The sequence below is a fragment of the Triticum urartu genome, chromosome 7A (assembly GCF_056163025.1).
Source record: "Triticum urartu cultivar PI428250 chromosome 7A, HENAU_Tu73, whole genome shotgun sequence".
NCBI classification, from domain to species: Eukaryota; Viridiplantae; Streptophyta; class Magnoliopsida; order Poales; family Poaceae; genus Triticum; species Triticum urartu.
In genome coordinates this window covers 745,500,920-745,573,008 of record NC_141879.1, presented here as the reverse complement: position 1 = coordinate 745,573,008, position 72,089 = coordinate 745,500,920, and the positions used below count along the sequence as shown (strand labels likewise).

At 46.6% G+C, this 72,089-nt stretch overlaps 2 protein-coding genes and 3 pseudogenes across 2 annotated transcripts; 3 read left to right on the top strand and 2 right to left on the bottom strand.

Annotated features, from left to right (window-relative positions):
- Nucleotides 1-591: 591 nt before the first annotated feature.
- LOC147962670 (uncharacterized) lies at nt 592-1,616 on the bottom strand. Its single transcript, XM_087532463.1, has 2 exons — nt 794-1,616; nt 592-620 (listed from the first exon to the last, which is right to left on the bottom strand). The coding sequence occupies exons 1-2, from the start codon at nt 1,614-1,616 to the stop codon at nt 592-594; spliced, it is 852 nt and encodes a 283-aa protein (XP_087388589.1).
- An 8,649-nt stretch (nt 1,617-10,265) lies between these two features.
- On the top strand, nt 10,266-12,733 carry LOC147962669 (receptor-like protein EIX2; annotated as a pseudogene).
- A 13,511-nt stretch (nt 12,734-26,244) lies between these two features.
- On the bottom strand, nt 26,245-27,269 carry LOC147962668 (uncharacterized). Its single transcript, XM_087532465.1, has 2 exons — nt 26,447-27,269; nt 26,245-26,273 (listed from the first exon to the last, which is right to left on the bottom strand). The coding sequence occupies exons 1-2, from the start codon at nt 27,267-27,269 to the stop codon at nt 26,245-26,247; spliced, it is 852 nt and encodes a 283-aa protein (XP_087388591.1).
- An 8,691-nt stretch (nt 27,270-35,960) lies between these two features.
- LOC147962667 (receptor-like protein EIX2) lies at nt 35,961-38,390 on the top strand (annotated as a pseudogene).
- A 23,193-nt stretch (nt 38,391-61,583) lies between these two features.
- Nucleotides 61,584-64,178, top strand: LOC147962666 (receptor-like protein EIX2; annotated as a pseudogene).
- Nucleotides 64,179-72,089: the final 7,911 nt, after the last annotated feature.

Below are 72,089 nucleotides of genomic sequence, written 5' to 3'. Positions count from 1 at the left end.
CTTTGACGGTGCTTTCTTTCAGCAGATCCGTTTTGTTGGTGAGCATGAGGACAAGAGACATGGTGTGATATGCCAAGCTTTTGAAAGAAAGAATTTAATTTTTCATACTCACCACCCCAGTCACTTTGCATAGCAATGATTTTAGAGTTCAGTTTGCGTTCAACAAGATTTTGGAAATTGAGAAAAACTTGGAATACATCAGATCGTTTTTTCAATAGGTAAATCCAAGTAAATTTACTATAGCCATCAATAAAACTTACATAATAGGAAAATCTACCAACTGAAGTAGGAGCTGGCCCCCATACATCTAAAATGATAAGTTGTAAAGGGGCAGTAGACACACTAGTATAAATTAGGTAAGGTAACTGATGACTTTTTGCTTGTTGACACGGATCACAAACTGACTCAACACTAGGCTCATAAGAGAGTTTATTTTTGCTAAGAACATATCTAACTATGACTGAAGATGGATGACCCAAACGACTATGCCATCTTGATGTAGATATCTTGGTGACAATATTTGCTTGTTTATTGGACCATGAAGATGATGATGATGATATGAGTGGGTAGAGGCCTCCCGCGCACCGTCCTCTAAGAATGACTCTCCTTGTTCTCAAGTCCTTAACCAAGAAAAAATAAGGAGAAAATTCAATAAGAACATTGTTATCAAGAGTGAATCGATGAACGGAAACAAGATTTTTAGATGTTTGAGGGACATGCAAGACATTGGTCAAGTGTAAATTTTTCACAGGGTTTTCAACAAATGAACTGCCAATGTGTGTGATATCCATACCAGAACCGCTTGCCGTGCGAATTTGGTCGCCTCCATTGTACTTCTCCCGCATCGTCAACTTGTCAAGTTCACCTGTGATGTGGTTTGTTGTTGCACTATCGGCATACCAGTTGGTGTCCACGCCATAGGAGACTGCATGCGCCTCCTTTTCTTCTTGTTCGTTTTCTTCATAACGCCACCAGCAAACTCGTGCACCTCCTGGATGGTGTCTGTAGCATATCTGACACTCTGGATAGTCATGTTGTTGCTCATGAACCTGCTGTTGCTGTTGCTGTCGAGGGCGGCCTCTGAATCCGCCGCCTCCATTGGAGCAAGAGGACTGACGATCACCGCGGTCACCACTATCACCACGGCCACACGCCCTTCCTCCGCGCCCGCGAGATCTGCCGCGGGACTGGCCACGGCCTCTGTAGACCGCATTGGCGGATGAGTGGAACCCGCCTGAAGATGAGTCGCCTAGCATCTCCATCCTTTGATCAAGGGCAGAGATCTGAGCAAATAGATCATCGGCTGTGATGGTGTTTTTCACAGCGCCGATCGCCGCCACCACGGAGTCGTAGTCACGGTCCAGTCCGGCCAAGATATAGTCCACCATCTCCGGATCAGATACGGGACAACCGACAGCAGGTAGTTCACCCCCAAGACTTTTCATCTTCGCCATATACGCCGAGCTTGACATGGTGCCCTTCTTGGTATTGGTGATGGCAGTTCTTAGATTAGTAATCCGAGACTGAGATTGTGAGGCGAAGAGATTTTTCACCGTCGTCCAGAGCTCAAAGGTGGAATCTTTCCCAACGACTTGTGCAAGAATTTCTGGAGACATGGAATTGAGAAGGTATGATAGAACCTGCTGGTCTTTGGCGATCCAGGGTCCGTATAGGTGGTTCGGCTCTAGGGCCGTGGTCTTGTCTGCCTTCGTGATCTCCACCATCCTGGGCGGAGCGGCGTCGGTGTTGTCCAGGAGCCCCGTCACCTGCGCGCCTCGCAGGGCTGGGAGGACCTGCGTCTTCCAGAGGATAAAATTACCTCTTGCGAGCTTCTCAGACGGCGGCGATCCGAGGTTGAGGGAGACGCCGGCGGAGGAAGCCATGGAGACGATGATATGTGGTTTCTAGGGTTTTGGTTTGTGGCTAGATGTATAAAAAGAGGTGGCTCTGATTACCATGAAAGATATCAAGCGTTCCTACTCCATTGAGGGAGCCGCGTGGTGTTTATATTGATATGTGGCCGCAGCCCTTGGCTTGGCGTACAAGGTTATACAAGAGGAGTTTGAGTAGAATACAAGAGAAGGAAGGAGGTTGAGATTACAACACGTATATTCTAACACGCATATATTGTGATATACAATTATACATGATGAATGGTGAATTAGCAGCAGATGCCACATCAGAAAAAACAGAGAAGAGGGGGGGGGTGCAACTGCAATGTCGTCTGATGACTCCGTGATCCCGTCATGTGACCGTCACTATGAGGAACAAGGATTGAGGTGGCAGAAGATCATGTCCAACCAAGCCTCCTCTCTCATTTCCCTCAACTCAGCTCACATGAATGGCATGACAGATGGAGTTTGCAGCAGCAGAGCGGTCCTATTGGCCGGTACATAGGCTCAATCGAGAGCAGCTTTCATCCTGCGAGCAATGGACGGGTGAAGGACTCGTGGATGAAGGTCCATTTGGAGCTCGACCACATGGAGACCCCGCCATTCTCTGCATCGGCAAAGCTCGGCGGCCTTGGCGATTTCGGCACTACGGATTTCAACCCGTTCAGAAACGAGCCAGTGTTCTTCGCGCTGGTATCCAGGCTGCTCGTGTCCATATTCAAACGCATACTGGAAATAGGCCTCGGCAAAAAACTTTGGGAGAAGAAGAAACTGGGAGCATTTCGCTGCCAATACCTTGGGAGCTTCCCTTGCTGTACAAGGACATCTCAGTACTGCAATCCATGTCGTCTCCTCTTTGAGAACTCAGGCCGTAGTAGCTCTGCAAGCTGCTCATTGCGAGCGACGACTGCTGCTGTCTAGACTTGTCAGAATCTAATGAATTCACAATGTCTACACGTCGTTTGCACTTTACAAAATTCATGGCATATCAGCATCAGATACATACATAAATGTACGTGCTCATGTACTAGTGTCTTTGAATGTTGGAAACAATCATCAGTCAAGCCACCGACAGAGAAGATGTACACTCTTTTGCAGAAGATGTATACTCAGCCGCCTTTCACACATATCGTGTATATATGGATCATTACGTACAAAAAGGGTTTAGATTGCCGCGGCGACTCCCGCCGCGTCAGCCTACGTATCAGAGCAAGACGCCGTCGTTCCCGAGCACGAACCCTTGGTTGTCGCCAATGAACCTTCAACATCCATTGTGTTATTTGGCTGGCATAGTTTCAGACAGACGATAAATAGACTAAAACTGCAGAATTCGGTTGAGCCAAGTGCTTACTTTACGGAGTAGAGGTTCCCGGGGATGTTATCAGCGGACCCTCAATTGAGCGTTCCTCCGCCATCAAGGATGGAGAGGGAGGCGAAGCCCTGATGGTAGCAATACAGCGCTCCAAGCGCCCAATCTGCTTCCGAATACAGCCGAAGGCCTCCTTGCTCCAGGATCGCAAAGAGCCATCAACATGCTTCAGGTTAGACCATGTTGACTGAAGTGAAGGACAGCCATCCCTCTCCTCAAGTCCTCAACCCACACCCGCTCAAGAGTTTCTCTGTAATCATCAGCCAGTAGCCACATCTCCTCATAACGGAACCCTTGCTGGACCGGAGATCGTCGTGCCTGTTGGGTCCTGCCTCCCAACAGAACCAGCATGGGGTAGTGATCCAAAGAAGTGGCAATGAGATTCTCCACCCCGCACCCATCGAACATACCAGTAAAAGCTCCATTGGCCGCAGCCCTATCCAAGCGACATTTAACATGACAATCCGGGTCTTGTTTGTTGCACCACGTAAACTTCGGACCGGAGTAGCCCACATCAGTCAAGCTACAGTCCATCAGGCAATCCCTAAAAGCAGTTATCTGAGCCTCTGACCGGTCTTGAGGACCACAATGTTCATCCTAAGCCAAGACCTCATTGAAGTCCCCACAACATAGCCACGGTCCATCCCACATTGGTTGAAGACGTCTAAGAAGCTCCCAAAACTGAGGTCTATCTTCTCTCCTGGGCTCCCCATAAACAAAGGAGGCACGCCAGACCACCCCCTCGTTGATCTTCACATGAGTATCAATACATGTTCAACTTGAGCATGAGTTTCCTACCTAGCTTCAAGTTGAGCATGCAGTGGATGCAGCAGGAAATTAGATGCAGATTAATTGCATAGTACAAGAAACAACAAGTTGTGCCTCTGTTTTGGTTGATCTGTAACTCTGTTTGATTGGAACATGTACTAATTAATGTGCTGGTTCTAGATTTAAATTAGCAAGATTAGTTGCAAGCCCGAGGTCGAAGCAGAGAGGTCCACGCGCACGCCCTCCTAGTCAACCGCCTCGCCGCCGAACTTGTCAGAGTTCTCTGCAATTTTCTCCAATCACTGAACTTGTGAAGATTTACCACACAATGCTTGTTCTTCTTGTGTTTGTCCTCGGTGCCGGGAGGAACGGCACGAGTAAATATAGTAGAGTAAATATCAAGGAACTACAATAATTTTGATGGTTGTTCAATCTAGCACATTCTATATGTCAATGCCCTCTCTCAATTAAAGAGAAAGACCATGAAGGGCTTGGGGGGGGGGGGGGGGGCTGGCCCCCACCCCAATCCAAATGATTTGTGTTCTAAAGTAATAGCAAACATGGTTCGTCCCACGCTTATGCGTGAAAAACATTCTTAGGTGCAATTAAAATGAAGAAGCAAGAAGTTTCGAGGATACTGAAGGCGGGTTTTTGTTGGACATCGAAATTGATATCACAAGTTTTCAGGTGTTCAGACAGGTCACTTGCGTGAACGAACCGTTCCTCGAGAAGGGTCAACCGAGCGAATAAATTAATTTCCCTCTGACGTTCGCTACGCGCGGATTCTAGAGCAATGCAAGCTAGCCCAGAAAAAGGGCTATGCCCAATCAGTTGCTTTTTTGAAAAACAAAGCGTCAGCAAAAATCAAATATTTTGTGCAGAAAAGACAGAAAAACCATAAATTTAACAGGAGAGAGAAACATAAATGTTTCCATACCCATAAAATTTCCATCTCAAAAACAATCGTGAAAAGGGGGGAAATACATAAACATCGATATTGGGATAAAAATGACAGAAAAGTAAGGTTGCCATGATCATGATTAAAATCTACCTATATATAACAGAAAAATTGACCGTGTTCAAGATTTCGTATAAATGGATAAGTATAAAAACTGAGATAAATTTCCGTGACATGATGAAAATTAATCCACCTATAGGTAAATGTAAATTTCCATACTGCATTAAAACAATTTTCCATGGTATGCTCAATAAATTTTCCATGCTATATAAAATAAATTTGCCATGTAACAATACAGACACAAACATATGGATGATAAATGTCCATGATATTGTATGAGTAAACATGCACAACTAAAATTTGATGGAAAATGTTCTATACAGTAAGGAAAAATCATGACAAGTTGTTAGAAACTTGTTGGGGGGAAAAGTTGAACTTATCATGTGACAAATTAGAGAAAGAAAACAGAATTCACTAAAAAAATTATACACAACCATACCAAATTGTGAGCATGTATGTTTTGTTCACTTTTTTTTTGTTTCGTTAGTTTTATATAGATGGCAGGGCAGAGTACGTGGAGGTGGAGGCCTTCGCCAGCTCCAACTTGCGAGTTTTGTTGTTCATGGCTCCTGAGATCTGCCAGTGTATGGAAGATGGTCAGGAACCACTTGTTAGCAATGGTCAGGAACCGCCCGTGTATGGAAGCAGCCGATCAAATTGGCAGGGGAGGTGTAAGGGTTGTCGGCATAACAGCGCGTGAAGTCAGAGTCCGTTGTTTCAGAGTAGAACAGGCAAGAAAGCTCCATAGTCTTGTGAACCATGGTTGATCTTAGGAACTGCTGCGGTGCAGATCCTCTGTAACCTTGCATACATATTGCTGTCACTCTGAACTGAAATGAACTGAAGCCATTGCAGAGCCGCTATTGTACGAAGAAAATAGAAATGCCAACAGTTTTTCGATGCTACCGTCGCAAAACTGTAGCAAAATTAGAACTTCCTACATTTTCACCTGTAGCAGGATGAAAAAGAAAAACAATCAAGAGAACTCGTGCTGCCTCGGTACTGAATATTTCAGACATAATAAGCTCAGTTCAACAAATGGTCTGTGCGTCTGCAGAGCAGAGTATTCAACGAACGGGTGAAGGACTCGTGGTTTGTGGTCCACTTGGAGCTCGACCACATGGAGACCCCGCCGCCATTGCTGTACGAGCACATTTCAGTACTGCAATCCATGTCATGTCCTCTCTGAGAACTCAGGCCTTAGTAGCTCTGCAAGCGACGACTGCAACCTGGAGAAAGCACCTGGATATTGCCACATGTTGACAGGAGATATATATATCCTGACCACAACCTGTTTTCATGTTTTGCAGCAGGGAAGTACGTACTGGCAGCCTTGATGTATGCAGTTCTTTTGCACCTCACAAAATCCATCGCATATCAGGATCAGATACATACATAAATGTATGTGCTCACGTCGTACTGTACTGTATGCCTTTGAATGCTGGAAACAATCATCGGTCAAACAACAGTAATAGACAGATAAGATTTACACTCTCTTGCGGAAGACAGAACGTCGGGACAATCAGCAGCCTTTCACGTGTGTGTCTATATATGGATCATTCTTACATACAAAAAGGGTTTCAGATAGCCGTGGTTTTTTCCGCCGCTTCAGCCAACATATCGGAGCAAGACACCGTCATTTCCGAGCACAAAACCTTGGTTGTCTCCAATGAACCTGCAACATCCATCACAACCATTGTAAAATGTTGGCAGAGTTTCAGACGTGAAACAGACTCAGACCCTGAACAAGTAAGATAATGATATCTCCTGCGGAATTCAGGCGATCCGAGTGCTTACTTTACGGAGTATAGGTTGCCGGGGATGTTATCTGCGGCCCTGTCGTGCACCCAGGTCTTGCCGCCCTTGGTTGTTTTCAGCAGGACACCGCTACCACCGGCAGCCCATGCCTCATCCTTTAAAACAGAACCACAGATCAGCTAGTTGTTGTTCAAGGTTACTTAGTAGTATCATGTAAACATAGTACAGTTCGTTTCAGTTAGTGTTACCTTTGAGCGGTAGCCCACGTCCAGAATCCCAAACCCCCGGCTTTGCACCAACGCTTCCTCGAAGTCCTCAACTATCTGGAAATGGATCCTAGTTAGAATATGTTAATGAGCGCTTAAAGGAACTGCATTATGCTGTGTTTGCCCATTTTGCTAACTAAACTGATCGAATCGAATAAGAACTAGCACTCACCCCTGTTCCTTTACTGAGGAAGAGCCCACCGCCGCGCACGAGGAGCCAGAGACCACCATCTGCTCTCCATCCCATGTTCTATATCCGCCGTGCCACAGCCCTGTTGTGCGGTTGCCAATATAGCTGCAATTGCAGGTGTACATAGACACTTCAGAACAAAACCCCGGCCAGATATTTCACCCGAATCGATACTGCTAAGTAGTAGCATAATATCATCGAACCTGCCCAGGCTCCCATGTCAAGAAGAAGTTGCCGCGGCTGGAGACAGCGACGTAGCTGCCGTCAGGTGAGCGGTTCACCGTGTTGAAACTTGAAAGTGCCGGTGTAGTAACTCGCACCGCTAATGCCGCTTGAAACTGTTCTGCACCACAGACAAAAACGACAGAGCAAACAATGTCATGCCTTGATCGCCCAAGTGGATTTTCCGGCACGAGTTTCATCCGGACGGCACTCTCGCCCGGTACAAGGCGCGGTGGGTGCTTCGCGGCTTCACGCAACAGGCCGGCGTCGACTACGGCGAGACCTTCAGTCCGGTGGTCAAACCAGCCACCGTCCGGACTGTCCTGAGCCTCACCGCCGGCAAGTCGTGGCCCATACATCAGCTGGACATCAAGAACGCCTTCCTCCACGGCCATCTTGCGTAGACGGTCTACAGCCACAAGCCTTCCGGCTTCGTCGACGCCACCTCGCCCTCGCATGTGTGCCGGCTAAACCGTTCTTTCTACGGTCTCAAGCAGGCGCCTCGGGCGTGGTTCACCAGGTTCACGACGTACCTGCGGAGCCTTGGCTTCGTCGCGTCGCGGGCGGACTCATCGCTCTTCGTCCTTCGACGTGGTGCTCACCTCGCCTACCTGCTCCTCTACGTCGACGACATCATCCTCACCGCCAGCTCGGGCGCGGTGCTCGACTCCGTCATCCAGGCTCTTCACCGCGAGTTCTCCATGACCGACCTCGGCGCGCTCCACCACTTCCTCAGCATCAACGTCACCACCACTGCGCGTGGCTTGTTCCTTTCCCAGGAACAGTACGCCCTAGAGATCCTCGACCGTGCCGGCATGCTCAACTGCAAGCCCATCTCCACTCCGGTCGACACGCTGGCCAAGCTCTCCACCGACACTGGCCCGCTCTTCCACGACCTGTCGCTCTACCGCAGCCTGGCCGGGGCGCTGCAGTACATCACGTTGACGCGGCCCGATCTCTCTTATGCCGTTCAACAGTGTTGTATGTTCATGCATGCCCCCCGCGACTGCCACTTCCAGCTCATGAAGCGCATCCTTCGGTATCTGCGTGGCACGACTCACCTTGGCCTTCAGATCCATCGCGACGCCGACACCGAGCTCGTGGCTTACTCCGACGCCGACTGGGCCGGCTGCCCCGACACATGCAAGTCCACCTCGGGCGATTGTGTCTTCCTCGGCTCCAACCTCCTCACGTGGTCATCTAAACGGCAGAGCACCGTTTCTCGTTCGAGCGCCGAGGCCGAGTACCGGGCGGTCGCCAACGCCGTCGCCGAGTCGGTGTGGCTACGCCAACTACTTGGCGAGCTCCACCAACCGCCGTCCCGTGCCACGGTCGTCTACTGCGACAACATAAGTGCTGTGTACATGTCGAGCAACCCGGTGCAACACCAACGCACGAAGCACATCGAGATCGACCTTCACTTCGTGCGCGAGCGTGTGGCACTGGGTGAGATCCGTGTTCTCCACGTACCGACGAGCTCGCAGTTCGCCGACATCTTCACCAAGGGGCTGCCAATGGGCGTCTTCCTCGACTTTCGGTCCAGTCTCAACGTCGACGAACCCCACGTTTCGACTGCGGGAGGGTGTTGGAACGTGCCCACGTCCCTCTCGTCAGGTGGCTAGCCATGCAGCCCGCGTCGTGCGCGTCTCCAACAGCCCACGTACTTCATGTTTATCCTCTCCTGCATGGTAGCGATAGCCGGCTAAGGCCGTTGTACTCTCCCACGTTCCTCTGCTTCCTCTCCTGTAAACTGTATAAATATACCCCGATGGATGAATAGAAGCAGTGTGTGAGTGTTACATATCTCAACTATTAGCTTACTCGTTGCTCACTACAAAATGTGCCATAGAACAAAAAAGACAATCAGAAAACCATGATACAACTCACGAATCATGATTCTATCGCTAGCATGCATATGCCACCCATACCGTAGTTCAGTATGTCACATGTATGTCTATTTGCACCCCACCTCTCGCCCCTTGTAACCTGTAGGTACCGTATGTTTCCTGTGCTAGTGATAAGTTTATAAAGGTTACAAAAAGTATTTTATTGGATTTGTATTTAAAGGTAGTTTACAATGAAACTATATTTGTTACATAGTTAAATTTATAATTAAATATTGACTCAAAATACAAAGGAGACCTAGATGGAGTAATTAACTACTACCTCCATTTGAAATTAGTTGTCGCTCAAACGAATCTATCTAGACGTATTTTAGTTTAGATACATCCGTTTAAGCAACAACTAATTTCGGATGGAGGAAGTATTTGCATAACCAGACAATATCTTACCACATGCCAGCCTCGACGCTTGTTCGTGGTTTTCTCTTCGACGGCGTGTGTGCGTTCTTGTGTAGGTTGCCAGGTCGCCCTGTGTGCCTTGTTTTTGCGGGCATGTTGACGGTTTTCGCCCGGTTTTCCGTTAATTAACTGGACACCTCTCTTCGACCTTTTTTAATGAATTGGGCTCTAAGGACCGCATTTCCAAAAATAAAATATCTTACCACATGGGCGAACATTAATGTGGTCCAGACTTTTCAACTCTAGGCATGGACTGTCTATCTGATTCCTAAAGAGACGTGCGGCTGGTTTGGGTGGTGTACACTTGCACTTGTGTTAACGGACAGCAACAGCCACACACATGGTCATCAGTCATGAGTACACTACTGACTAGTATTCACTTTCCTCTGAGGTTGAGAATTAAGATACCAAGATATTATTCGCGTTTTCTACACCAATCTCTTTTATCTATGTGAACTCTAGCTACTTGTAAACCAAGGAAATGCTCTCCAGCTTGCCACTTTTCTTACCCAACACTTCAATGGCGCCCCTGAAGGAACTCTTCCATATCTCACTTCTCTTGCTAGTATGCGCAGCCAAGGCCACCAACCTGGAAGCAGAAGCACTTCTCCGATGGAAGTCCAGTTTGGTTGGCGCCAACTCGCTGTCCTCATGGTCGACTATGAATTCCACCTGCTCTTGGTTTGGCATCTCATGTGACACTGCCGGGCATGTTACAGAGCTCAGCCTTCCCAACACTGAACTCAAAGGTACGCTCGATTACTTGTATTCGGCAGCATTCTTGAACCTCACCAAGATCAAACTCAACAACAACAGCCTTGCTGGAGCCATCCCGGCAAACATATCCAAGTTGCTCACGCTCACCTTTCTGGACTTGAGCAGCAACAATCTTGTTGGCTTAATACCTCGCTCATTCTCAAGGCTCCAAAATCTCAAGGCACTGCAGCTCTCTGCAAATAATCTCACGGGAGGAATTCCAGAGGAGCTGGGGATGATATCTGGGTTGCGAGATCTTATAGTGGGCAACAACCCACTTGGTGGGTCGATCCGAGCCTCACTCGGGAAACTTCAGTTCCTACAGGAGCTCAACTTCAGAAACGCTAGTCTGGTTTCTACTCTCCCACCAGAGCTAGGGAACCTCACTAGTCTTAAGTACATGACCCTGGGACAGAATCAGTTATATGGAAGTGTGCCACCATGTTTTGCCAGGATACAAACATTGTTGACATTTTACTTGGTTGAAAATAATATAAATGGTACCATCCCGAGAGAGATGTTTACAAACTGTACCAAGCTCGAGTTATTTATGGTATCCAGAAACTTGTTAATTGGAAGCATCCCATCGCATATCAGCAAGTGCAAGCAGCTCCAGATATTTGATGTATCCGGAAACATGTTAACTGGAAGCATCCCATCGCATATCAGCAAGTGCAAGGAGCTCAAGGGTTTTGATGTATCCAGCAACTTGTTAACTGGAAGCATCCCGGCGGAGATAGGGAGCATGCGGAACTTGCAAGCATTGTCCTTGTCCAAAAATCACCTTACTGGAATTGTGCCAACAAATATTGGTAATGCAATATCTTTGATATTCCTTGAGGTCAACTCCAACCATCTCGAGGGTGAGCTTCCTGAAACCATCTCCTTGCTGGTAAATCTCATTGCTCTCGACATGTCGGGCAACAAGTTTACGGGTATCATTCCTAATCATGACAACAGGCAGTTGCCAATTGTCAAGGTGGCTAACAGTACAGACAATAGCAGCTTCTCAGGAGAATCATGGTCTCCCTTTTGTCAATTAACACTCCTGGTGCTCTTGGATCTATCAAACAATGAGTTGTTTGGAGATCTTCCTGGTTGCATCTGGAACTTGAAAGATTTACAGTTCTTGGATTTGTCGGGCAATGCTTTAGCTGGGGAAGTTCCAACCTCAACTTTCTTCAACTCTTCACTAAGGTCACTGCACTTGTCAAGTAATAAATTCACAGGTTGCTTTCCAATGGTGTTGAAGAAGTTCAAAAGCCTTGTTGTTTTGGATCTCCGGGACAATAAGATTTCTGGTGTAATTCCTCCGTGGATAGGGGAAAGCAATCCTTCGTTGAGGATTCTCAGCCTCCGCTCAAACAAGTTCTACGGGAGTATTCCTTGGCAGCAGTTATCACAACTCCCCCATCTCCAACTGCTAGATCTTGCTGAAAACAATTTTGTAGGTTCCATACTAGAAAGTTTGGTCAACATCTCCCTGATGAGACAGACATTTGTGACACAACCAGTTGTAAAAATTGACATAGCACTTACTTCCCACAGATATTTTTATGTTTACAATGGAAGCATGGACATAATTTGGAAGGGACGGGAGTGCACCTTCAAGGGAAGGCATGCATTTGTGACTGGTATTGATCTCTCTGGTAATTCTCTATCTGGTGAGATCCCTTCAGAGCTCACAAGTCTCAGAGGCATGCGGTTACTAAATATTTCAAGAAATAATCTGTCTGGTAGTATCCCCAAGGATATTGGCAATCTAAAGCTATTAGAGTCCCTTGACCTCTCCTGGAACAAACTATCAGGTCATATTCCGCCTAGTGTTTCAAACCTGATGTCCCTCAGCAACCTCAATCTCTCCAATAACCTTCTGTCTGGAGAGATACCTACAGGCAGTCAGCTTCAAACACTCGATGACCCATCAATCTATGGCAATAATCTTGGACTCTGTGGTCCCCCCTTAAGACCATGCACAAATAATTCGAGTAGTACAACACCAATGGATGGAGCAGAGGAACATCACCATGAACTCGAAACACTGTGGCTGTACTACTCGGTGATTGCTGGAATTGTCTTTGGTTTCTGGGTATGGTTTGGAGCATTATTTTTCTGCAAGATCTGGCGGGTTGCTTTCTTCAGTTTTGTCGATGCCATGCAGCAGAATATTGTGCACAAGATGAAGCGTATCTGACTGTATTTATGATGCTTCGCACTAGATGCACAATTTGGCAGAAGAGGCTGCTTTATCTGCAGTCCGCATTGTATAATGTATTTTTCATGACCCTGCAGCTGCGGTTGCAGCTGTTTGTTTTGTTTCACCAATAGGCTACAAATTTATGTGCCTTTTGTGGGCAGAATTGGCTTGTAGTTGTTGTATGATGTGACCAGTGTTCTACAGGATTGCATTAGGTTTTATTATCTGAATTTTTGTGCTTTCCTACAATATTAGTTCGACCGGATATTTAGCAAGAGGTATAACCTCGATAAATTCTTTGGAGTGACATCCACTCAATCTCCATAGTATTTTTTGTGTTTTTTACGTGGTGCAACCAAAGAACAACAATTATAGTATATTGTGTTTCCGCTTGCTGTAGGATTTGAGATGTCAACGATTATAGTATGTTTTGGAGCATTATAGTATATTGTATTTCTGCTTTTTCATGTTCCAGTGTTTGTTGAATCATGCGACCAAAAAGGCCCTTACGCATGATTTACTGCTGTATGAGAAAAGTCAAGATTGATGTTTCAAACTCTAATGAGAAAATGTACATCGATAAGCAAATACCTCTGGGGAGGATTAATATTGCATTTAAGTAGAGACTAGAGTATTAAATCAACTCAATTAACAAGTTTTTTGTGTGGACGTGTATAATAAAAACCAACCACAGATTTTTGTCTCCTCTCTAAAAGAAATTAACCTTGACAGGGATTAGCATTTGAAGTATTTTTCCCCATCTGCATCAATTACGATGAAAGACTGAAATGATCTGCCAGGAGTACCTGGCACGGGAGGTGTAAGAGCTTGTCGACCTAACGCCGTGTGGATCCAGAGTGGTTTGTTTGTTCTGCCTTGCATTTACCGTCGGTTTTTGAGCGCTGTGAGTGCTGCACTTCAGATTCTACAGCTTTGTATACACATTGCTATGTATGCAGGGTTGGATTTTGTGTTTGTCGAGACGCTCTCAACTGAACTGAAACCATTGCAGAGCTGCTGCTGCCGACCAAGAAAAAGAAACCCTGCCGCCATCATCACAAAATCTGAATATCCTGCCTTTTATTGTGTTATCAGATTGAAATATTCAATCTTATGTGGATGGTCTGTTTTGATAACATAATAAGTTTACCAAACGGACTACGTATCTACATAGCATAGTTTTCAACCTGCGGGCAAAAGGTGTCCTGTTTCTGCTGTATAGTGAAGCCCTTCCTTCTGCTATCTTCCAATGCATAGTTGCAATCATGATTGTTCAAAGCCTTCTACTTCTTATTTTTCTTCATCAGGCATAGAGGCGGCGGTGGAATCCGGAAAGAGCAAACAAACAATGTACATGCATGACGAAGATGGATGCTTGACAGCTCGATGACTGGTGGACGCAATGGAAATATTGACCCACGATGGATAGTACTCTCTCCGTCCGAAAATACTTGTCGAAGAAATGGATAAAAATGAATGTATCTAGAACTAAGATATGTCTAGATACATCCATTCCTCCGACAAGTATTTCCGGACGGAGAGAGTATATGCAGAGGAAGATAAACCGCTTGCGTTTGCCCGCGGTTCAGGTTAGACTTAATGGACATAGATTAAAGGTTTCGTTGAACAACTTTGGTCATGATTCAAAACCGTCTAAGATTCAACCCTGAGACCGGTTTTGACCTTGTTGACCGGTTTTGAACCCATTGACCAGCCAGTCAGCGTGTCACATGAGCGACACTGTTCATAACACTGTTCATGAATTCATTTTCTGCCAAAAAATCAGAAAATTTCATTTTCTGGAAAATTCTCACGCGAACAGTACTGTTCACGTGGCGAAAAATGAAATATTCCCGAATTCACTGCATATGCGGTGAAAAAAATCATTTTGAAAAAAGTTTGAAGAATTCCATTTTCGCCACGTGAACAGTAATTTCGGGATTTCGTTATCCCCCGCATGAACAGTACATTTGAAATTTTTTTGTCCACTAGTACTGTTCACATGTGTGAAAACTGGGAATTTTCTAAAATTTGTGCTGATACTTTTTATATTTTTTTCAAACTTTTCCTGAGTTACTGTTCACGAGACGAAAAATTATTTTTCCTTCTAAAAATGGTACTTTTTATTTTTTTTTGAATTTACTATTCATGCAGGATTTTTCCCCTAGAAATTGAATTTCTCAGTTTTTTGGGGGGGAAAGTTTCAGAAAATGAATTTGTGAACAGTGTCGCTGATGTGGCACGCTGACTGGGCGGTCAACAGGTTCAAAACCGGTCAACAGGGTCAAAACCGGTCTCAGGGTTGAATCTTAGATGGTTTTGAGAGTTGGGGGTTGTAGATTAGACGCTTTTGAAGTTGAGGGTTGTATATTAGACTAGGGCAAAAGTTGGGGGTTGAAATATGCACTTCTCTCTTCAGAAAAGGCTCAATGCTACTGGCTTCTTCAGGTATAATGTACCGAGTGAGCCTTAATGACGGTATGGGCCTTCATGGGAGAGGTATGAGCAATGTACGGAGTGATGCCCGATACTAGGAACCTACTTTTGTTCGTCGTTGATCACAAGCTCTTGAATATCTACAATCTGATTACGCCTAGTTTTGAGATATTGCCTACCTAGGTCAGTTTACGCCTGATGTTGTGAAAGGGGCCGGGCTGGGAAGGAGACACTGGAACAAGGATGTGCTGCAAGCTCAAGCACATAGTCCTGATGATCAGAACAGCATAGTGCTGATGCGAATGCTGGAACCAGGAGATGGTGGTGATGTCGTGCTGCAACTCCAGAGTCGATCACAGGTTCATCAGTCATAGGGTCATCTAGAACTGACCTGGAGTTCACCTTGTGTGGCTTCATGTGACGATGATTGGTACGCTTCCTGGGTAAGGTACGTAGCGAGAATCATCAACGATGTTTAGTTTCTGCACAATCAGCAGGTTTTTTTTTTGCGACAGAAAGAGAGTTTTATTCCATAATCAGAGGGTTACAATCGAGAGGCACCAACTCCTCAATACAAGGTGGGCTCCTTCCCAGCCATACGGCAGTAGTGGACTCCGTACGACTATACAATGCCAACCGATGTGCTACCCTATTTTGATCACGCTTTATTTTTGATGGAACAAACTCTCGATCCTGAAGATGACGCTTGATCTCTAGTACCAAGTGCCCATAAACAGACCTGGACAAACCGTCCCCAGGGTCATCGCAGCTAGTGCCGTAGATGAGTCTGACTGAACCACAATTGGCAAGGATGAATGCTGCAGGGCCAAGGCCATACCCTGCATTATTGCATGTAGTTCCGCTTCCAGCGCGTCGTTACAGTTGAAGATGCATCTATATGCCGCGAAGATCACACCACCCTCATGATTCCGAAGTATCATACCTGCTGCCGCCGACCCGTCCTCTTGCATGAAGGCACCATCCACCGAAAGCGCTGCCCAGCCCGTGGGCGGCCGCGGCCAGTGAAGGGGTATTGGCGGTGCGGATGCTTCGGCGTTTGCAACTCGGACCGCAGGCATCTTCCCTTTGAGAATTTCATCCGTGGAGAAAGGCCCACACAGGGTCAAAGAATTCATATAACTTTGAAGGTAATCCGACGTTGCCGTTACGGACGGAACATCCTTTCTGTGTGTAAGGTCCGATCGTAGCGACCAAATCCTCCATAACAACATGATCGTGCAATCCCGCATGTGATCATCGCAATTTGCCAGGACGTTTAAAAGCCATTCCTTCCCAGTATCATGAAGGAGCTCCTGGCTCGGTAGACGCCACACAGTTCTCATCTGAGCCCATATCCCCTGCGCATGTTCACATGACACTAGAGCATGAAAGCTAGTCTCCTTTTCTCAGCCACACACCCGACAGCTATCTCTCGTAGATATGTGACGATACTTCTTGCATTCATTTGTAGCTAAAGCTCCAGAGACCACCTTCCAGGCCATAATTCTCATTTTTAGAGGCACTTTAGAGCTCCAAATCCGCTGCCAAATCGGCCTCCGACCCGAAGCATTACTGCTTGACGAGCTGAGCCTCATGGAGTGTTGGACTTCCATTGCAAGATGATAAGCACTACGCACAGAGAACTGTCCAGACCTCTCCGGGGCCCAAGCGATGAAATCCTGCCCGTTCCTTGGAGATGTGCGTATCTTCACAATCTCCCTGACATCCATGTCCCAAAAATGCTCCCTGAGCCGTTCCACATCCCATGCTCCATGTTCATTCAGAAAATCAGCTACCCGATTGAACCGACAATTCCTTTTAGGAGTAATCGGTCTGAAATTGTGACCACGAGGGATCCAAGCATCTCTCCAGGTTTTTATCATTTCGCCGTTGCACACGCGCCATATAATGCCCTTTTTCACCAAATCAAGACCATGAACAATACCCTTCCAGACCGCCGAACTGTTAGACGAGAAAACAATGTCAAGCAGGTTTCCCCTAGGGTAGTATTTGGCCTTCAATAATCTCGCACAAAGGCTATCTGGGCTATCTAAGAGGCGCCAAGCCTGCTTGGCAAGCAGAGCTTGATTAAACGCCCTCATGTCTCGGAATCCCATGCCCCCCATTGCTTTGGGTAACATCATTCTCTCCCAACTTAACCAGGCCATCTTCCTTTTGCCATTTTCCACCCCCACCAATATTGCCGCATCATCTTGGTTAGATCATCACACACTGAAGCCGGCAGTTTGAACACACTCATTACATAGGTAGGAATCGCCTGAGCCACATCCTTGATAAGAATCTCTTTATTTCCAACTGAAACATATTGTTCACTCCAATCAACAAGAATTTTCCTCAATCTATCTTGCAGTGTCTCAAATTGCCCCTTGTGAACTCTTCCTTCAGGGACCGGGAGTCCAAGGTATTTTGGTTCAAACACCTGCTGCGTTACCTCCAATGTACTCTTGATCTCATCCACGACTGACCCACCGCAGTTGTCAGAAAACAGGATGGAACACTTCTCGGGATTTATAAGTTGACCCGTCGCCGAGGAATAAGTGTTCAACAAACCTTTAACAACATCCGCCTGCTGGCCTGAAGCTTCAAAAAATAGCAAGGTATCATCCGCAAAGAGGAGATGAGAGATCTCTGGTGCACCCCGACAAATGCTCACCCCGTTCAAACTGCCTTCATTCACTGATTTAGATAGGAGAGAAGATAACGCGTCAGCAACAAAGGGAAACAAAAACGGAGACAATGGGTCACCTTGACAAAGGCCTCGTGATGGTGAAAAAACCTCCAGAAGTTTCCCATTCAGTTTAACCGAGTAACGGACAGATTTAACACAAGACATTATCCAAGCTATCCACTGTTCCGAGAAGCCCCATCTACTCAGCGCCTTCTCCAGAAAATCCCAGTCGACCCGATCGTACGCCTTTGAGAGATCGAGCTTGTATGCACAGGCCGCCCGACTGGTATTTTTCAATGATTGTATGTGGTGGATGCACTCAAAGGCAATAATAGAATTATCCGAGATGAGCCGGCCCGGAATAAAATCACTTTGATTTTCAGAGATCAACTCCGACAGACAAGGCCGGAGACGGTTAACCAAACATTTATACACCAACTTGTAAATAACATTGCAGAGGCTGATCGGCCTGAAATCCTTAAGCTCCTTGGGATGAGGAACTTTCGGGATGAGGACGATCGCCGTATCATTAACCCCCTCTGGCATGGAGCCAGAGACAAAGAACTCCAACACGGCAGCAGTGATTTCAGATTTTAGAGTTGCCCAATTCCATTGATAAAACCTTGTCGGGAAGCCATCCGTGCCCGGAGCTTTAAGCGGGCCAATTTGAAACAGTGCATTCGACACTTCCTCCTCGGTAAATGATGCACATAACATGGCGTTCATCTGGTCAGTTACCTTAGGGACAATAGCCTAGAGAACGACATCGGGGTTGAGAGTCGGGTCCTTGGTGTACACTTCCTTGAAGTAGGAAGTAGCCATGCGTTCCATGTCCGATGGAGAGGAGCACCATGAGCCATCAGACCGCCGAAGTCTCTGTATGTAGTTCCTCCGCGCCCGCCATACAGCTCGCCTATGCAAATATGCCATGTTTCGTTCTCCCTCCTTCAGCCACGTAATGCGCGATCTCTGTAACCACATCATCTCTTCCCTATATAATAACTCATCGAGTTGGGCCATCTTCTAGCGAATCAACGAGCGATCCGCATCTCTTAGCTGTAGATCAGCCAGCTCGGATCTCAACTTCTCCAATTCTGTGACAACGTGGCCAAAATTCTTCTTACTCCACGCCCTAAGGTCATTCATCATTTCATGTAGGGCGTCCCGCACCGCCGCCAGATTGCCGGTCGGTTTGCTTTTCCTCCATCCATTCGCCACCACCTCTGCCAGCGCCGGGTGGCGTTCCCACATAATCTCATATCAAGGGGAAGCAGAAGTCCTCCTCGAATCCTCAAGAACCAGTCGAACCAAGATCGGACAGTGGTCAGAACATGACGAAGCAAGGTGAACAACTTGCGCGGCCGGGAAGAGGTCCCTCCACCCCTCATCCGCACAGGCACGATCCAGGCGAAATCGCACGTTCCTCTCTCCAAACTGCCCATTATCATATGTAAATGGATACCCCGAAAAACCGAGGTCCCATAATTCGCATGCCAACAAACAGTCCCGGAATAACCCCATTTGATTTTCAGAGCGCTGGGCTCTAGACATATGCTCATGCTGCCACATTGCCTCATTAAAGTCTCCACATACTAACCACGGCTCCGACGAAACCGCACGAAGCTGGGATAGAGAACTCCACATGAGATGACGGTTTTCAACTCGGGGTTCACCATAGACAAACGTCGTTCTCCAACTTTTATCATTTGCCACATCTACAATCCGCACGTCCATGTACCGTGCACAAGAATCCAGCACCGTAACCTGCAACTTCTCATCCCAAAAGAGTGCCAGGCCTCCACTAAGGCCGTCACTCGACACACCAACAAAACCCTTCATCTGCAATCTCCACCTCAATTTCTCCATCTTTGAAGAGGCCTGTCTTGTCTCCGACAGAAACACAAGCCCCGGGGAATTGGCTTTAGAGAGGGCCAACACCTCACGAACTGTCCGGCGGTGCCCCCCCCCCGGCAGTTCCAAGCTAGGATATTCATTGCATCTGGCGGTCCTCCTCGAAGGAGGCCGCCGATCTATCACCTGACATACCTCTTGACTCCATACGAGCCCTCTTACTGCTAGCACTACTGGTAGGCGAGGCCTGTGCACCATCCTCACCATTCCCCTGGGTAAGTGCTAGCACACCTCTCGGCCCTACCAACGCATTGGCATCCGGTCCAACATCCTCCATGGAGAGCCTTTTGCGAGCTGCTGGATCTCCTTGCTTGGATATGCGTCCATCCTTGGCAGGGCTTGTAGCCGTATCTAGCATGTCCGGGTCGACCACTGTCTTTCCCGGCGACTTCTGCTGATGAGATTGAGACGGCTGTTGCTTCTGACTCCTTCCCCGGCCATAACCATCATTGGACGGCTGTTTATTTAGTCCATCAGCATAGAGCCAAGACCCATACTTCTTGTCCTTCTCCTCATGCACCCCTGATCCGCACTCTTTGCAATCATGACCGATGAGCCCACATACACTGCAGAAGCGTGCCAGTTTCTCGTAACGCACCAAGTAGACTTGGCGTTCTTTCCCCCTGACAATACTGACAAACTTGGTGAGAGGCCGGCGAACATCATGCCGAACCCTAACCCTAATGTAGTCACCACGGGTGCTCCCGTTCAGTCTCATCTCCAGGATCTCGCCAGAGTTTTTCAGCAAATTTTCCACAATGTTCTTCCTGCAGAAACCCTCCAGGATCTTGTGAATTTTAGCCAGATTGGCATAAACATCATGGGAACCTCCTCTGCCTTTGTGAAACCATCATATGGAACCATCAACACGAGTAGATTCCTGAATAGCCAGGGCCCTTGATCCAGCATACGTTCCCAGTCTCCCAAGCAAGATGCTTGTACAACGAAGAGTTTCGGCCCAACCGGGCGAAACCTTACCGGCTGCGCGGGGTTCCAAGCCGCCCGCATATCCTTGTAGAAGGCCGCTTGGCTGAAGGTTTTCTCTGTATGAACCCTAGCCAGCGCGAGCCATCTCACGCTCTCATTGATCTCCGGATCAGCCTCATCTATCACCAGATCATCGAAGTCTTCATCTTCCAGGTTGAGTTGTTCCATGAAATCTCCAAGGTCCGGCGTTCCGTGAGAGCCGCCGCCGCCAGCGCTGGTGCCTGACAGGGCGTCTGCGGGAGGCTCCATCGCTACCGAGGGGCAGGGAGGAGCGAGGTTTGGCCGATCGAGAGAACCGCTCACAGGGAGGGAGATCGATCGGGGTAAGGTACTCAGGGGCGGCGGCGGCGCCCGAGAGGAGAGAAACCCTAGCCTTGCGCGAGGGGAAACTAACTGACAATCAGCAGGTTGATTAAGGCCACGTAAGGCTGCGATCTTGTAGTGCGCTGCACTGCTGCCCATCGATGGACCAGCAACTGTTTCACTTCAGAATAGGGGTCCCGCTTATCCTACTTATTTGATTTTATCTGTCAATCTCCTACCTAACCTTTAATTTTAGAACACTTTATTTTACAATAGATATGACAAATTTATGAGAGTCACATCATCCAACCATAATTAATATATATAGTAGAGAACCCTAGGCACCATCACTGAGTTTCAGGTGCTACTTTTCCTTGCTTTCCCGCTGGGCCAGGCCTAAGCCTGTATATTCAAGTCACGTTCGGCCATTTCGGAAGCAGTACACACAGCAGCTTGTATACTAGGGGCTCAACTTGCATATACGTAAGCCTAAATGTGATTGCTGTCTACTGTGTGTACCACCGGAACAATAGAGGGATGGTTAACGGCAGTCACGGTGAGCCTAAGCCTGTATATTCAAGTCAAATATAGGAGAGCAAATATAAAGGAACAACAATAATTTTGATAGTTGTTCAATCTAGTTCATTCTCTACTAGGAGCTAACGCCCGCTTTGCCACGCCGTTCTTCATTTGTGGGATCTTTTTTCCTTTAGCAGATTACTGCAGTCGGTTGTTTTGTTTTCGTTTTATCTGTATTGGCTGGGGTTTCAATTATGTTTTGGTTTTTTTGGGGGGGTTTATATGGGGTACTGCTAGAGAAGGTATTTGTTCTGAGAGCAGAGTGGAGTTGTTTGGTACGTGGTGTGGTGTCCTTACAAATTTCAGCCTTGGTGTCAGCTGGGGGTCGTTGTGTGAACGCCTTGGGAGATCCTATTCCAAGCTGAAGTCATGGAATTTCAACCATAACGTTCACATGGGCCTGCCCACGAAGCTCCCACTCACCTCAGTCAGCTCCCTTCTACACTCGCTCGCTTAACAATTTCCACTCGCTCGACTCTGATCTTATAAAAAGCCAGCTAGTTCCTTTCAAAAAAGTTTGTTATATCAAAAGATGTTCATGGATTTATAAGAATCTTCAATTTTTATAAATGTTGCTAATTAGAAAGCATGAATTTTTAAAATGTTTGGGAATTTTAAAAATAATCATGGATTTAGAAATATTTGCAAATTCAATAGAAATTAAACTTTAAAATATTCATGATTTTTAAATTTTTTCATGAATTTAAAAAACATTAGTATTTTTCAATCATCACAAATTTTAATAAATATTCTTTAATTAAGGTAAAAATGTTAAAATAGAAAATAGAGGAAAATTGTAACAAAAATTAATAAAAAGAAAGATAAATGTCAACCAACGACACACATCCTTACAGGTGGCCCTAGTGACTCCACAACCTTAGTATCTTAATATTCTATATGCCAACACCATGCCCCCCCCCCCCCCTCCAATTACAAATAATCACCAAATTTGTCCATAATAATTGTGCGTTGGATGTGTTGTTTTATGTTGGATCCCTAATTCGTCAAGTGTGGATCTCTCTTTGCTTTGAGGTCACGGTTGTGTGTTGGATGTTGTCTGGATGGCTGATGCATGGCGTCATGTTGCAGCATGACTTGCCATGGGCACCGGCCACGTCAAATAGGTCCCTCTCACCGATATGTGGACGAAGCTCTAGAACCTACATAATTAAATATAGGTATATGCATCGATGAATATAGTAGACTAAATATTGAGGTGCCGTGGTAATTTGTATGGTAGTTCAATCTAGTTCATTGTATATGTCAACGCCCTCACAGTTGGGGAACATAGTAATTTCAAAAAAAATCATACGCACACGCAAGATCATGGTGATGCATAGCAACGAGAGGGGAGAGTGTTGTCCACGTACCCTCGTAGACCGAAAGCAGAACTGTTAGCACAACGCGCGCGGTTGATGTAGTCGTACGTCTTCACGATCCGACCGATCAAGTACCGAACACACGGCACCTCCGAGTTCAGCACATGTTCAGCCCGATGACGTCCCTCGAACTCCGATCCAGCCGAGTGTTGAGGGAGAGTTTCGTCAGCACGACGGTGTGGTGACGATGTTGATGTTCTACCGATGCAGGGCTTCGCCTAAGCACCGCTACAGTATTATCGAGGTGGACTATGGTGGAGGGGGGCACCGCACACGGCTAAAAGATCAACTTTATCAATTGTTGTGTCTATGGGGTGCCCCCTGCCCCCGTATATAGAGGAGCAAGGGGGGTGGCGGCCGGCCTAGGAGGAGGGCGCACCAAGGGGGGAGTCCTACTCCCACCGGGAGTAGGACTCCTCCTTTCCTTGTTGGAGTAGGAGAGAAGGAAAGAGGGGGAGAGGAAGAAGGAAAAGGGGGCTTTCCTTGTTGGAGTAAGAGAGAAGGAAAGAGGGGGAGAGGAAGAAGGAAAAGGGGGCTGCACCCCTTGTCCAATTCGGACTAGAGGGGGGCGCGCGCCTCTTCCTTTTGGCCCCTCTCCTCTATTCCCGTATAGCCCAATAAGGCCCATATACTCTCCGGCGAATTCCCATAACTCTTCGGTACTCCGATAAATACCCGAATCACTCGGAACCTTTCCGATGTCCGAATATAGTCGTCCAATATATCGATCTTTACGTCTCGACCATTTCGAGACTCCTCGTCATGTCTCCGATCTCATCCGGGATTCCGAACTCCTTCGGTATATCAAAACATATAAACTCATAATATAACTGTCATCGAAACGTTAAGCGTGCAGACCCTACGGGTTCGAGAACTATGTAGACATGACCGAGACACATCTCCTGTAAATAACCAATAGCGGAACCTGAATGCTCATATTGGCTCCCACATACTCTACGAAGATCTTTATCGGTCAGACCGCATAAGAACATATGTTGTTCCCTTTGTCATCGGTATGTTACTTGCCCGAGATTCGATCGTCGGTATCTCAATACCTAGTTCAATCTCGTTACCGGCAAGTCTCTTTACTCGTTCCGTAATACATCATCCCGCAAATATCTCATTAGTTGCAATGCTTGCAAGGCTTAAGTGATGTGCATTACCGAGAGGGCCCAGAGATACCTCTCCGACAATCGGAGTGACAAATCTTAATCTCGAAATACGCCAACCCAACAAGTACCTTCGGAGACACCCGTAGAGCACCTTTATAATCACTCAGTTACGTTGTGACGTTTGGTAGCACACAAAGTGTTCCTCCGGTAAACGGGAGTTGCATAATCTCATAGTCATAGGAACATGTATAAGTCATGAAGAAAGCAATAGCAACATACTAAACGATCGTGTGCTAAGCTAACGGAATGGGTCATGTCAATCACATCATTCTCCTAGTGATGTGATCCCGTTAATCAAATAACAACTCTTTGTCCATGGTTAGGAAACATAACCATCTTTGATTAACGAGCTAGTCAAATAGAGACATACTAGTGACACTCTGTTTGTCTATGTATTCACACATGTATTATGTTTCCGGTTAATACAATTCTAGCATGAATAATAAACATTTATCATGAAAGAAGGAAAAAAATAATAACTTTATTATTGCCTCTAGGGCATATTTCTTTCAATCTCCCAGTTGCACTAGAGTCAATAATCTAGATCACATCATCATGTGGTTAACATTGATAGTTCACATCATCATGTGATTAACGCCCATAGTTCACATCGCCATGTGACCAACACCCAAAGGGTTTACTAGATTCAGTAATCTAGTTCACATCGCTATGTGATTAACACCCAAAGAGTACTAAGGTGTGATCATGTTTTGCTTGTGAGAGAATCTTAGTCAACGGGTCTTTCACATTCAGATCCGTTATGTATTTTGCAATTTTCTATGTCTACAATGCTCTGCACGGAGCTACTCTAGCTAATTGCTCCCACTTTCAATATGTATCTAGATCGAGACTTAGAGTCATCCAGATCGGTGTCAAAGCTTGCATCGACGTAACTCTTTACGACGAACCTTTTGACACCTCCATAATCGAGAAACATATCCTTATTCCACTAAGGATAATTTTGACCGCTGTCTAGTGATCTACTCCTAGATCACTATTGTACTCCCTTGCCAAAATCAGTGTAGGGTATGCAATAGATCTGGTACACAGCATGACATACTTTATAGAACCTATGGCTGAGGCATAGGGAATGACTTTCACTCTTTTTCTATCTTCTGCCATCGTCGGGCTTTGAGTCTTACTCAATTTCACACCTTGTTACACAGGCAAGAACTCTTTCTTTGACTGTTCCATTTTGAACTACTTCAAAATCTTGTCAAGGTTTGTACTCATTGAAAAAACTTATCAAGCGTCTTGATCTATCTCTATAGATCTTGATGTTCAATATGTAAGCAGCTTCACCGAGGTCTTTCTTTGAAAAACTCCTTTCAAATACTCCTTTATGCTTTGCGGAATAATTCTACATTATTTCCGATCAACAATATGTCATTCACACATACTTATCAGAAATGTTGTAGTGCTCCCACTCACTTTCTTGTAAATACAGGCTTCACCGTAATTCTTTGACGGTGCTTTCTTTCAGCAGATCCGTTTTGTTGGTGAGCATGAGGACAAGAGACATGGTGTGATATGCCAAGCTTTTGAAAGAAAGAATTTAATTTTTCATACTCACCACCCCAGTCACTTTGCATAGCAATGATTTTAGAGTTCAGTTTGCGTTCAACAAGATTTTGGAAATTGAGAAAAACTTGGAATACATCAGATCGTTTTTTCAATAGGTAAGTCCAAGTAAATTTACTATAGCCATCAATAAAACTTACATAATAGGAAAATCTACCAACTGAAGTAGGAGCTGGCCCCCATACATCTAAAATGATAAGTTGTAAAGGGGCAGTAGACACACTAGTATAAATTAGGTAAGGTAACTGATGACTTTTTGCTTGTTGACACGGATCACAAACTGACTCAACACTAGGCTCATAAGAGAGTTTATTTTTGCTAAGAACATATCTAACTATGACTGAAGATGGATGACCCAAACGACTATGCCATCTTGATGTAGATATCTTGGTGACAATATTTGCTTGTTTATTGGACCATGAAGATGATGATGATGATATGAGTGGGTAGAGGCCTCCCGCGCACCGTCCTCTAAGAATGACTCTCCTTGTTCTCAAGTCCTTAACCAAGAAAAAATAAGGAGAAAATTCAATAAGAACATTGTTATCAAGAGTGAATCGATGAACGGAAACAAGATTTTTAGATGTTTGAGGGACATGCAAGACATTGGTCAAGTGTAAATTTTTCACAGGGTTTTCAACAAATGAACTGCCAATGTGTGTGATATCCATACCAGAACCGCTTGCCGTGCGAATTTGGTCGCCTCCATTGTACTTCTCCCGCATCGTCAACTTGTCAAGTTCACCTGTGATGTGGTTTGTTGTTGCACTATCGGCATACCAGTTGGTGTCCACGCCATAGGAGACTGCATGCGCCTCCTTTTCTTCTTGTTCGTTTTCTTCATAACGCCACCAGCAAACTCGTGCACCTCCTGGATGGTGTCTGTAGCATATCTGACACTCTGGATAGTCATGTTGTTGCTCATGAACCTGCTGTTGCTGTTGCTGTCGAGGGCGGCCTCTGAATCCGCCGCCTCCATTGGAGCAAGAGGACTGACGATCACCGCGGTCACCACTATCACCACGGCCACACGCCCTTCCTCCGCGCCCGCGAGATCTGCCGCGGGACTGGCCACGGCCTCTGTAGACCGCATTGGCGGATGAGTGGAACCCGCCTGAAGATGAGTCGCCTAGCATCTCCATCCTTTGATCAAGGGCAGAGATCTGAGCAAATAGATCATCGGCTGTGATGGTGTTTTTCACAGCGCCGATCGCCGCCACCACGGAGTCGTAGTCACGGTCCAGTCCGGCCAAGATATAGTCCACCATCTCCGGATCAGATACGGGACAACCGACAGCAGGTAGTTCACCCCCAAGACTTTTCATCTTCGCCATATACGCCGAGCTTGACATGGTGCCCTTCTTGGTATTGGTGATGGCAGTTCTTAGATTAGTAATCCGAGACTGAGATTGTGAGGCGAAGAGATTTTTCACCGTCGTCCAGAGCTCAAAGGTGGAATCTTTCCCAACGACTTGTGCAAGAATTTCTGGAGACATGGAATTGAGAAGGTATGATAGAACCTGCTGGTCTTTGGCGATCCAGGGTCCGTATAGGTGGTTCGGCTCTAGGGCCGTGGTCTTGTCTGCCTTCGTGATCTCCACCATCCTGGGCGGAGCGGCGTCGGTGTTGTCCAGGAGCCCCGTCACCTGCGCGCCTCGCAGGGCTGGGAGGACCTGCGTCTTCCAGAGGATAAAATTACCTCTTGCGAGCTTCTCAGACGGCGGCGATCCGAGGTTGAGGGAGACGCCGGCGGAGGAAGCCATGGAGACGATGATATGTGGTTTCTAGGGTTTTGGTTTGTGGCTAGATGTATAAAAAGAGGTGGCTCTGATTACCATGAAAGATATCAAGCGTTCCTACTCCATTGAGGGAGCCGCGTGGTGTTTATATTGATATGTGGCCGCAGCCCTTGGCTTGGCGTACAAGGTTATACAAGAGGAGTTTGAGTAGAATACAAGAGAAGGAAGGAGGTTGAGATTACAACACGTATATTCTAACACGCATATATTGTGATATACAATTATACATGATGAATGGTGAATTAGCAGCAGATGCCACATCAGAAAAAACAGAGAAGAGGGGGGGGGTGCAACTGCAATGTCGTCTGATGACTCCGTGATCCCGTCATGTGACCGTCACTATGAGGAACAAGGATTGAGGTGGCAGAAGATCATGTCCAACCAAGCCTCCTCTCTCATTTCCCTCAACTCAGCTCACATGAATGGCATGACAGATGGAGTTTGCAGCAGCAGAGCGGTCCTATTGGCCGGTACATAGGCTCAATCGAGAGCAGCTTTCATCCTGCGAGCAATGGACGGGTGAAGGACTCGTGGATGAAGGTCCATTTGGAGCTCGACCACATGGAGACCCCGCCATTCTCTGCATCGGCAAAGCTCAGCGGCCTTGGCGATTTCGGCACTACGGATTTCAACCCGTTCAGAAACGAGCCAGTGTTCTTCGCGCTGGTATCCAGGCTGCTCGTGTCCATATTCAAACGCATACTGGAAATAGGCCTCGGCAAAAAACTTTGGGAGAAGAAGAAACTGGGAGCATTTCGCTGCCAATACCTTGGGAGCTTCCCTTGCTGTACAAGGACATCTCAGTACTGCAATCCATGTCGTCTCCTCTTTGAGAACTCAGGCCGTAGTAGCTCTGCAAGCTGCTCATTGCGAGCGACGACTGCTGCTGTCTAGACTTGTCAGAATCTAATGAATTCACAATGTCTACACGTCGTTTGCACTTTACAAAATTCATGGCATATCAGCATCAGATACATACATAAATGTACGTGCTCATGTACTAGTGTCTTTGAATGTTGGAAACAATCATCAGTCAAGCCACCGACAGAGAAGATGTACACTCTTTTGCAGAAGATGTATACTCAGCCGCCTTTCACACATATCGTGTATATATGGATCATTACGTACAAAAAGGGTTTAGATTGCCGCGGCGACTCCCGCCGCGTCAGCCTACGTATCAGAGCAAGACGCCGTCGTTCCCGAGCACGAACCCTTGGTTGTCGCCAATGAACCTTCAACATCCATTGTGTTATTTGGCTGGCATAGTTTCAGACAGACGATAAATAGACTAAAACTGCAGAATTCAGTTGAGCCAAGTGCTTACTTTACGGAGTAGAGGTTCCCGGGGATGTTATCAGCGGACCCTCAATTGAGCGTTCCTCCGCCATCAAGGATGGAGAGGGAGGCGAAGCCCTGATGGTAGCAATACAGCGCTCCAAGCGCCCAATCTGCTTCCGAATACAGCCGAAGGCCTCCTTGCTCCAGGATCGCAAAGAGCCATCAACATGCTTCAGGTTAGACCATGTTGACTGAAGTGAAGGACAGCCATCCCTCTCCTCAAGTCCTCAACCCACACCCGCTCAAGAGTTTCTCTGTAATCATCAGCCAGTAGCCACATCTCCTCATAACGGAACCCTTGCTGGACCGGAGATCGTCGTGCCTGTTGGGTCCTGCCTCCCAACAGAACCAGCATGGGGTAGTGATCCAAAGAAGTGGCAATGAGATTCTCCACCCCGCACCCATCGAACATACCAGTAAAAGCTCCATTGGCCGCAGCCCTATCCAAGCGACATTTAACATGACAATCCGGGTCTTGTTTGTTGCACCACGTAAACTTCGGACCGGAGTAGCCCACATCAGTCAAGCTACAGTCCATCAGGCAATCCCTAAAAGCAGTTATCTGAGCCTCTGACCGGTCTTGAGGACCACAATGTTCATCCTAAGCCAAGACCTCATTGAAGTCCCCACAACATAGCCACGGTCCATCCCACATTGGTTGAAGACGTCTAAGAAGCTCCCAAAACTGAGGTCTATCTTCTCTCCTGGGCTCCCCATAAACAAAGGAGGCACGCCAGACCACCCCCTCGTTGATCTTCACATGAGTATCAATACATGTTCAACTTGAGCATGAGTTTCCTACCTAGCTTCAAGTTGAGCATGCAGTGGATGCAGCAGGAAATTAGATGCAGATTAATTGCATAGTACAAGAAACAACAAGTTGTGCCTCTGTTTTGGTTGATCTGTAACTCTGTTTGATTGGAACATGTACTAATTAATGTGCTGGTTCTAGATTTAAATTAGCAAGATTAGTTGCAAGCCCGAGGTCGAAGCAGAGAGGTCCACGCGCACGCCCTCCTAGTCAACCGCCTCGCCGCCGAACTTGTCAGAGTTCTCTGCAATTTTCTCCAATCACTGAACTTGTGAAGATTTACCACACAATGCTTGTTCTTCTTGTGTTTGTCCTCGGTGCCGGGAGGAACGGCACGAGTAAATATAGTAGAGTAAATATCAAGGAACTACAATAATTTTGATGGTTGTTCAATCTAGCACATTCTATATGTCAATGCCCTCTCTCAATTAAAGAGAAAGACCATGAAGGGCTTGGGGGGGGGGGGGGGGGGGGGCTGGCCCCCACCCCAATCCAAATGATTTGTGTTCTAAAGTAATAGCAAACATGGTTCGTCCCACGCTTATGCGTGAAAAACATTCTTAGGTGCAATTAAAATGAAGAAGCAAGAAGTTTCGAGGATACTGAAGGCGGGTTTTTGTTGGACATCGAAATTGATATCACAAGTTTTCAGGTGTTCAGACAGGTCACTTGCGTGAACGAACCGTTCCTCGAGAAGGGTCAACCGAGCGAATAAATTAATTTCCCTCTGACGTTCGCTACGCGCGGATTCTAGAGCAATGCAAGCTAGCCCAGAAAAAGGGCTATGCCCAATCAGTTGCTTTTTTGAAAAACAAAGCGTCAGCAAAAATCAAATATTTTGTGCAGAAAAGACAGAAAAACCATAAATTTAACAGGAGAGAGAAACATAAATGTTTCCATACCCATAAAATTTCCATCTCAAAAACAATCGTGAAAAGGGGGGAAATACATAAACATCGATATTGGGATAAAAATGACAGAAAAGTAAGGTTGCCATGATCATGATTAAAATCTACCTATATATAACAGAAAAATTGACCGTGTTCAAGATTTCGTATAAATGGATAAGTATAAAAACTGAGATAAATTTCCGTGACATGATGAAAATTAATCCACCTATAGGTAAATGTAAATTTCCATACTGCATTAAAACAATTTTCCATGGTATGCTCAATAAATTTTCCATGCTATATAAAATAAATTTGCCATGTAACAATACAGACACAAACATATGGATGATAAATGTCCATGATATTGTATGAGTAAACATGCACAACTAAAATTTGATGGAAAATGTTCTATACAGTAAGGAAAAATCATGACAAGTTGTTAGAAACTTGTTGGGGGGAAAAGTTGAACTTATCATGTGACAAATTAGAGAAAGAAAACAGAATTCACTAAAAAAATTATACACAACCATACCAAATTGTGAGCATGTATGTTTTGTTCACTTTTTTTTTGTTTCGTTAGTTTTATATAGATGGCAGGGCAGAGTACGTGGAGGTGGAGGCCTTCGCCAGCTCCAACTTGCGAGTTTTGTTGTTCATGGCTCCTGAGATCTGCCAGTGTATGGAAGATGGTCAGGAACCACTTGTTAGCAATGGTCAGGAACCGCCCGTGTATGGAAGCAGCCGATCAAATTGGCAGGGGAGGTGTAAGGGTTGTCGGCATAACAGCGCGTGAAGTCAGAGTCCGTTGTTTCAGAGTAGAACAGGCAAGAAAGCTCCATAGTCTTGTGAACCATGGTTGATCTTAGGAACTGCTGCGGTGCAGATCCTCTGTAACCTTGCATACATATTGCTGTCACTCTGAACTGAAATGAACTGAAGCCATTGCAGAGCCGCTATTGTACGAAGAAAATAGAAATGCCAACAGTTTTTCGATGCTACCGTCGCAAAACTGTAGCAAAATTAGAACTTCCTACATTTTCACCTGTAGCAGGATGAAAAAGAAAAACAATCAAGAGAACTCGTGCTGCCTCGGTACTGAATATTTCAGACATAATAAGCTCAGTTCAACAAATGGTCTGTGCGTCTGCAGAGCAGAGTATTCAACGAACGGGTGAAGGACTCGTGGTTTGTGGTCCACTTGGAGCTCGACCACATGGAGACCCCGCCGCCATTGCTGTACGAGCACATTTCAGTACTGCAATCCATGTCATGTCCTCTCTGAGAACTCAGGCCTTAGTAGCTCTGCAAGCGACGACTGCAACCTGGAGAAAGCACCTGGATATTGCCACATGTTGACAGGAGATATATATATCCTGACCACAACCTGTTTTCATGTTTTGCAGCAGGGAAGTACGTACTGGCAGCCTTGATGTATGCAGTTCTTTTGCACCTCACAAAATCCATCGCATATCAGGATCAGATACATACATAAATGTATGTGCTCACGTCGTACTGTACTGTATGCCTTTGAATGCTGGAAACAATCATCGGTCAAACAACAGTAATAGACAGATAAGATTTACACTCTCTTGCGGAAGACAGAACGTCGGGACAATCAGCAGCCTTTCACGTGTGTGTCTATATATGGATCATTCTTACATACAAAAAGGGTTTCAGATAGCCGTGGTTTTTTCCGCCGCTTCAGCCAACATATCGGAGCAAGACACCGTCATTTCCGAGCACAAAACCTTGGTTGTCTCCAATGAACCTGCAACATCCATCACAACCATTGTAAAATGTTGGCAGAGTTTCAGACGTGAAACAGACTCAGACCCTGAACAAGTAAGATAATGATATCTCCTGCGGAATTCAGGCGATCCGAGTGCTTACTTTACGGAGTATAGGTTGCCGGGGATGTTATCTGCGGCCCTGTCGTGCACCCAGGTCTTGCCGCCCTTGGTTGTTTTCAGCAGGACACCGCTACCACCGGCAGCCCATGCCTCATCCTTTAAAACAGAACCACAGATCAGCTAGTTGTTGTTCAAGGTTACTTAGTAGTATCATGTAAACATAGTACAGTTCGTTTCAGTTAGTGTTACCTTTGAGCGGTAGCCCACGTCCAGAATCCCAAACCCCCGGCTTTGCACCAACGCTTCCTCGAAGTCCTCAACTATCTGGAAATGGATCCTAGTTAGAATATGTTAATGAGCGCTTAAAGGAACTGCATTATGCTGTGTTTGCCCATTTTGCTAACTAAACTGATCGAATCGAATAAGAACTAGCACTCACCCCTGTTCCTTTACTGAGGAAGAGCCCACCGCCGCGCACGAGGAGCCAGAGACCACCATCTGCTCTCCATCCCATGTTCTATATCCGCCGTGCCACAGCCCTGTTGTGCGGTTGCCAATATAGCTGCAATTGCAGGTGTACATAGACACTTCAGAACAAAACCCCGGCCAGATATTTCACCCGAATCGATACTGCTAAGTAGTAGCATAATATCATCGAACCTGCCCAGGCTCCCATGTCAAGAAGAAGTTGCCGCGGCTGGAGACAGCGACGTAGCTGCCGTCAGGTGAGCGGTTCACCGTGTTGAAACTTGAAAGTGCCGGTGTAGTAACTCGCACCGCTAATGCCGCTTGAAACTGTTCTGCACCACAGACAAAAACGACAGAGCAAACAATGTCATGCCTTGATCGCCCAAGTGGATTTTCCGGCACGAGTTTCATCCGGACGGCACTCTCGCCCGGTACAAGGCGCGGTGGGTGCTTCGCGGCTTCACGCAACAGGCCGGCGTCGACTACGGCGAGACCTTCAGTCCGGTGGTCAAACCAGCCACCGTCCGGACTGTCCTGAGCCTCACCGCCGGCAAGTCGTGGCCCATACATCAGCTGGACATCAAGAACGCCTTCCTCCACGGCCATCTTGCGTAGACGGTCTACAGCCACAAGCCTTCCGGCTTCGTCGACGCCACCTCGCCCTCGCATGTGTGCCGGCTAAACCGTTCTTTCTACGGTCTCAAGCAGGCGCCTCGGGCGTGGTTCACCAGGTTCACGACGTACCTGCGGAGCCTTGGCTTCGTCGCGTCGCGGGCGGACTCATCGCTCTTCGTCCTTCGACGTGGTGCTCACCTCGCCTACCTGCTCCTCTACGTCGACGACATCATCCTCACCGCCAGCTCGGGCGCGGTGCTCGACTCCGTCATCCAGGCTCTTCACCGCGAGTTCTCCATGACCGACCTCGGCGCGCTCCACCACTTCCTCAGCATCAACGTCACCACCACTGCGCGTGGCTTGTTCCTTTCCCAGGAACAGTACGCCCTAGAGATCCTCGACCGTGCCGGCATGCTCAACTGCAAGCCCATCTCCACTCCGGTCGACACGCTGGCCAAGCTCTCCACCGACACTGGCCCGCTCTTCCACGACCTGTCGCTCTACCGCAGCCTGGCCGGGGCGCTGCAGTACATCACGTTGACGCGGCCCGATCTCTCTTATGCCGTTCAACAGTGTTGTATGTTCATGCATGCCCCCCGCGACTGCCACTTCCAGCTCATGAAGCGCATCCTTCGGTATCTGCGTGGCACGACTCACCTTGGCCTTCAGATCCATCGCGACGCCGACACCGAGCTCGTGGCTTACTCCGACGCCGACTGGGCCGGCTGCCCCGACACATGCAAGTCCACCTCGGGCGATTGTGTCTTCCTCGGCTCCAACCTCCTCACGTGGTCATCTAAACGGCAGAGCACCGTTTCTCGTTCGAGCGCCGAGGCCGAGTACCGGGCGGTCGCCAACGCCGTCGCCGAGTCGGTGTGGCTACGCCAACTACTTGGCGAGCTCCACCAACCGCCGTCCCGTGCCACGGTCGTCTACTGCGACAACATAAGTGCTGTGTACATGTCGAGCAACCCGGTGCAACACCAACGCACGAAGCACATCGAGATCGACCTTCACTTCGTGCGCGAGCGTGTGGCACTGGGTGAGATCCGTGTTCTCCACGTACCGACGAGCTCGCAGTTCGCCGACATCTTCACCAAGGGGCTGCCAATGGGCGTCTTCCTCGACTTTCGGTCCAGTCTCAACGTCGACGAACCCCACGTTTCGACTGCGGGAGGGTGTTGGAACGTGCCCACGTCCCTCTCGTCAGGTGGCTAGCCATGCAGCCCGCGTCGTGCGCGTCTCCAACAGCCCACGTACTTCATGTTTATCCTCTCCTGCATGGTAGCGATAGCCGGCTAAGGCCGTTGTACTCTCCCACGTTCCTCTGCTTCCTCTCCTGTAAACTGTATAAATATACCCCGATGGATGAATAGAAGCAGTGTGTGAGTGTTACATATCTCAACTATTAGCTTACTCGTTGCTCACTACAAAATGTGCCATAGAACAAAAAAGACAATCAGAAAACCATGATACAACTCACGAATCATGATTCTATCGCTAGCATGCATATGCCACCCATACCGTAGTTCAGTATGTCACATGTATGTCTATTTGCACCCCACCTCTCGCCCCTTGTAACCTGTAGGTACCGTATGTTTCCTGTGCTAGTGATAAGTTTATAAAGGTTACAAAAAGTATTTTATTGGATTTGTATTTAAAGGTAGTTTACAATGAAACTATATTTGTTACATAGTTAAATTTATAATTAAATATTGACTCAAAATACAAAGGAGACCTAGATGGAGTAATTAACTACTACCTCCATTTGAAATTAGTTGTCGCTCAAACGAATCTATCTAGACGTATTTTAGTTTAGATACATCCGTTTAAGCAACAACTAATTTCGGATGGAGGAAGTATTTGCATAACCAGACAATATCTTACCACATGCCAGCCTCGACGCTTGTTCGTGGTTTTCTCTTCGACGGCGTGTGTGCGTTCTTGTGTAGGTTGCCAGGTCGCCCTGTGTGCCTTGTTTTTGCGGGCATGTTGACGGTTTTCGCCCGGTTTTCCGTTAATTAACTGGACACCTCTCTTCGACCTTTTTTAATGAATTGGGCTCTAAGGACCGCATTTCCAAAAATAAAATATCTTACCACATGGGCGAACATTAATGTGGTCCAGACTTTTCAACTCTAGGCATGGACTGTCTATCTGATTCCTAAAGAGACGTGCGGCTGGTTTGGGTGGTGTACACTTGCACTTGTGTTAACGGACAGCAACAGCCACACACATGGTCATCAGTCATGAGTACACTACTGACTAGTATTCACTTTCCTCTGAGGTTGAGAATTAAGATACCAAGATATTATTCGCGTTTTCTACACCAATCTCTTTTATCTATGTGAACTCTAGCTACTTGTAAACCAAGGAAATGCTCTCCAGCTTGCCACTTTTCTTACCCAACACTTCAATGGCGCCCCTGAAGGAACTCTTCCATATCTCACTTCTCTTGCTAGTATGCGCAGCCAAGGCCACCAACCTGGAAGCAGAAGCACTTCTCCGATGGAAGTCCAGTTTGGTTGGCGCCAACTCGCTGTCCTCATGGTCGACTATGAATTCCACCTGCTCTTGGTTTGGCATCTCATGTGACACTGCCGGGCATGTTACAGAGCTCAGCCTTCCCAACACTGAACTCAAAGGTACGCTCGATTACTTGTATTTGGCAGCATTCTTGAACCTCACCAAGATCAAACTCAACAACAACAGCCTTGCTGGAGCCATCCCGGCAAACATATCCAAGTTGCTCACGCTCACCTTTCTGGACTTGAGCAGCAACAATCTTGTTGGCTTAATACCTCGCTCATTCTCAAGGCTCCAAAATCTCAAGGCACTGCAGCTCTCTGCAAATAATCTCACGGGAGGAATTCCAGAGGAGCTGGGGATGATATCTGGGTTGCGAGATCTTATAGTGGGCAACAACCCACTTGGTGGGTCGATCCGAGCCTCACTCGGGAAACTTCAGTTCCTACAGGAGCTCAACTTCAGAAACGCTAGTCTGGTTTCTACTCTCCCACCAGAGCTAGGGAACCTCACTAGTCTTAAGTACATGACCCTGGGACAGAATCAGTTATATGGAAGTGTGCCACCATGTTTTGCCAGGATACAAACATTGTTGACATTTTACTTGGTTGAAAATAATATAAATGGTACCATCCCGAGAGAGATGTTTACAAACTGTACCAAGCTCGAGTTATTTATGGTATCCAGAAACTTGTTAATTGGAAGCATCCCATCGCATATCAGCAAGTGCAAGCAGCTCCAGATATTTGATGTATCCGGAAACATGTTAACTGGAAGCATCCCATCGCATATCAGCAAGTGCAAGGAGCTCAAGGGTTTTGATGTATCCAGCAACTTGTTAACTGGAAGCATCCCGGCGGAGATAGGGAGCATGCGGAACTTGCAAGCATTGTCCTTGTCCAAAAATCACCTTACTGGAATTGTGCCAACAAATATTGGTAATGCAATATCTTTGATATTCCTTGAGGTCAACTCCAACCATCTCGAGGGTGAGCTTCCTGAAACCATCTCCTTGCTGGTAAATCTCATTGCTCTCGACATGTCGGGCAACAAGTTTACGGGTATCATTCCTAATCATGACAACAGGCAGTTGCCAATTGTCAAGGTGGCTAACAGTACAGACAATAGCAGCTTCTCAGGAGAATCATGGTCTCCCTTTTGTCAATTAACACTCCTGGTGCTCTTGGATCTATCAAACAATGAGTTGTTTGGAGATCTTCCTGGTTGCATCTGGAACTTGAAAGATTTACAGTTCTTGGATTTGTCGGGCAATGCTTTAGCTGGGGAAGTTCCAACCTCAACTTTCTTCAACTCTTCACTAAGGTCACTGCACTTGTCAAGTAATAAATTCACAGGTTGCTTTCCAATGGTGTTGAAGAAGTTCAAAAGCCTTGTTGTTTTGGATCTCCGGGACAATAAGATTTCTGGTGTAATTCCTCCGTGGATAGGGGAAAGCAATCCTTCGTTGAGGATTCTCAGCCTCCGCTCAAACAAGTTCTACGGGAGTATTCCTTGGCAGCAGTTATCACAACTCCCCCATCTCCAACTGCTAGATCTTGCTGAAAACAATTTTGTAGGTTCCATACTAGAAAGTTTGGTCAACATCTCCCTGATGAGACAGACATTTGTGACACAACCAGTTGTAAAAATTGACATAGCACTTACTTCCCACAGATATTTTTATGTTTACAATGGAAGCATGGACATAATTTGGAAGGGACGGGAGTGCACCTTCAAGGGAAGGCATGCATTTGTGACTGGTATTGATCTCTCTGGTAATTCTCTATCTGGTGAGATCCCTTCAGAGCTCACAAGTCTCAGAGGCATGCGGTTACTAAATATTTCAAGAAATAATCTGTCTGGTAGTATCCCCAAGGATATTGGCAATCTAAAGCTATTAGAGTCCCTTGACCTCTCCTGGAACAAACTATCAGGTCATATTCCGCCTAGTGTTTCAAACCTGATGTCCCTCAGCAACCTCAATCTCTCCAATAACCTTCTGTCTGGAGAGATACCTACAGGCAGTCAGCTTCAAACACTCGATGACCCATCAATCTATGGCAATAATCTTGGACTCTGTGGTCCCCCCTTAAGACCATGCACAAATAATTCGAGTAGTACAACACCAATGGATGGAGCAGAGGAACATCACCATGAACTCGAAACACTGTGGCTGTACTACTCGGTGATTGCTGGAATTGTCTTTGGTTTCTGGGTATGGTTTGGAGCATTATTTTTCTGCAAGATCTGGCGGGTTGCTTTCTTCAGTTTTGTCGATGCCATGCAGCAGAATATTGTGCACAAGATGAAGCGTATCTGACTGTATTTATGATGCTTCGCACTAGATGCACAATTTGGCAGAAGAGGCTGCTTTATCTGCAGTCCGCATTGTATAATGTATTTTTCATGACCCTGCAGCTGCGGTTGCAGCTGTTTGTTTTGTTTCACCAATAGGCTACAAATTTATGTGCCTTTTGTGGGCAGAATTGGCTTGTAGTTGTTGTATGATGTGACCAGTGTTCTACAGGATTGCATTAGGTTTTATTATCTGAATTTTTGTGCTTTCCTACAATATTAGTTCGACCGGATATTTAGCAAGAGGTATAACCTCGATAAATTCTTTGGAGTGACATCCACTCAATCTCCATAGTATTTTTTGTGTTTTTTACGTGGTGCAACCAAAGAACAACAAATATAGTATATTGTGTTTCCGCTTGCTGTAGGATTTGAGATGTCAACGATTATAGTATGTTTTGGAGCATTATAGTATATTGTATTTCTGCTTTTTCATGTTCCAGTGTTTGTTGAATCATGCGACCAAAAAGGCCCTTACGCATGATTTACTGCTGTATGAGAAAAGTCAAGATTGATGTTTCAAACTCTAATGAGAAAATGTACATCGATAAGCAAATACCTCTGGGGAGGATTAATATTGCATTTAAGTAGAGACTAGAGTATTAAATCAACTCAATTAACAAGTTTTTTGTGTGGACGTGTATAATAAAAACCAACCACAGATTTTTGTCTCCTCTCTAAAAGAAATTAACCTTGACAGGGATTAGCATTTGAAGTATTTTTCCCCATCTGCATCAATTACGATGAAAGACTGAAATGATCTGCCAGGAGTACCTGGCACGGGAGGTGTAAGAGCTTGTCGACCTAACGCCGTGTGGATCCAGAGTGGTTTGTTTGTTCTGCCTTGCATTTACCGTCGGTTTTTGAGCGCTGTGAGTGCTGCACTTCAGATTCTACAGCTTTGTATACACATTGCTATGTATGCAGGGTTGGATTTTGTGTTTGTCGAGACGCTCTCAACTGAACTGAAACCATTGCAGAGCTGCTGCTGCCGACCAAGAAAAAGAAACCCTGCCGCCATCATCACAAAATCTGAATATCCTGCCTTTTATTGTGTTATCAGATTGAAATATTCAATCTTATGTGGATGGTCTGTTTTGATAACATAATAAGTTTACCAAACGGACTACGTATCTACATAGCATAGTTTTCAACCTGCGGGCAAAAGGTGTCCTGTTTCTGCTGTATAGTGAAGCCCTTCCTTCTGCTATCTTCCAATGCATAGTTGCAATCATGATTGTTCAAAGCCTTCTACTTCTTATTTTTCTTCATCAGGCATAGAGGCGGCGGTGGAATCCGGAAAGAGCAAACAAACAATGTACATGCATGACGAAGATGGATGCTTGACAGCTCGATGACTGGTGGACGCAATGGAAATATTGACCCACGATGGATAGTACTCTCTCCGTCCGAAAATACTTGTCGAAGAAATGGATAAAAATGAATGTATCTAGAACTAAGATATGTCTAGATACATCCATTCCTCCGACAAGTATTTCCGGACGGAGAGAGTATATGCAGAGGAAGATAAACCGCTTGCGTTTGCCCGCGGTTCAGGTTAGACTTAATGGACATAGATTAAAGGTTTCGTTGAACAACTTTGGTCATGATTCAAAACCGTCTAAGATTCAACCCTGAGACCGGTTTTGACCTTGTTGACCGGTTTTGAACCCATTGACCAGCCAGTCAGCGTGTCACATGAGCGACACTGTTCATAACACTGTTCATGAATTCATTTTCTGCCAAAAAATCAGAAAATTTCATTTTCTGGAAAATTCTCACGCGAACAGTACTGTTCACGTGGCGAAAAATGAAATATTCCCGAATTCACTGCATATGCGGTGAAAAAAATCATTTTGAAAAAAGTTTGAAGAATTCCATTTTCGCCACGTGAACAGTAATTTCGGGATTTCGTTATCCCCCGCATGAACAGTACATTTGAAATTTTTTTGTCCACTAGTACTGTTCACATGTGTGAAAACTGGGAATTTTCGAAAATTTGTGCTGATACTTTTTATATTTTTTTCAAACTTTTCCTGAGTTACTGTTCACGAGACGAAAAATTATTTTTCCTTCTAAAAATGGTACTTTTTATTTTTTTTTGAATTTACTATTCATGCAGGATTTTTCCCCTAGAAATTGAATTTCTCAGTTTTTTGGGGGGGAAAGTTTCAGAAAATGAATTTGTGAACAGTGTCGCTGATGTGGCACGCTGACTGGGCGGTCAACAGGTTCAAAACCGGTCAACAGGGTCAAAACCGGTCTCAGGGTTGAATCTTAGATGGTTTTGAGAGTTGGGGGTTGTAGATTAGACGCTTTTGAAGTTGAGGGTTGTATATTAGACTAGGGCAAAAGTTGGGGGTTGAAATATGCACTTCTCTCTTCAGAAAAGGCTCAATGCTACTGGCTTCTTCAGGTATAATGTACCGAGTGAGCCTTAATGACGGTATGGGCCTTCATGGGAGAGGTATGAGCAATGTACGGAGTGATGCCCGATACTAGGAACCTACTTTTGTTCGTCGTTGATCACAAGCTCTTGAATATCTACAATCTGATTACGCCTAGTTTTGAGATATTGCCTACCTAGGTCAGTTTACGCCTGATGTTGTGAAAGGGGCCGGGCTGGGAAGGAGACACTGGAACAAGGATGTGCTGCAAGCTCAAGCACATAGTCCTGATGATCAGAACAGCATAGTGCTGATGCGAATGCTGGAACCAGGAGATGGTGGTGATGTCGTGCTGCAACTCCAGAGTCGATCACAGGTTCATCAGTCATAGGGTCATCTAGAACTGACCTGGAGTTCACCTTGTGTGGCTTCATGTGACGATGATTGGTACGCTTCCTGGGTAAGGTACGTAGCGAGAATCATCAACGATGTTTAGTTTCTGCACAATCAGCAGGTTTTTTTTTTGCGACAGAAAGAGAGTTTTATTCCATAATCAGAGGGTTACAATCGAGAGGCACCAACTCCTCAATACAAGGTGGGCTCCTTCCCAGCCATACGGCAGTAGTGGACTCCGTACGACTATACAATGCCAACCGATGTGCTACCCTATTTTGATCACGCTTTATTTTTGATGGAACAAACTCTCGATCCTGAAGATGACGCTTGATCTCTAGTACCAAGTGCCCATAAACAGACCTGGACAAACCGTCCCCGGGGTCATTGCAGCTAGTGCCGTAGATGAGTCTGACTGAACCACAATTGGCAAGGATGAATGCTGCAGGGCCAAGGCCATACCCTGCATTATTGCATGTAGTTCCGCTTCCAGCGCGTCGTTACAGTTGAAGATGCATCTATATGCCGCGAAGATCACACCACCCTCATGATTCCGAAGTATCATACCTGCTGCCGCCGACCCGTCCTCTTGCATGAAGGCACCATCCACCGAAAGCGCTGCCCAGCCCGTGGGCGGCCGCGGCCAGTGAAGGGGTATTGGCGGTGCGGATGCTTCGGCGTTTGCAACTCGGACCGCAGGCATCTTCCCTTTGAGAATTTCATCCGTGGAGAAAGGCCCACACAGGGTCAAAGAATTCATATAACTTTGAAGGTAATCCGACGTTGCCGTTACGGACGGAACATCCTTTCTGTGTGTAAGGTCCGATCGTAGCGACCAAATCCTCCATAACAACATGATCGTGCAATCCCGCATGTGATCATCGCAATTTGCCAGGACGTTTAAAAGCCATTCCTTCCCAGTATCATGAAGGAGCTCCTGGCTCGGTAGACGCCACACAGTTCTCATCTGAGCCCATATCCCCTGCGCATGTTCACATGACACTAGAGCATGAAAGCTAGTCTCCTTTTCTCAGCCACACACCCGACAGCTATCTCTCGTAGATATGTGACGATACTTCTTGCATTCATTTGTAGCTAAAGCTCCAGAGACCACCTTCCAGGCCATAATTCTCATTTTTAGAGGCACTTTAGAGCTCCAAATCCGCTGCCAAATCGGCCTCCGACCCGAAGCATTACTGCTTGACGAGCTGAGCCTCATGGAGTGTTGGACTTCCATTGCAAGATGATAAGCACTACGCACAGAGAACTGTCCAGACCTCTCCGGGGCCCAAGCGATGAAATCCTGCCCGTTCCTTGGAGATGTGCGTATCTTCACAATCTCCCTGACATCCATGTCCCAAAAATGCTCCCTGAGCCGTTCCACATCCCATGCTCCATGTTCATTCAGAAAATCAGCTACCCGATTGAACCGACAATTCCTTTTAGGAGTAATCGGTCTGAAATTGTGACCACGAGGGATCCAAGCATCTCTCCAGGTTTTTATCATTTCGCCGTTGCACACGCGCCATATAATGCCCTTTTTCACCAAATCAAGACCATGAACAATACCCTTCCAGACCGCCGAACTGTTAGACGAGAAAACAATGTCAAGCAGGTTTCCCCTAGGGTAGTATTTGGCCTTCAATAATCTCGCACAAAGGCTATCTGGGCTATCTAAGAGGCGCCAAGCCTGCTTGGCAAGCAGAGCTTGATTAAACGCCCTCATGTCTCGGAATCCCATGCCCCCCATTGCTTTGGGTAACATCATTCTCTCCCAACTTAACCAGGCCATCTTCCTTTTGCCATTTTCCACCCCCACCAATATTGCCGCATCATCTTGGTTAGATCATCACACACTGAAGCCGGCAGTTTGAACACACTCATTACATAGGTAGGAATCGCCTGAGCCACATCCTTGATAAGAATCTCTTTATTTCCAACTGAAACATATTGTTCACTCCAATCAACAAGAATTTTCCTCAATCTATCTTGCAGTGTCTCAAATTGCCCCTTGTGAACTCTTCCTTCAGGGACCGGGAGTCCAAGGTATTTTGGTTCAAACACCTGCTGCGTTACCTCCAATGTACTCTTGATCTCATCCACGACTGACCCACCGCAGTTGTCAGAAAACAGGATGGAACACTTCTCGGGATTTATAAGTTGACCCGTCGCCGAGGAATAAGTGTTCAACAAACCTTTAACAACATCCGCCTGCTGGCCTGAAGCTTCAAAAAATAGCAAGGTATCATCCGCAAAGAGGAGATGAGAGATCTCTGGTGCACCCCGACAAATGCTCACCCCGTTCAAACTGCCTTCATTCACTGATTTAGATAGGAGAGAAGATAACGCGTCAGCAACAAAGGGAAACAAAAACGGAGACAATGGGTCACCTTGACAAAGGCCTCGTGATGGTGAAAAAACCTCCAGAAGTTTCCCATTCAGTTTAACCGAGTAACGGACAGATTTAACACAAGACATTATCCAAGCTATCCACTGTTCCGAGAAGCCCCATCTACTCAGCGCCTTCTCCAGAAAATCCCAGTCGACCCGATCGTACGCCTTTGAGAGATCGAGCTTGTATGCACAGGCCGCCCGACTGGTATTTTTCAATGATTGTATGTGGTGGATGCACTCAAAGGCAATAATAGAATTATCCGAGATGAGCCGGCCCGGAATAAAATCACTTTGATTTTCAGAGATCAACTCCGACAGACAAGGCCGGAGACGGTTAACCAAACATTTATACACCAACTTGTAAATAACATTGCAGAGGCTGATCGGCCTGAAATCCTTAAGCTCCTTGGGATGAGGAACTTTCGGGATGAGGACGATCGCCGTATCATTAACCCCCTCTGGCATGGAGCCAGAGACAAAGAACTCCAACACGGCAGCAGTGATTTCAGATTTTAGAGTTGCCCAATTCCATTGATAAAACCTTGTCGGGAAGCCATCCGTGCCCGGAGCTTTAAGCGGGCCAATTTGAAACAGTGCATTCGACACTTCCTCCTCGGTAAATGATGCACATAACATGGCGTTCATCTGGTCAGTTACCTTAGGGACAATAGCCTAGAGAACGACATCGGGGTTGAGAGTCGGGTCCTTGGTGTACACTTCCTTGAAGTAGGAAGTAGCCATGCGTTCCATGTCCGATGGAGAGGAGCACCATGAGCCATCAGACCGCCGAAGTCTCTGTATGTAGTTCCTCCGCGCCCGCCATACAGCTCGCCTATGCAAATATGCCATGTTTCGTTCTCCCTCCTTCAGCCACGTAATGCGCGATCTCTGTAACCACATCATCTCTTCCCTATATAATAACTCATCGAGTTGGGCCATCTTCTAGCGAATCAACGAGCGATCCGCATCTCTTAGCTGTAGATCAGCCAGCTCGGATCTCAACTTCTCCAATTCTGTGACAACGTGGCCAAAATTCTTCTTACTCCACGCCCTAAGGTCATTCATCATTTCATGTAGGGCGTCCCGCACCGCCGCCAGATTGCCGGTCGGTTTGCTTTTCCTCCATCCATTCGCCACCACCTCTGCCAGCGCCGGGTGGCGTTCCCACATAATCTCATATCAAGGGGAAGCAGAAGTCCTCCTCGAATCCTCAAGAACCAGTCGAACCAAGATCGGACAGTGGTCAGAACATGACGAAGCAAGGTGAACAACTTGCGCGGCCGGGAAGAGGTCCCTCCACCCCTCATCCGCACAGGCACGATCCAGGCGAAATCGCACGTTCCTCTCTCCAAACTGCCCATTATCATATGTAAATGGATACCCCGAAAAACCGAGGTCCCATAATTCGCATGCCAACAAACAGTCCCGGAATAACCCCATTTGATTTTCAGAGCGCTGGGCTCTAGACATATGCTCATGCTGCCACATTGCCTCATTAAAGTCTCCACATACTAACCACGGCTCCGACGAAACCGCACGAAGCTGGGATAGAGAACTCCACATGAGATGACGGTTTTCAACTCGGGGTTCACCATAGACAAACGTCGTTCTCCAACTTTTATCATTTGCCACATCTACAATCCGCACGTCCATGTACCGTGCACAAGAATCCAGCACCGTAACCTGCAACTTCTCATCCCAAAAGAGTGCCAGGCCTCCACTAAGGCCGTCACTCGACACACCAACAAAACCCTTCATCTGCAATCTCCACCTCAATTTCTCCATCTTTGAAGAGGCCTGTCTTGTCTCCGACAGAAACACAAGCCCCGGGGAATTGGCTTTAGAGAGGGCCAACACCTCACGAACTGTCCGGCGGTGCCCCCCCCCCCCCCCCGGCAGTTCCAAGCTAGGATATTCATTGCATCTGGCGGTCCTCCTCGAAGGAGGCCGCCGATCTATCACCTGACATACCTCTTGACTCCATACGAGCCCTCTTACTGCTAGCACTACTGGTAGGCGAGGCCTGTGCACCATCCTCACCATTCCCCTGGGTAAGTGCTAGCACACCTCTCGGCCCTACCAACGCATTGGCATCCGGTCCAACATCCTCCATGGAGAGCCTTTTGCGAGCTGCTGGATCTCCTTGCTTGGATATGCGTCCATCCTTGGCAGGGCTTGTAGCCGTATCTAGCATGTCCGGGTCGACCACTGTCTTTCCCGGCGACTTCTGCTGATGAGATTGAGACGGCTGTTGCTTCTGACTCCTTCCCCGGCCATAACCATCATTGGACGGCTGTTTATTTAGTCCATCAGCATAGAGCCAAGACCCATACTTCTTGTCCTTCTCCTCATGCACCCCTGATCCGCACTCTTTGCAATCATGACCGATGAGCCCACATACACTGCAGAAGCGTGCCAGTTTCTCGTAACGCACCAAGTAGACTTGGCGTTCTTTCCCCCTGACAATACTGACAAACTTGGTGAGAGGCCGGCGAACATCATGCCGAACCCTAACCCTAATGTAGTCACCACGGGTGCTCCCGTTCAGTCTCATCTCCAGGATCTCGCCAGAGTTTTTCAGCAAATTTTCCACAATGTTCTTCCTGCAGAAACCCTCCAGGATCTTGTGAATTTTAGCCAGATTGGCATAAACATCATGGGAACCTCCTCTGCCTTTGTGAAACCATCATATGGAACCATCAACACGAGTAGATTCCTGAATAGCCAGGGCCCTTGATCCAGCATACGTTCCCAGTCTCCCAAGCAAGATGCTTGTACAACGAAGAGTTTCGGCCCAACCGGGCGAAACCTTACCGGCTGCGCGGGGTTCCAAGCCGCCCGCATATCCTTGTAGAAGGCCGCTTGGCTGAAGGTTTTCTCTGTATGAACCCTAGCCAGCGCGAGCCATCTCACGCTCTCATTGATCTCCGGATCAGCCTCATCTATCACCAGATCATCGAAGTCTTCATCTTCCAGGTTGAGTTGTTCCATGAAATCTCCAAGGTCCGGCGTTCCGTGAGAGCCGCCGCCGCCAGCGCTGGTGCCTGACAGGGCGTCTGCGGGAGGCTCCATCGCTACCGAGGGGCAGGGAGGAGCGAGGTTTGGCCGATCGAGAGAACCGCTCACAGGGAGGGAGATCGATCGGGGTAAGGTACTCAGGGGCGGCGGCGGCGCCCGAGAGGAGAGAAACCCTAGCCTTGCGCGAGGGGAAACTAACTGACAATCAGCAGGTTGATTAAGGCCACGTAAGGCTGCGATCTTGTAGTGCGCTGCACTGCTGCCCATCGATGGACCAGCAACTGTTTCACTTCAGAATAGGGGTCCCGCTTATCCTACTTATTTGATTTTATCTGTCAATCTCCTACCTAACCTTTAATTTTAGAACACTTTATTTTACAATAGATATGACAAATTTATGAGAGTCACATCATCCAACCATAATTAATATATATAGTAGAGAACCCTAGGCACCATCACTGAGTTTCAGGTGCTACTTTTCCTTGCTTTCCCGCTGGGCCAGGCCTAAGCCTGTATATTCAAGTCACGTTCGGCCATTTCGGAAGCAGTACACACAGCAGCTTGTATACTAGGGGCTCAACTTGCATATACGTAAGCCTAAATGTGATTGCTGTCTACTGTGTGTACCACCGGAACAATAGAGGGATGGTTAACGGCAGTCACGGTGAGCCTAAGCCTGTATATTCAAGTCAAATATAGGAGAGCAAATATAAAGGAACAACAATAATTTTGATAGTTGTTCAATCTAGTTCATTCTCTACTAGGAGCTAACGCCCGCTTTGCCACGCCGTTCTTCATTTGTGGGATCTTTTTTCCTTTAGCAGATTACTGCAGTCGGTTGTTTTGTTTTCGTTTTATCTGTATTGGCTGGGGTTTCAATTATGTTTTGGTTTTTTTGGGGGGGTTTATATGGGGTACTGCTAGAGAAGGTATTTGTTCTGAGAGCAGAGTGGAGTTGTTTGGTACGTGGTGTGGTGTCCTTACAAATTTCAGCCTTGGTGTCAGCTGGGGGTCGTTGTGTGAACGCCTTGGGAGATCCTATTCCAAGCTGAAGTCATGGAATTTCAACCATAACGTTCACATGGGCCTGCCCACGAAGCTCCCACTCACCTCAGTCAGCTCCCTTCTACACTCGCTCGCTTAACAATTTCCACTCGCTCGACTCTGATCTTATAAAAAGCCAGCTAGTTCCTTTCAAAAAAGTTTGTTATATCAAAAGATGTTCATGGATTTATAAGAATCTTCAATTTTTATAAATGTTGCTAATTAGAAAGCATGAATTTTTAAAATGTTTGGGAATTTTAAAAATAATCATGGATTTAGAAATATTTGCAAATTCAATAGAAATTAAACTTTAAAATATTCATGATTTTTAAATTTTTTCATGAATTTAAAAAACATTAGTATTTTTCAATCATCACAAATTTTAATAAATATTCTTTAATTAAGGTAAAAATGTTAAAATAGAAAATAGAGGAAAATTGTAACAAAAATTAATAAAAAGAAAGATAAATGTCAACCAACGACACACATCCTTACAGGTGGCCCTAGTGACTCCACAACCTTAGTATCTTAATATTCTATATGCCAACACCATGCCCCCCCCCCCCCTCCAATTACAAATAATCACCAAATTTGTCCATAATAATTGTGCGTTGGATGTGTTGTTTTATGTTGGATCCCTAATTCGTCAAGTGTGGATCTCTCTTTGCTTTGAGGTCACGGTTGTGTGTTGGATGTTGTCTGGATGGCTGATGCATGGCGTCATGTTGCAGCATGACTTGCCATGGGCACCGGCCACGTCAAATAGGTCCCTCTCACCGATATGTGGACGAAGCTCTAGAACCTACATAATTAAATATAGGTATATGCATCGATGAATATAGTAGACTAAATATTGAGGTGCCGTGGTAATTTGTATGGTAGTTCAATCTAGTTCATTGTATATGTCAACGCCCTCACAGTTGGGGAACATAGTAATTTCAAAAAAAATCATACGCACACGCAAGATCATGGTGATGCATAGCAACGAGAGGGGAGAGTGTTGTCCACGTACCCTCGTAGACCGAAAGCAGAACTGTTAGCACAACGCGCGCGGTTGATGTAGTCGTACGTCTTCACGATCCGACCGATCAAGTACCGAACACACGGCACCTCCGAGTTCAGCACATGTTCAGCCCGATGACGTCCCTCGAACTCCGATCCAGCCGAGTGTTGAGGGAGAGTTTCGTCAGCACGACGGTGTGGTGACGATGTTGATGTTCTACCGATGCAGGGCTTCGCCTAAGCACCGCTACAGTATTATCGAGGTGGACTATGGTGGAGGGGGGCACCGCACACGGCTAAAAGATCAACTTTATCAATTGTTGTGTCTATGGGGTGCCCCCTGCCCCCGTATATAAAGGAGCAAGGGGGGTGGCGGCCGGCCTAGGAGGAGGGCGCACCAAGGGGGGAGTCCTACTCCCACCGGGAGTAGGACTCCTCCTTTCCTTGTTGGAGTAGGAGAGAAGGAAAGAGGGGGAGAGGAAGAAGGAAAAGGGGGCTTTCCTTGTTGGAGTAAGAGAGAAGGAAAGAGGGGGAGAGGAAGAAGGAAAAGGGGGCTGCACCCCTTGTCCAATTCGGACTAGAGGGGGGCGCGCGCCTCTTCCTTTTGGCCCCTCTCCTCTATTCCCGTATAGCCCAATAAGGCCCATATACTCTCCGGCGAATTCCCATAACTCTTCGGTACTCCGATAAATACCCGAATCACTCGGAACCTTTCCGATGTCCGAATATAGTCGTCCAATATATCGATCTTTACGTCTCGACCATTTCGAGACTCCTCGTCATGTCTCCGATCTCATCCGGGATTCCGAACTCCTTCGGTATATCAAAACATATAAACTCATAATATAACTGTCATCGAAACGTTAAGCGTGCAGACCCTACGGGTTCGAGAACTATGTAGACATGACCGAGACACATCTCCTGTAAATAACCAATAGCGGAACCTGAATGCTCATATTGGCTCCCACATACTCTACGAAGATCTTTATCGGTCAGACCGCATAAGAACATATGTTGTTCCCTTTGTCATCGGTATGTTACTTGCCCGAGATTCGATCGTCGGTATCTCAATACCTAGTTCAATCTCGTTACCGGCAAGTCTCTTTACTCGTTCCGTAATACATCATCCCGCAAATATCTCATTAGTTGCAATGCTTGCAAGGCTTAAGTGATGTGCATTACCGAGAGGGCCCAGAGATACCTCTCCGACAATCGGAGTGACAAATCTTAATCTCGAAATACGCCAACCCAACAAGTACCTTCGGAGACACCTGTAGAGCACCTTTATAATCACTCAGTTACGTTGTGACGTTTGGTAGCACACAAAGTGTTCCTCCGGTAAACGGGAGTTGCATAATCTCATAGTCATAGGAACATGTATAAGTCATGAAGAAAGCAATAGCAACATACTAAACGATCGTGTGCTAAGCTAACGGAATGGGTCATGTCAATCACATCATTCTCCTAGTGATGTGATCCCGTTAATCAAATAACAACTCTTTGTCCATGGTTAGGAAACATAACCATCTTTGATTAACGAGCTAGTCAAATAGAGACATACTAGTGACACTCTGTTTGTCTATGTATTCACACATGTATTATGTTTCCGGTTAATACAATTCTAGCATGAATAATAAACATTTATCATGAAAGAAGGAAAAAAATAATAACTTTATTATTGCCTCTAGGGCATATTTCTTTCAATCTCCCAGTTGCACTAGAGTCAATAATCTAGATCACATCATCATGTGGTTAACATTGATAGTTCACATCATCATGTGATTAACGCCCATAGTTCACATCGCCATGTGACCAACACCCAAAGGGTTTACTAGATTCAGTAATCTAGTTCACATCGCTATGTGATTAACACCCAAAGAGTACTAAGGTGTGATCATGTTTTGCTTGTGAGAGAATCTTAGTCAACGGGTCTTTCACATTCAGATCCGTTATGTATTTTGCAATTTTCTATGTCTACAATGCTCTGCACGGAGCTACTCTAGCTAATTGCTCCCACTTTCAATATGTATCTAGATCGAGACTTAGAGTCATCCAGATCGGTGTCAAAGCTTGCATCGACGTAACTCTTTACGACGAACCTTTTGACACCTCCATAATCGAGAAACATATCCTTATTCCACTAAGGATAATTTTGACCGCTGTCTAGTGATCTACTCCTAGATCACTATTGTACTCCCTTGCCAAAATCAGTGTAGGGTATGCAATAGATCTGGTACACAGCATGACATACTTTATAGAACCTATGGCTGAGGCATAGGGAATGACTTTCACTCTTTTTCTATCTTCTGCCATCGTCGGGCTTTGAGTCTTACTCAATTTCACACCTTGTTACACAGGCAAGAACTCTTTCTTTGACTGTTCCATTTTGAACTACTTCAAAATCTTGTCAAGGTTTGTACTCATTGAAAAAACTTATCAAGCGTCTTGATCTATCTCTATAGATCTTGATGTTCAATATGTAAGCAGCTTCACCGAGGTCTTTCTTTGAAAAACTCCTTTCAAATACTCCTTTATGCTTTGCGGAATAATTCTACATTATTTCCGATCAACAATATGTCATTCACACATACTTATCAGAAATGTTGTAGTGCTCCCACTCACTTTCTTGTAAATACAGGCTTCACCGTAATTCTTTGACGGTGCTTTCTTTCAGCAGATCCGTTTTGTTGGTGAGCATGAGGACAAGAGACATGGTGTGATATGCCAAGCTTTTGAAAGAAAGAATTTAATTTTTCATACTCACCACCCCAGTCACTTTGCATAGCAATGATTTTAGAGTTCAGTTTGCGTTCAACAAGATTTTGGAAATTGAGAAAAACTTGGAATACATCAGATCGTTTTTTCAATAGGTAAGTCCAAGTAAATTTACTATAGCCATCAATAAAACTTACATAATAGGAAAATCTACCAACTGAAGTAGGAGCTGGCCCCCATACATCTAAAATGATAAGTTGTAAAGGGGCAGTAGACACACTAGTATAAATTAGGTAAGGTAACTGATGACTTTTTGCTTGTTGACACGGATCACAAACTGACTCAACACTAGGCTCATAAGAGAGTTTATTTTTGCTAAGAACATATCTAACTATGACTGAAGATGGATGACCCAAACGACTATGCCATCTTGATGTAGATATCTTGGTGACAATATTTGCTTGTTTATTGGACCATGAAGATGATGATGATGATATGAGTGGGTAGAGGCCTCCCGCGCACCGTCCTCTAAGAATGACTCTCCTTGTTCTCAAGTCCTTAACCAAGAAAAAATAAGGAGAAAATTCAATAAGAACATTGTTATCAAGAGTGAATCGATGAACGGAAACAAGATTTTTAGATGTTTGAGGGACATGCAAGACATTGGTCAAGTGTAAATTTTTCACAGGGTTTTCAACAAATGAACTGCCAATGTGTGTGATATCCATACCAGAACCGCTTGCCGTGCGAATTTGGTCGCCTCCATTGTACTTCTCCCGCATCGTCAACTTGTCAAGTTCACCTGTGATGTGGTTTGTTGTTGCACTATCGGCATACCAGTTGGTGTCCACGCCATAGGAGACTGCATGCGCCTCCTTTTCTTCTTGTTCGTTTTCTTCATAACGCCACCAGCAAACTCGTGCACCTCCTGGATGGTGTCTGTAGCATATCTGACACTCTGGATAGTCATGTTGTTGCTCATGAACCTGCTGTTGCTGTTGCTGTTGCTGTCGAGGGCGGCCTCTGAATCCGCCGCCTCCATTGGAGCAAGAGGACTGACGATCACCGCGGTCACCACTATCACCACGGCCACACGCCCTTCCTCCGCGCCCGCGAGATCTGCCGCGGGACTGGCCACGGCCTCTGTAGACCGCATTGGCGGATGAGTGGAACCCGCCTGAAGATGAGTCGCCTAGCATCTCCATCCTTTGATCAAGGGCAGAGATCTGAGCAAATAGATCGTCGGCTGTGATGGTGTTTTTCACAGCGCCGATCGCCGCCACCACGGAGTCGTAGTCACGGTCCAGTCCGGCCAAGATATAGTCCACCATCTCCGGATCAGATACGGGACAACCGACAGCAGGTAGTTCACCCCCAAGACTTTTCATCTTCGCCATATACGCCGAGCTTGACATGGTGCCCTTCTTGGTATTGGTGATGGCAGTTCTTAGATTAGTAATCCGAGACTGAGATTGTGAGGCGAAGAGATTTTTCACCGTCGTCCAGAGCTCAAAGGTGGAATCTTTCCCAACGACTTGTGCAAGAATTTCTGGAGACATGGAATTGAGAAGGTATGATAGAACCTGCTGGTCTTTGGCGATCCAGGGTCCGTATAGGTGGTTCGGCTCTAGGGCCGTGGTCTTGTCTGCCTTCGTGATCTCCACCATCCTGGGCGGAGCGGCGTCGGTGTTGTCCAGGAGCCCCGTCACCTGCGCGCCTCGCAGGGCTGGGAGGACCTGCGTCTTCCAGAGGATAAAATTACCTCTTGCGAGCTTCTCAGACGGCGGCGATCCGAGGTTGAGGGAGACGCCGGCGGAGGAAGCCATGGAGACGATGATATGTGGTTTCTAGGGTTTTGGTTTATGGCTAGATGTATAAAAAGAGGTGGCTCTGATTACCATGAAAGATATCAAGCGTTCCTACTCCATTGAGGGAGCCGCGTGGTGTTTATATTGATATGTGGCCGCAGCCCTTGGCTTGGCGTACAAGGTTATACAAGAGGAGTTTGAGTAGAATACAAGAGAAGGAAGGAGGTTGAGATTACAACACGTATATTCTAACACGCATATATTGTGATATACAATTATACATGATGAATGGTGAATTAGCAGCAGATGCCACATCAGAAAAAACAGAGAAGAGGGGGGGGTGCAACTGCAATGTCGTCTGACGACTCCGTGATCCCGTCATGTGACCGTCACTATGAGGAACAAGGATTGAGGTGGCAGAAGATCATGTCCAACCAAGCCTCCTCTCTCATTTCCCTCAACTCAGCTCACATGAATGGCATGACAGATGGAGTTTGCAGCAGCAGAGCGGTCCTATTGGCCGGTACATAGGCTCAACCGAGAGCAGCTTTCATCCTGCGAGCAATGGACGGGTGAAGGACTCGTGGATGAAGGTCCATTTGGAGCTCGACCACATGGAGACCCCGCCATTCTCTGCATCGGCAAAGCTCGGCGGCCTTGGCGATTTCGGCACTACGGATTTCAACCCGTTCAGAAACGAGCCAGTGTTCTTCGCGCTGGTATCCAGGCTGCTCGTGTCCATATTCAAACGCATACTGGAAATAGGCCTCGGCAAAAAACTTTGGGAGAAGAAGAAACTGGGAGCATTTCGCTGCCAATACCTTGGGAGCTTCCCTTGCTGTACAAGGACATCTCAGTACTGCAATCCATGTCGTCTCCTCTTTGAGAACTCAGGCCGTAGTAGCTCTGCAAGCTGCTCATTGCGAGCGACGACTGCTGCTGTCTAGACTTGTCAGAATCTAATGAATTCACAATGTCTACACGTCGTTTGCACTTTACAAAATTCATGGCATATCAGCATCAGATACATACATAAATGTACGTGCTCATGTACTAGTGTCTTTGAATGTTGGAAACAATCATCAGTCAAGCCACCGACAGAGAAGATGTACACTCTTTTGCAGAAGATGTATACTCAGCCGCCTTTCACACATATCGTGTATATATGGATCATTACGTACAAAAAGGGTTTAGATTGCCGCGGCGACTCCCGCCGCGTCAGCCTACGTATCAGAGCAAGACGCCGTCGTTCCCGAGCACGAACCCTTGGTTGTCGCCAATGAACCTTCAACATCCATTGTGTTATTTGGCTGGCATAGTTTCAGACAGACGATAAATAGACTAAAACTGCAGAATTCAGTTGAGCCAAGTGCTTACTTTACGGAGTAGAGGTTCCCGGGGATGTTATCAGCGGACCCTCAATTGAGCGTTCCTCCGCCATCAAGGATGGAGAGGGAGGCGAAGCCCTGATGGTAGCAATACAGCGCTCCAAGCGCCCAATCTGCTTCCGAATACAGCCGAAGGCCTCCTTGCTCCAGGATCGCAAAGAGCCATCAACATGCTTCAGGTTAGACCATGTTGACTGAAGTGAAGGACAGCCATCCCTCTCCTCAAGTCCTCAACCCACACCCGCTCAAGAGTTTCTCTGTAATCATCAGCCAGTAGCCACATCTCCTCATAACGGAACCCTTGCTGGACCGGAGATCGTCGTGCCTGTTGGGTCCTGCCTCCCAACAGAACCAGCATGGGGTAGTGATCCAAAGAAGTGGCAATGAGATTCTCCACCCCGCACCCATCGAACATACCAGTAAAAGCTCCATTGGCCGCAGCCCTATCCAAGCGACATTTAACATGACAATCCGGGTCTTGTTTGTTGCACCACGTAAACTTCGGACCGGAGTAGCCCACATCAGTCAAGCTACAGTCCATCAGGCAATCCCTAAAAGCAGTTATCTGAGCCTCTGACCGGTCTTGAGGACCACAATGTTCATCCTAAGCCAAGACCTCATTGAAGTCCCCACAACATAGCCACGGTCCATCCCACATTGGTTGAAGACGTCTGAGAAGCTCCCAAAACTGAGGTCTATCTTCTCTCCTGGGCTCCCCATAAACAAAGGAGGCACGCCAGACCACCCCCTCGTTGATCTTCACATGAGTATCAATACATGTTCAACTTGAGCATGAGTTTCCTACCTAGCTTCAAGTTGAGCATGCAGTGGATGCAGCAGGAAATTAGATGCAGATTAATTGCATAGTACAAGAAACAACAAGTTGTGCCTCTGTTTTGGTTGATCTGTAACTCTGTTTGATTGGAACATGTACTAATTAATGTGCTGGTTCTAGATTTAAATTAGCAAGATTAGTTGCAAGCCCGAGGTCGAAGCAGAGAGGTCCACGCGCACGCCCTCCTAGTCAACCGCCTCGCCGCCGAACTTGTCAGAGTTCTCTGCAATTTTCTCCAATCACTGAACTTGTGAAGATTTACCACACAATGCTTGTTCTTCTTGTGTTTGTCCTCGGTGCCGGGAGGAACGGCACGAGTAAATATAGTAGAGTAAATATCAAGGAACTACAATAATTTTGATGGTTGTTCAATCTAGCACATTCTATATGTCAATGCCCTCTCTCAAGTAAAGAGAAAGACCATGAAGGGCTTGGGGGGGGGGGGGGCTGGCCCCCACCCCAATCCAAATGATTTGTGTTCTAAAGTAATAGCAAACATGGTTCGTCCCACGCTTATGCGTGAAAAACATTCTTAGGTGCAATTAAAATGAAGAAGCAAGAAGTTTCGAGGATACTGAAGGCGGGTTTTTGTTGGACATCGAAATTGATATCACAAGTTTTCAGGTGTTCAGACAGGTCACTTGCGTGAACGAACCGTTCCTCGAGAAGGGTCAACCGAGCGAATAAATTAATTTCCCTCTGACGTTCGCTACGCGCGGATTCTAGAGCAATGCAAGCTAGCCCAGAAAAAGGGCTATGCCCAATCAGTTGCTTTTTTGAAAAACAAAGCGTCAGCAAAAATCAAATATTTTGTGCAGAAAAGACAGAAAAACCATAAATTTAACAGGAGAGAGAAACATAAATGTTTCCATACCCATAAAATTTCCATCTCAAAAACAATCGTGAAAAGGGGGGAAATACATAAACATCGATATTGGGATAAAAATGACAGAAAAGTAAGGTTGCCATGATCATGATTAAAATCTACCTATATATAACAGAAAAATTGACCGTGTTCAAGATTTCGTATAAATGGATAAGTATAAAAACTGAGATAAATTTCCGTGACATGATGAAAATTAATCCACCTATAGGTAAATGTAAAATTTCCATACTGCATTAAAACAATTTTCCATGGTATGCTCAATAAATTTTCCATGCTATATAAAATAAATTTGCCATGTAACAATACAGACACAAACATATGGATGATAAATGTCCATGATATTGTATGAGTAAACATGCACAACTAAAATTTGATGGAAAATGTTCTATACAGTAAGGAAAAATCATGACAAGTTGTTAGAAACTTGTTGGGGGGAAAAGTTGAACTTATCATGTGACAAATTAGAGAAAGAAAACAGAATTCACTAAAAAAATTATACACAACCATACCAAATTGTGAGCATGTATGTTTTGTTCACTTTTTTTTTGTTTCGTTAGTTTTATATAGATGGCAGGGCAGAGTACGTGGAGGTGGAGGCCTTCGCCAGCTCCAACTTGCGAGTTTTGTTGTTCATGGCTCCTGAGATCTGCCAGTGTATGGAAGATGGTCAGGAACCACTTGTTAGCAATGGTCAGGAACCGCCCGTGTATGGAAGCAGCCGATCAAATTGGCAGGGGAGGTGTAAGGGTTGTCGGCATAACAGCGCGTGAAGTCAGAGTCCGTTGTTTCAGAGTAGAAAAGGCAAGAAAGCTCCATAGTCTTGTGAACCATGGTTGATCTTAGGAACTGCTGCGGTGCAGATCCTCTGTAACCTTGCATACATATTGCTGTCACTCTGAACTGAAATGAACTGAAGCCATTGCAGAGCCGCTATTGTACGAAGAAAATAGAAATGCCAACAGTTTTTCGATGCTACCGTCGCAAAACTGTAGCAAAATTAGAACTTCCTACATTTTCACCTGTAGCAGGATGAAAAAGAAAAACAATCAAGAGAACTCGTGCTGCCTCGGTACTGAATATTTCAGACATAATAAGCTCAGTTCAACAAATGGTCTGTGCGTCTGCAGAGCAGAGTATTCAACGAACGGGTGAAGGACTCGTGGTTTGTGGTCCACTTGGAGCTCGACCACATGGAGACCCCGCCGCCATTGCTGTACGAGCACATTTCAGTACTGCAATCCATGTCATGTCCTCTCTGAGAACTCAGGCCTTAGTAGCTCTGCAAGCGACGACTGCAACCTGGAGAAAGCACCTGGATATTGCCACATGTTGACAGGAGATATATATATCCTGACCACAACCTGTTTTCATGTTTTGCAGCAGGGAAGTACGTACTGGCAGCCTTGATGTATGCAGTTCTTTTGCACCTCACAAAATCCATCGCATATCAGGATCAGATACATACATAAATGTATGTGCTCACGTCGTACTGTACTGTATGCCTTTGAATGCTGGAAACAATCATCGGTCAAACAACAGTAATAGACAGATAAGATTTACACTCTCTTGCGGAAGACAGAACGTCGGGACAATCAGCAGCCTTTCACGTGTGTGTCTATATATGGATCATTCTTACATACAAAAAGGGTTTCAGATAGCCGTGGTTTTTTCCGCCGCTTCAGCCAACATATCGGAGCAAGACACCGTCATTTCCGAGCACAAAACCTTGGTTGTCTCCAATGAACCTGCAACATCCATCACAACCATTGTAAAATGTTGGCAGAGTTTCAGACGTGAAACAGACTCAGACCCTGAACAAGTAAGATAATGATATCTCCTGCGGAATTCAGGCGATCCGAGTGCTTACTTTACGGAGTATAGGTTGCCGGGGATGTTATCTGCGGCCCTGTCGTGCACCCAGGTCTTGCCGCCCTTGGTTGTTTTCAGCAGGACACCGCTACCACCGGCAGCCCATGCCTCATCCTTTAAAACAGAACCACAGATCAGCTAGTTGTTGTTCAAGGTTACTTAGTAGTATCATGTAAACATAGTACAGTTCGTTTCAGTTAGTGTTACCTTTGAGCGGTAGCCCACGTCCAGAATCCCAAACCCCCGGCTTTGCACCAACGCTTCCTCGAAGTCCTCAACTATCTGGAAATGGATCCTAGTTAGAATATGTTAATGAGCGCTTAAAGGAACTGCATTATGCTGTGTTTGCCCATTTTGCTAACTAAACTGATCGAATCGAATAAGAACTAGCACTCACCCCTGTTCCTTTACTGAGGAAGAGCCCACCGCCGCGCACGAGGAGCCAGAGACCACCATCTGCTCTCCATCCCATGTTCTATATCCGCCGTGCCACAGCCCTGTTGTGCGGTTGCCAATATAGCTGCAATTGCAGGTGTACATAGACACTTCAGAACAAAACCCCGGCCAGATATTTCACCCGAATCGATACTGCTAAGTAGTAGCATAATATCATCGAACCTGCCCAGGCTCCCATGTCAAGAAGAAGTTGCCGCGGCTGGAAACAGCGACGTAGCTGCCGTCAGGTGAGCGGTTCACCGTGTTGAAACTTGAAAGTGCCGGTGTAGTAACTCGCACCGCTAATGCCGCTTGAAACTGTTCTGCACCACAGACAAAAACGACAGAGCAAACAATGTCATGCCTTGATCGCCCAAGTGGATTTTCCGGCACGAGTTTCATCCGGACGGCACTCTCGCCCGGTACAAGGCGCGGTGGGTGCTTCGCGGCTTCACGCAACAGGCCGGCGTCGACTACGGCGAGACCTTCAGTCCGGTGGTCAAACCAGCCACCGTCCAGACTGTCCTGAGCCTCGCCGCCGGCAAGTCGTGGCCCATACATCAGCTGGACATCAAGAACGCCTTCCTCCACGGCCATCTTGCGTAGACGGTCTACAGCCACAAGCCTTCCGGCTTCGTCGACGCCACCTCGCCCTCGCATGTGTGCCGGCTAAACCGTTCTTTCTACGGTCTCAAGCAGGCGCCTCGGGCGTGGTTCACCAGGTTCACGACGTACCTGCGGAGCCTTGGCTTCGTCGCGTCGCGGGCGGACTCATCGCTCTTCGTCCTTCGACGTGGTGCTCACCTCGCCTACCTGCTCCTCTACGTCGACGACATCATCCTCACCGCCAGCTCGGGCGCGGTGCTCGACTCCGTCATCCAGGCTCTTCACCGCGAGTTCTCCATGACCGACCTCGGCGCGCTCCACCACTTCCTCAGCATCAACGTCACCACCACTGCGCGTGGCTTGTTCCTTTCCCAGGAACAGTACGCCCTGGAGATCCTCGACCGTGCCGGCATGCTCAACTGCAAGCCCATCTCCACTCCGGTCGACACGCTGGCCAAGCTCTCCACCGACACTGGCCCGCTCTTCCACGACCTGTCGCTCTACCGCAGCCTGGCCGGGGCGCTGCAGTACATCACGTTGACGCGGCCCGATCTCTCTTATGCCGTTCAACAGTGTTGTATGTTCATGCATGCCCCCCGCGACTGCCACTTCCAGCTCATGAAGCGCATCCTTCGGTATCTGCGTGGCACGACTCACCTTGGCCTTCAGATCCATCGCGACGCCGACACCGAGCTCGTGGCTTACTCCGACGCCGACTGGGCCGGCTGCCCCGACACGTGCAAGTCCACCTCGGGCGATTGTGTCTTCCTCGGCTCCAACCTCCTCACGTGGTCATCTAAACGGCAGAGCACCGTTTCTCGTTCGAGCGCCGAGGCCGAGTACCGGGCGGTCGCCAACGCCGTCGCCGAGTCGGTGTGGCTACGCCAACTACTTGGCGAGCTCCACCAACCGCCGTCCCGTGCCACGGTCGTCTACTGCGACAACATAAGTGCTGTGTACATGTCGAGCAACCCGGTGCAACACCAACGCACGAAGCACATCCAGATCGACCTTCACTTCGTGCGCGAGCGTGTGGCACTGGGTGAGATCCGTGTTCTCCACGTACCGACGAGCTCGCAGTTCGCCGACATCTTCACCAAGGGGCTGCCAATGGGCGTCTTCCTCGACTTTCGGTCCAGTCTCAACGTCGACGAACCCCACGTTTCGACTGCGGGAGGGTGTTGGAACGTGCCCACGTCCCTCTCGTCAGGTGGCTAGCCATGCAGCCCGCGTCGTGCGCGTCTCCAACAGCCCACGTACTTCATGTTTATCCTCTCCTGCATGGTAGCGATAGCCGGCTAAGGCCGTTGTACTCTCCCACGTTCCTCTGCTTCCTCTCCTGTAAACTGTATAAATATACCCCGATGGATGAATAGAAGCAGTGTGTGAGTGTTACATATCTCAACTATTAGCTTACTCGTTGCTCACTACAAAATGTGCCATAGAACAAAAAAGACAATCAGAAAACCATGATACAACTCACGAATCATGATTCTATCGCTAGCATGCATATGCCACCCATACCGTAGTTCAGTATGTCACATGTATGTCTATTTGCACCCCACCTCTCGCCCCTTGTAACCTGTAGGTACCGTATGTTTCCTGTGCTAGTGATAAGTTTATAAAGGTTACAAAAAGTATTTTATTGGATTTGTATTTAAAGGTAGTTTACAATGAAACTATATTTGTTACATAGTTAAATTTATAATTAAATATTGACTCAAAATACAAAGGAGACCTAGATGGAGTAATTAACTACTACCTCCATTTGAAATTAGTTGTCGCTCAAACGAATCTATCTAGACGTATTTTAGTTTAGATACATCCGTTTAAGCAACAACTAATTTCGGATGGAGGAAGTATTTGCATAACCAGACAATATCTTACCACATGCCAGCCTCGACGCTTGTTCGTGGTTTTCTCTTCGACGGCGTGTGTGCGTTCTTGTGTAGGTTGCCAGGTCGCCCTGTGTGCCTTGTTTTTGCGGGCATGTTGACGGTTTTCGCCCGGTTTTCCGTTAATTAACTGGACACCTCTCTTCGACCTTTTTTAATGAATTGGGCTCTAAGGACCGCATTTCCAAAAATAAAATATCTTACCACATGGGCGAACATTAATGTGGTCCAGACTTTTCAACTCTAGGCATGGACTGTCTATCTGATTCCTAAAGAGACGTGCGGCTGGTTTGGGTGGTGTACACTTGCACTTGTGTTAACGGACAGCAACAGCCACACACATGGTCATCAGTCATGAGTACACTACTGACTAGTATTCACTTTCCTCTGAGGTTGAGAATTAAGATACCAAGATATTATTCGCGTTTTCTACACCAATCTCTTTTATCTATGTGAACTCTAGCTACTTGTAAACCAAGGAAATGCTCTCCAGCTTGCCACTTTTCTTACCCAACACTTCAATGGCGCCCCTGAAGGAACTCTTCCATATCTCACTTCTCTTGCTAGTATGCGCAGCCAAGGCCACCAACCTGGAAGCAGAAGCACTTCTCCGATGGAAGTCCAGTTTGGTTGGCGCCAACTCGCTGTCCTCATGGTCGACTATGAATTCCACCTGCTCTTGGTTTGGCATCTCATGTGACACTGCCGGGCATGTTACAGAGCTCAGCCTTCCCAACACTGAACTCAAAGGTACGCTCGATTACTTGTATTCGGCAGCATTCTTGAACCTCACCAAGATCAAACTCAACAACAACAGCCTTGCTGGAGCCATCCCGGCAAACATATCCAAGTTGCTCACGCTCACCTTTCTGGACTTGAGCAGCAACAATCTTGTTGGCTTAATACCTCGCTCATTCTCAAGGCTCCAAAATCTCAAGGCACTGCAGCTCTCTGCAAATAATCTCACGGGAGGAATTCCAGAGGAGCTGGGGATGATATCTGGGTTGCGAGATCTTATAGTGGGCAACAACCCACTTGGTGGGTCGATCCGAGCCTCACTCGGGAAACTTCAGTTCCTACAGGAGCTCAACTTCAGAAACGCTAGTCTGGTTTCTACTCTCCCACCAGAGCTAGGGAACCTCACTAGTCTTAAGTACATGACCCTGGGACAGAATCAGTTATATGGAAGTGTGCCACCATGTTTTGCCAGGATACAAACATTGTTGACATTTTACTTGGTTGAAAATAATATAAATGGTACCATCCCGAGAGAGATGTTTACAAACTGTACCAAGCTCGAGTTATTTATGGTATCCAGAAACTTGTTAATTGGAAGCATCCCATCGCATATCAGCAAGTGCAAGCAGCTCCAGATATTTGATGTATCCGGAAACATGTTAACTGGAAGCATCCCATCGCATATCAGCAAGTGCAAGGAGCTCAAGGGTTTTGATGTATCCAGCAACTTGTTAACTGGAAGCATCCCGGCGGAGATAGGGAGCATGCGGAACTTGCAAGCATTGTCCTTGTCCAAAAATCACCTTACTGGAATTGTGCCAACAAATATTGGTAATGCAATATCTTTGATATTCCTTGAGGTCAACTCCAACCATCTCGAGGGTGAGCTTCCTGAAACCATCTCCTTGCTGGTAAATCTCATTGCTCTCGACATGTCGGGCAACAAGTTTACGGGTATCATTCCTAATCATGACAACAGGCAGTTGCCAATTGTCAAGGTGGCTAACAGTACAGACAATAGCAGCTTCTCAGGAGAATCATGGTCTCCCTTTTGTCAATTAACACTCCTGGTGCTCTTGGATCTATCAAACAATGAGTTGTTTGGAGATCTTCCTGGTTGCATCTGGAACTTGAAAGATTTACAGTTCTTGGATTTGTCGGGCAATGCTTTAGCTGGGGAAGTTCCAACCTCAACTTTCTTCAACTCTTCACTAAGGTCACTGCACTTGTCAAGTAATAAATTCACAGGTTGCTTTCCAATGGTGTTGAAGAAGTTCAAAAGCCTTGTTGTTTTGGATCTCCGGGACAATAAGATTTCTGGTGTAATTCCTCCGTGGATAGGGGAAAGCAATCCTTCGTTGAGGATTCTCAGCCTCCGCTCAAACAAGTTCTACGGGAGTATTCCTTGGCAGCAGTTATCACAACTCCCCCATCTCCAACTGCTAGATCTTGCTGAAAACAATTTTGTAGGTTCCATACTAGAAAGTTTGGTCAACATCTCCCTGATGAGACAGACATTTGTGACACAACCAGTTGTAAAAATTGACATAGCACTTACTTCCCACAGATATTTTTATGTTTACAATGGAAGCATGGACATAATTTGGAAGGGACGGGAGTGCACCTTCAAGGGAAGGCATGCATTTGTGACTGGTATTGATCTCTCTGGTAATTCTCTATCTGGTGAGATCCCTTCAGAGCTCACAAGTCTCAGAGGCATGCGGTTACTAAATATTTCAAGAAATAATCTGTCTGGTAGTATCCCCAAGGATATTGGCAATCTAAAGCTATTAGAGTCCCTTGACCTCTCCTGGAACAAACTATCAGGTCATATTCCGCCTAGTGTTTCAAACCTGATGTCCCTCAGCAACCTCAATCTCTCCAATAACCTTCTGTCTGGAGAGATACCTACAGGCAGTCAGCTTCAAACACTCGATGACCCATCAATCTATGGCAATAATCTTGGACTCTGTGGTCCCCCCTTAAGACCATGCACAAATAATTCGAGTAGTACAACACCAATGGATGGAGCAGAGGAACATCACCATGAACTCGAAACACTGTGGCTGTACTACTCGGTGATTGCTGGAATTGTCTTTGGTTTCTGGGTATGGTTTGGAGCATTATTTTTCTGCAAGATCTGGCGGGTTGCTTTCTTCAGTTCTGTCGATGCCATGCAGCAGAATATTGTGCACAAGATGAAGCGTATCTGACTGTATTTATGATGCTTCGCACTAGATGCACAATTTGGCAGAAGAGGCTGCTTTATCTGCAGTCCGCATTGTATAATGTATTTTTCATGACCCTGCAGCTGCGGTTGCAGCTGTTTGTTTTGTTTCACCAATAAGCTACAAATTTATGTGCCTTTTGTGGGCAGAATTGGCTTGTAGTTGTTGTATGATGTGACCAGTGTTCTATAGGATTGCATTAGGTTTTATTATCTGAATTTTTGTGCTTTCCTACAATATTAGTTCGACCGGATATTTAGCAAGAGGTATAACCTCGATAAATTCTTTGGAGTGACATCCACTCAATCTCCATAGTATTTTTTGTGTTTTTTACGTGGTGCAACCAAAGAACAACAATTATAGTATATTGTGTTTCCGCTTGCTGTAGGATTTGAGATGTCAACGATTATAGTATGTTTTGGAGCATTATAGTATATTGTATTTCTGCTTTTTCATGTTCCAGTGTTTGTTGAATCATGCGACCAAAAAGGCCCTTACGCATGATTTACTGCTGTATGAGAAAAGTCAAGATTGATGTTTCAAACTCTAATGAGAAAATGTACATCGATAAGCAAATACCTCTGGGGAGGATTAATATTGCATTTAAGTAGAGACTAGAGTATTAAATCAACTCAATTAACAAGTTTTTTGTGTTGACGTGTATAATAAAAACCAACCACAGATTTTTGTCTCCTCTCTAAAAGAAATTAACCTTGACAGGGATTAGCATTTGAAGTATTTTTTCCCCATCTGCATCAATTACGATGAAAGACTGAAATGATCTGCCAGGAGTACCTGGCACGGGAGGTGTAAGAGCTTGTCGACCTAACGCCGTGTGGATCCAGAGTGGTTTGTTTGTTCTGCCTTGCATTTACCGTCGGTTTTTGAGCGCTGTGAGTGCTGCACTTCAGATTCTACAGCTTTGTATACACATTGCTATGTATGCAGGGTTGGATTTTGTGTTTGTCGAGACGCTCTCAACTGAACTGAAACCATTGCAGAGCTGCTGCTGCCGACCAAGAAAAAGAAACCCTGCCGCCATCATCACAAAATCTGAATATCCTGCCTTTTATTGTGTTATCAGATTGAAATATTCAATCTTATGTGGATGGTCTGTTTTGATAACATAATAAGTTTACCAAACGGACTACGTATCTACATAGCATAGTTTTCAACCTGCGGGCAAAAGGTGTCCTGTTTCTGCTGTATAGTGAAGCCCTTCCTTCTGCTATCTTCCAATGCATAGTTGCAATCATGATTGTTCAAAGCCTTCTACTTCTTATTTTTCTTCATCAGGCATAGAGGCGGCGGTGGAATCCGGAAAGAGCAAACAAACAATGTACATGCATGACGAAGATGGATGCTTGACAGCTCGATGACTGGTGGACGCAATGGAAATATTGACCCACGATGGATAGTACTCTCTCCGTCCGAAAATACTTGTCGAAGAAATGGATAAAAATGAATGTATCTAGAACTAAGATATGTCTAGATACATCCATTCCTCCGACAAGTATTTCCGGACGGAGAGAGTATATGCAGAGGAAGATAAACCGCTTGCGTTTGCCCGCGGTTCAGGTTAGACTTAATGGACATAGATTAAAGGTTTCGTTGAACAACTTTGGTCATGATTCAAAACCGTCTAAGATTCAACCCTGAGACCGGTTTTGACCTTGTTGACCGGTTTTGAACCCATTGACCAGCCAGTCAGCGTGTCACATGAGCGACACTGTTCATAACACTGTTCATGAATTCATTTTCTGCCAAAAAATCAGAAAATTTCATTTTCTGGAAAATTCTCACGCGAACAGTACTGTTCACGTGGCGAAAAATGAAATATTCCCGAATTCACTGCATATGCGGTGAAAAAAATCATTTTGAAAAAAGTTTGAAGAATTCCGTTTTCGCCACGTGAACAGTAATTTCGGGATTTCGTTATCCCCCGCATGAACAGTACATTTGAAATTTTTTTGTCCACTAGTACTGTTCACATGTGTGAAAACTGGGAATTTTCGAAAATTTGTGCTGATACTTTTTATATTTTTTTCAAACTTTTCCTGAGTTACTGTTCACGAGACGAAAAATTATTTTTCCTTCTAAAAATGGTACTTTTTATTTTTTTTTGAATTTACTATTCATGCAGGATTTTTCCCCTAGAAATTGAATTTCTCGGTTTTTTGGGGGGGAAAGTTTCAGAAAATGAATTTGTGAACAGTGTCGCTGATGTGGCACGCTGACTGGGCGGTCAACAGGTTCAAAACCGGTCAACAGGGTCAAAACCGGTCTCAGGGTTGAATCTTAGATGGTTTTGAGAGTTGGGGGTTGTAGATTAGACGCTTTTGAAGTTGAGGGTTGTATATTAGACTAGGGCAAAAGTTGGGGGTTGAAATATGCACTTCTCTCTTCAGAAAAGGCTCAATGCTACTGGCTTCTTCAGGTATAATGTACCGAGTGAGCCTTAATGACGGTATGGGCCTTCATGGGAGAGGTATGAGCAATGTACGGAGTGATGCCCGATACTAGGAACCTACTTTTGTTCGTCGTTGATCACAAGCTCTTGAATATCTACAATCTGATTACGCCTAGTTTTGAGATATTGCCTACCTAGGTCAGTTTACGCCTGATGTTGTGAAAGGGGCCGGGCTGGGAAGGAGACACTGGAACAAGGATGTGCTGCAAGCTCAAGCACATAGTCCTGATGATCAGAACAGCATAGTGCTGATGCGAATGCTGGAACCAGGAGATGGTGGTGATGTCGTGCTGCAACTCCAGAGTCGATCACAGGTTCATCAGTCATAGGGTCATCTAGAACTGACCTGGAGTTCACCTTGTGTGGCTTCATGTGACGATGATTGGTACGCTTCCTGGGTAAGGTACGTAGCGAGAATCATCAACGATGTTTAGTTTCTGCACAATCAGCAGGTTTTTTTTTGCGACAGAAAGAGAGTTTTATTCCATAATCAGAGGGTTACAATCGAGAGGCACCAACTCCTCAATACAAGGTGGGCTCCTTCCCAGCCATACGGCAGTAGTGGACTCCGTACGACTATACAATGCCAACCGATGTGCTACCCTATTTTGATCACGCTTTATTTTTGATGGAACAAACTCTCGATCCTGAAGATGACGCTTGATCTCTAGTACCAAGTGCCCATAAACAGACCTGGACAAACCGTCCCCGGGGTCATTGCAGCTAGTGCCGTAGATGAGTCTGACTGAACCACAATTGGCAAGGATGAATGCTGCAGGGCCAAGGCCATACCCTGCATTATTGCATGTAGTTCCGCTTCCAGCGCGTCGTTACAGTTGAAGATGCATCTATATGCCGCGAAGATCACACCACCCTCATGATTCCGAAGTATCATACCTGCTGCCGCCGACCCGTCCTCTTGCATGAAGGCACCATCCACCGAAAGCGCTGCCCAGCCCGTGGGCGGCCGCGGCCAGTGAAGGGGTATTGGCGGTGCGGATGCTTCGGCGTTTGCAACTCGGATCGCAGGCATCTTCCCTTTGAGAATTTCATCCGTGGAGAAAGGCCCACACAGGGTCAAAGAATTCATATAACTTTGAAGGTAATCCGACGTTGCCGTTACGGACGGAACATCCTTTCTGTGTGTAAGGTCCGATCGTAGCGACCAAATCCTCCATAACAACATGATCGTGCAATCCCGCATGTGATCATCGCAATTTGCCAGGACGTTTAAAAGCCATTCCTTCCCAGTATCATGAAGGAGCTCCTGGCTCGGTAGACGCCACACAGTTCTCATCTGAGCCCATATCCCCTGCGCATGTTCACATGACACTAGAGCATGAAAGCTAGTCTCCTTTTCTCAGCCACACACCCGACAGCTATCTCTCGTAGATATGTGACGATACTTCTTGCATTCATTTGTAGCTAAAGCTCCAGAGACCACCTTCCAGGCCATAATTCTCATTTTTAGAGGCACTTTAGAGCTCCAAATCCGCTGCCAAATCGGCCTCCGACCCGAAGCATTACTGCTTGACGAGCTGAGCCTCATGGAGTGTTGGACTTCCATTGCAAGATGATAAGCACTACGCACAGAGAACTGTCCAGACCTCTCCGGGGCCCAAGCGATGAAATCCTGCCCGTTCCTTGGAGATGTGCGTATCTTCACAATCTCCCTGACATCCATGTCCCAAAAATGCTCCCTGAGCCGTTCCACATCCCATGCTCCATGTTCATTCAGAAAATCAGCTACCCGATTGAACCGACAATTCCTTTTAGGAGTAATCGGTCTGAAATTGTGACCACGAGGGATCCAAGCATCTCTCCAGGTTTTTATCATTTCGCCGTTGCACACGCGCCATATAATGCCCTTTTTCACCAAATCAAGACCATGAACAATACCCTTCCAGACCGCCGAACTGTTAGACGAGAAAACAATGTCAAGCAGGTTTCCCCTAGGGTAGTATTTGGCCTTCAATAATCTCGCACAAAGGCTATCTGGGCTATCTAAGAGGCGCCAAGCCTGCTTGGCAAGCAGAGCTTGATTAAACGCCCTCATGTCTCGGAATCCCATGCCCCCCATTGCTTTGGGTAACATCATTCTCTCCCAACTTAACCAGGCCATCTTCCTTTTGCCATTTTCCACCCCCACCAATATTGCCGCATCATCTTGGTTAGATCATCACACACTGAAGCCGGCAGTTTGAACACACTCATTACATAGGTAGGAATCGCCTGAGCCACAGCCTTGATAAGAATCTCTTTATTTCCAACTGAAACATATTGTTCACTCCAATCAACAAGAATTTTCCTCAATCTATCTTGCAGTGTCTCAAATTGCCCCTTGTGAACTCTTCCTTCAGGGACCGGGAGTCCAAGGTATTTTGGTTCAAACACCTGCTGCGTTACCTCCAATGTACTCTTGATCTCATCCACGACTGACCCACCGCAGTTGTCAGAAAACAGGATGGAACACTTCTCGGGATTTATAAGTTGACCCGTCGCCGAGGAATAAGTGTTCAACAAACCTTTAACAACATCCGCCTGCTGGCCTGAAGCTTCAAAAAATAGCAAGGTATCATCCGCAAAGAGGAGATGAGAGATCTCTGGTGCACCCCGACAAATGCTCACCCCGTTCAAACTGCCTTCATTCACTGATTTAGATAGGAGAGAAGATAACGCGTCAGCGACAAAGCGAAACAAAAACGGAGACAATGGGTCACCTTGACAAAGGCCTCGTGATGGTGAAAAAACCTCCAGAAGTTTCCCATTCAGTTTAACCGAGTAACGGACAGATTTAACACAAGACATTATCCAAGCTATCCACTGTTCCGAGAAGCCCCATCTACTCAGCGCCTTCTCCAGAAAATCCCAGTCGACCCGATCGTACGCCTTTGAGAGATCGAGCTTGTATGCACAGGCCGCCCGACTGGTATTTTTCAATGATTGTATGTGGTGGATGCACTCAAAGGCAATAATAGAATTATCCGAGATGAGCCGGCCCGGAATAAAATCACTTTGATTTTCAGAGATCAACTCCGACAGACAAGGCCGGAGACGGTTAACCAAACATTTATACACCAACTTGTAAATAACATTGCAGAGGCTGATCGGCCTGAAATCCTTAAGCTCCTTGGGATGAGGAACTTTCGGGATGAGGACGATCGCCGTATCATTAACCCCCTCTGGCATGGAGCCAGAGACAAAGAACTCCAACACGGCAGCAGTGATTTCAGATTTTAGAGTTGCCCAATTCCGTTGATAAAACCTTGTCGGGAAGCCATTCGTGCCCGGAGCTTTAAGCGGGCCAATTTGAAACAGTGCATTCGACACTTCCTCCTCGGTAAATGATGCACATAACATGGCGTTCATCTGGTCAGTTACCTTAGGGACAATAGCCTAGAGAACGACATCGGGGTTGAGAGTCGGGTCCTTGGTGTACACTTCCTTGAAGTAGGAAGTAGCCATGCGTTCCATGTCCGATGGAGAGGAGCACCATGAGCCATCAGACCGCCGAAGTCTCTGTATGTAGTTCCTCCGCGCCCGCCATACAGCTCGCCTATGCAAATATGCCATGTTTCGTTCTCCCTCCTTCAGCCACGTAATGCGCGATCTCTGTAACCACATCATCTCTTCCCTATATAATAGCTCATCGAGTTGGGCCATCTTCTAGCGAATCAACGAGCGATCCGCATCTCTTAGCTCTAGATCAGCCAGCTCGGATCTCAACTTCTCCAATTCTGTGACAACGTGGCCAAAATTCTTCTTACTCCACGCCCTAAGGTCATTCATCATTTCATGTAGGGCGTCCCGCACCGCCGCCAGATTGCCGGTCGGTTTGCTTTTCCTCCATCCATTCGCCACCACCTCTGCCAGCGCTGGGTGGCGTTCCCACATAATCTCATATCGAGGGGAAGCAGAAGTCCTCCTCGAATCCTCAAGAACCAGTCGAACCAAGATCGGACAGTGGTCAGAACATGACGAAGCAAGGTGAACAACTTGCGCGGCCGGGAAGAGCTCCCTCCACCCCTCATCCGCACAGGCACGATCCAGGCGAAATCGCACGTTCCTCTCTCCAAACTGCCCATTATCATATGTAAATGGATACCCCGAAAAACCGAGGTCCCATAATTCGCATGCCAACAAACAGTCCCGGAATAACCCCATTTGATTTTCAGAGCGCTGGGCTCTAGACATATGCTCATGCTGCCACATTGCCTCATTAAAGTCTCCACATACTAACCACGGCTCCGACGAAACCGCACGAAGCTGGGATAGAGAACTCCACATGAGATGACGGTTTTCAACTCGGGGTTCACCATAGACAAACGTCGTTCTCCAACTTTTATCATTTGCCACATCTACAATCCGCACGTCAATGTACCGTGCACAAGAATCCAGCACCGTAACCTGCAACTTCTCATCCCAAAAGAGTGCCAGGCCTCCACTAAGGCCGTCACTCGACACACCAACAAAACCCTTCATCTGCAATCTCCACCTCATTTTCTCCATCTTTGAAGAGGCCTGTCTTGTCTCCGACAGAAACACAAGCCCCGGGGAATTGGCTTTAGAGAGGGCCAACACCTCACGAACTGTCCGGCGGTGCCCCCCCCCCCCGGCAGTTCCAAGCTAGGATATTCATTGCATCTGGCGGTCCTCCTCGAAGGAGGCCGCCGATCTATCACCTGACATACCTCTTGACTCCATACGAGCCCTCTTACTGCTAGCACTACTGGTAGGCGAGGCCTGTGCACCATCCTCACCATTCCCCTGGGTAAGTGCTAGCACACCTCTCGGCCCTACCAACGCATTGGCATCCGGTCCAACATCCTCCATGGAGAGCCTTTTGCGAGCTGCTGGATCTCCTTGCTTGGATATGCGTCCATCCTTGGCAGGGCTTGTAGCCGTATCTAGCATGTCCGGGTCGACCACTGTCTTTCCCGGCGACTTCTGCTGATGAGATTGAGACGGCTGTTGCTTCTGACTCCTTCCCCGGCCATAACCATCATTGGACGGCTGTTTATTTAGTCCATCAGCATAGAGCCAAGACCCATACTTCTTGTCCTTCTCCTCATGCACCCCTGATCCGCACTCTTTGCAATCATGACCGATGAGCCCACATACACTGCAGAAGCGTGCCAGTTTCTCGTAACGCACCAAGTAGACTTGGCGTTCTTTCCCCCTGACAATACTGACAAACTTGGTGAGAGGCCGGCGAACATCATGTCGAACCCTAACCCTAATGTAGTCACCACGGGTGCTCCCGTTCAGTCTCATCTCCAGGATCTCGCCAGAGTTTTTCAGCAAATTTTCCACAATGTTCTTCCTGCAGAAACCCTCCAGGATCTTGTGAATTTTAGCCAGATTGGCATAAACATCATGGGAACCTCCTCTGCCTTTGTGAAACCATCATATGGAACCATCAACACGAGTAGATTCCTGAATAGCCAGGGCCCTTGATCCAGCATACGTTCCCAGTCTCCCAAGCAAGATGCTTGTACAACGAAGAGTTTCGGCCCAACCGGGCGAAACCTTACCGGCTGCGCGGGGTTCCAA

Excerpts from the sequence above, each read along its gene's own strand:
- LOC147962670 (XM_087532463.1), bottom strand. The coding sequence starts at position 1,616 with ATGTCTCCAGAAATTCTTGCACAAGTCGTTGGGAAAGATTCCACCTTT. Across the intron at positions 621-793 it reads TCGCACGGCAAGCGGTTCTG|GACTTGAGAACAAGGAGAGT; the intron begins GTATGGATATCA and ends TTCTTGGTTAAG.
- LOC147962668 (XM_087532465.1), bottom strand. The coding sequence starts at position 27,269 with ATGTCTCCAGAAATTCTTGCACAAGTCGTTGGGAAAGATTCCACCTTT. Across the intron at positions 26,274-26,446 it reads TCGCACGGCAAGCGGTTCTG|GACTTGAGAACAAGGAGAGT; the intron begins GTATGGATATCA and ends TTCTTGGTTAAG.